At 39.9% G+C, this 72089-nt stretch overlaps 1 non-coding gene across 1 annotated transcript; it reads left to right on the top strand.

Moving 5' to 3' along the window:
- Window positions 1-49998: 49998 nt before the first annotated feature.
- LOC130038270 (small nucleolar RNA SNORA24) lies at window positions 49999-50128 on the top strand. The gene has a single exon (XR_008794645.1). It is a non-coding gene; the product is annotated as a small nucleolar RNA SNORA24 (small nucleolar RNA).
- Window positions 50129-72089: the final 21961 nt, after the last annotated feature.

Here is a 72089-nt window from a genome sequence, read left to right as displayed (position 1 = left end):
ATACATGAGATTTGTTGCTACGTGGAGAGGCCTGGAGAGTATCATGCTGATTGGAGTTAGCCAGAGTGAGAGAGACCAACACAGAATGATCTCTTACATGCAGGATATAAAGAAACATAACAGTGAAATAATGAAAACCCACAGGTCCAAAAGCAACGAAAACAAAGAACATGAGAGGTAGAATTCAGTAGGAGACATGCGACTTGAGGGGCCTGAGGGACAGGATAGGGAGAAGGCAATGTCTATGGTGGAGGGAAACATTCAACCAGAGAGAAGGAGGGGGGTGCTGCAAGATAGTGACGTGTTGTGCATGAAACTCTATCAGCAACAGTACTGTAAAATCACAGCGCAAAAATCTATTTTTTAAAAAGTGCCTCTCATAAAAGCAGGGTGGAAAACAAATGGGGATGGAGGACATTGGTGAGGGTAAATGGACACTGGTAAAGGACTTGGTATTAAAACATCCTATGCCTGAAATCTAATTATGAATAACTTTGTTATTTCACAGTAACAAACTAAAAACTTTTTAAAGAGAAGACCGTCTTAGGGGGCTAGGGAGATAAAACAGTGGGTAAGTCATTTGCATTGTATTGTGCGTCTTATTGCTTACCCTGGTTTGATCTCCCAAAATCCCATAAGGTCCTCTGACCACTAGCAAGAGTGAACCCTGAGTACAGAGCCTAGAGTAACCCCTGAGCATCACCAGGTTTGCCCAAACATTAAAAAAAGACCACATGGGGCTGAAGCGATAGTATAGTGGGTAGGGCATTTGCCTTGCATGCAGCTGACCTGGGTTTGGTTCCCAGCATCCCATGTGGTCCTCCCGAGCACCGCCAGGAGTAATTCCTGAGTATAGAGCCAGGAGTAACTCCTGAGCATCGCGGGGTGTGACCCAAAAAGAAAAAAAAACCCACATTAGTACAAGAAGGTTGCAAGCCTTAGAAGGAATAAAGCATGACCACCTCTTAAAGTTGGACTTCTAAGCCATCAGAACTGTTAAAAAATAAATGTCTATTGTTTAAGTTACCAAATCTATGTCATATGTGATGACAGTTCTGGTCAATTGTTATATTTTCTATTGAACAATCTTTGAAATCTACTGTCATAACCTTTTAAAGAATCCTTTAAAAAGTTGTCAATTTATGTTGTTCTCATTAAAAACCAATGCATCAATGAATAGGAAATTGCATATTTTATAACTGTAAAGGTCAGTTCCACTGCCTCAGAAGATACCAATCAATCAAGAGACAAGATGTGGAAAAATGACTTTATTAGCAACAAGTCAGAAGGTTAAAAGACGGCAGAATCACAATCTAGAGAACTGTTTTGTCTGTATGCTCATAAAAAGCAGCTTATATGGGAAAATAAGAAAGTATATTTTTAGAAAAGGCAGGTTTGCAGATTGGTTGGGGTATCAGGGAGGTCAATAAGTTAAACTGTGAACTCATCTTCTGAGGCATATTCTACTGTACCTGCAAATGTAAATAAAGATTTTCCAGTAGGGGTTAGCCTACCTGTCAACTTTTGTACTGTTAGGAGAAGTACAAAAGAAGTGTATCCTTTGTTTCAGTGCGAGAGAACAAACTGAGGGCCTCACACATCCACATGTGCTCTACCATGGTGCTACATTCCTGTCCTTAAGGAAAACATCTTAACATTTTCAAAAGTTTCTGCCCAGAGGAGCTTGCTGGTTTTCCTTTCGAATGCAACTCTAAATTTCTTTGATGCAAGTTTCATTTTTCTAATTTGTTTTTCATCAAATAAGCCTAGTTAGATTCATTACTGTGGAACAATTTCTCTACTCTCAAGGTAAAAAAGAGTGATACACTGACAAATGCTTACTTTTGGTTTCATTATTACTGTTTTCTTATAGAACACCAGCTTTCTGATAGTCTCACAGATTTTAATTCTGTTAAGTTAATTCATTATATACACATATGTATGTATATATTAGCTACAGTACAAATATAAGGATTAGCCTTGTCCACTTCTTTTAGATCTAAGAATTACTCTTGGCTATTCCTAAGGTTCCTTTAATAAAACCTTGGAAACTAACCTTCTCTCAAAAGTAATTAAACTTTAGTCAGAGGGTGTCACTTTTTGATTTTATTCCTAATTCTTAGGTGTTTACTATCACAAAGTGGTAAATAGGGACAAACAGAGATCTGAGAAAGAGGAAGAGCTTGTCAAAATTATTTGCCCAACAAAATATTTAGCTTATCCAACCTGTGATTCAGATAGCCAGCTCCATTAGTTTCTACCTGAAAAGAGTATTTGTGGTATTGGGAAATTTTTGTTTGTATTTTGGTCACACCTTTGGTCTCAGGGTCCACAGCTGGCTCCATGTTCAGGGGCAACTCCTGGATCTGTGCTTAGGAGTCATGTCTGGAGGTATTTGGGACCAAATGTAGTACCATGATTCAAACAAGTGCTTCAGCCACATTCTAAGCTTACCCTTTGCATTTATTTCCACCAGATGTTGTGAATTTTAATCAGTGCAGAGCTTGTAAAATCCTTAGAAATATGTAGACAATAATAATAATCATGTTAGAATTTTAAGCCTCACCCCATCACAACCTCATGTTTAGAAGAAGGAGAAAGACACTAGGATGCTGGGAGAGGTCATGAAAGTGAAAATGAAGAAATGGATTTTGATCCTTCACCCCAGTCAAGATGATGAACCTGTAAATTCTTCAGTATCAGTTAAACAACTTTCTCAACCTGTGTCGTCAGGCCTTTGACTGAAAAGTCACCACATCCCACTCCATTTAAAATAAATTACTTAATTCAAGAACTGTTATATACAAAGTTATTGATAGTTGAATTTTAGCCATATAACATACAACACTAATCCCACTACCAGTATCAACTTTCCCCCACCAGTGTCCCCGTATTGTCTCCCCATCCCCAAACCCACCCTATCCCTGTCTATCAATTTGACAGCACATTACAAAGTTTCAGTGGTTGCAGCTTAGATCTCATGTTTTCAGTTTTGCTGAATCTGTGCGTGTGATAGTTGGCTATACCACTCACCTATAACACAAGTGTAACTTAAGCTCTGATGCCTATTCATCCATTACTTCCCATTCTCTTCTTGGCTCTGTTAGTTCTTTCCTTCTCTGTTCTTATCCTTTTTAAACACAAGGATCAAGGGTGATCTAGGCATCCCCCCTTTATTACAAAATACTTTCTCACCCAGCATTCTATATACATAGATCAGTGATATCACCCTGTGTTTTTCTTTCTTCTTTTGGCTTACTTCACTCAACATAATATCTTCCAGATCCAACCAGGTTGCAGCAAATTGCATAGTTTCACCATTCTTTGCACCTGCATAGTATTCTATTGTGTATATCGCAACTTGATTCATCTGTCTTGAGAACCTAAGTTGATCCCATATCTTAGCTATTGTACTGAGCACAGCAATAATGGTGTGCCTATGTCCTTTTGAGAGACAACACTTTTTCTTTCTTTTTTTTAAATGTAGGAGTATCGCTAATTATTCAGCCACTATTTAGGTTGGTTGAATTGGGCATGAAGTCCACCTTACTTTTTTTCCTTTTTATAAATTTATTTATTAAATCACCATGAGAGCAGTTACAAAGCTTTCAGGCTTAAGTCTCGGTCATGCAATGATGAAACACCCGTCCCTTCACCAGTGTCCATTTTCCACCACCAAAACCCCCAGTATAACCCCCATCCCACACCCTCCCCCTACCTGTGGGGCAGATGATTTCCACATTACTCTCTCTCTACTTTGATTACATTCAATATTTTGACACCAGACCCACCATTATATCTTGGGATTTTACCCCAACACTCAGACCTGCTGAAAAGGCAACTGTAGACAATTTGTTTTCTATTGCTGGTTATGAATTACATATGATGTCGCATGGCCACAGTAGTGGCTGCACGATTTTGGAATTCTGAAATTTTAACAATTAAATCTGGAGGGATTTCTGCCCAAATCTTCTGGGTACTGAGATTTGTTTCTGAGTCTCTGGGATCATGGCTGTTAAGCACCTTGATCAGGAGCCAGGGGGGCCATTTGTGGGCGGCGACCCAGGGTCTCACTGGGGCAGGGAAGAAAGGGCTGGCTCCACCCCCATCCCGTGAGGCCCCCGCGGAGACAACCCCTTTTCCAAGCAAGGTAGAGAGGAATTCTTAGACCTGATATTTACTGAATTAAGCAGCCAATATACTATCATTCTGTGGTGGCAATAATGGAAAACTTCACATAGTTGGGACATATGCTGTTGATCTCCACTGAGTCTGTAGTGTCATATGCCAAGAATAAGAGAAAACCTCAACTAGTCATAAACAGATCAGAGGGCACCATGCGTGGAATAGCTTAAAACCCTGTACAGGTTCTCTTTGGTGAATCAGTATAGACTATGTTTATTCCTTATGCTTAGTCACAAGCCTCCTGCTTAATCCTTCTACGCCTCCTTCCCCAATATACTTTTGGGGGAAATTTCTGACATCTTATAAATTTCTATTTTTTTAGAACCAAAGAAACTGTGATTCTGTAACAGAAGTTCTGCGCCCCTCCCCGCACACCTCACCTTATGAATCTCTTCCATCTGGCTGTTCCTGAATTATATCTCTTTATAAAAAAATAAATAAACCCATAAACTAATAGAAGGCTTCCTTTTTACAGCTCTCTCATGAATCTCCTTTATTAAAAAAATTTGTGTACCAGTACCTAAGCCTCTTTCTTTAGAATTCTTCTGAAGTCCTCTTCAGATAAATTTACAGGAAACAAAAAAAGCTACTTGTATATGTATACACAAAATATAACCCAAGGAGAGGAAACTTATCTGTCTGCAAATCTGTCTTAACTCTGTTAATTGCAAAATCAGCATATTCCAGTTAGAAATTCTATGTGTAAAAACAGATATTATATGAAATAAATTACAGTTTTATTGGTAAATAGCAACCTGTTATTGTTGTTTTACATGAGGTTTCTTTTAAAGTGTTTTGTTTGTGTTGTGGGTCATACGCAGTAATGCTCAGGGTTACTTCCTGGTTCTGCATTCAGGAATTAATCCTGGAGGTGCTCAAGGGACCATATAGAATGCCAGGGATCGAACCCGTTTTGGCTGCATGCAATGGAAGCACCCTACCCCCTGTACTATTTTCTGACCCTAATAGAGGGCTTCTTAAACTTTACCTCTAGTGATTCCTTTTTGGCCAAGAAATGAAACACAGTGAGCACTGTTAACATCCATTAGTGGTTGGTTATGAATTAATTGTTGGTCATTGTGTTTGCTTTATAGTTTGTGCTCTCAGATCGCTCTTCTAATGTAGTCATTTTAGTGTTTAAATTATTTTTTAAAATTTGAAAGGGCCACCCCTGATGTTGTCCAGGGTCTACTCCTGATTATGCTAAAGGGGATCATGAAGCGGCAAGAATTAAACCTGGGCATCCCACACACATCCCAGCCCACACGTTGAGCTATATCTCTGACCCAATTCAGTTATTTTTTTAAATATATGTTTATAAATTTAGAGCTGGAGCAATAGCACAGTGAGTAGGACATTTGCCTTGCACGTGGCCAACCTGACTGACCCGGGTTCGATTCCTCCACCCCTCTCAGAGAGCCCACACGGCAAAGCCTGACAAGCTACCTGTGACATATTCGATATGCCAAAGACAGTAATAAGTCACAATGGAGACATTACTTGGATGCGCTCAAGCAAATCAATGAACAATGGGAGGACAGTGCAGTGCTACTATTGCTTGTTATGAATAATCCACTAAAAATGATTCGAAAAGGTTTCTTAGAGCAAAGTATGTGAAGATTGTTTTATTTCACCCAGGAGCCATTAAGTAATCTCTTCTATAAGAGATTACTAACATGTTATTAAAGGTTGAGCTGTGTATATACATATGTGTGTGTGTGTGTGTGTGTGTGTGTGTATAGCACTGCACTGTAGCACTGTCCTCCAGTTGTTCATTGATTTGCTCGAGCGGGCACCAATAATGTCTCCATTGTGAGACTTGTTACTATTTTTGGCATATCGAATATGCCACAGGGAGCTTGCCAGGCTCTGCCGTGGGGGGCAGGATATTCTCAGTAGTTTGCCAGGTTCACTGATAGGGACGGAAAAATCAAACTTGGGTCAGCTGCATGCAAGGCAAACGCCCTACCCACTGTGCTATCACTCCAGCCCATGTGTGTGTATATATAAATAAATGTATTTATCAATATATACTTATATATATATAAATATATATGTATATATATATATCTGTAAAAAGATTGGTTACCTTCTACTCTAAACCTAAACCCCATCACATGTAATACACTACTCTTGGAATGTTGTGTAAAATATGAAATGTCAGGCAACTGCAAATGCAGTTGCGTGGTCCAGGAATAGGTTCACTCATAGGTGAGGCTCGAGTGTGTGGGGAGTGGCTGTGAGCATGGAAGTAGTTGAGTTCTGGAGGTGTTTGGCTGCCAGGGCTGGCTCTACTGGGGCAAGTAGGGGCCTCACCTGCCCCCCTCCGGGTTACCTCAAATGAAATAAGCTCTGATATTTTAATTATAGTTTAGGTTATAGGATTATACTACCGTTCAAGTTTCTGATACTGATGTCCAAATTCACTGCCCACCCCTGCCCATGATGTTCCCGCCATCCTTATGTCCACTCCAGGCCAAAGTTCCTTTCCTCCCACCTCTACTCTCATTTTTGTTAAACAACAATCATGGTTTGGATGCATGCTATTAGTAACTCTAATGTAATTTAAGGATAAAGAAAGTTCCACTTCTGATTGGCAGTGCTAAAGCTCTATAGATCCATCTATAAATGAAACATATTAAGTTGATGAAAAATTTAAATGATTTACTACTGACTTATAATACTATATAAGTTTCAGGAGTATAGCTTCAAACCTCAAGAAATTTTTATACTGCACCATGCAAACTATCAGAAAATAATTTTAAATATATACATATATTTTAATCTCTCTGGAAATTATATTAAAGACATAAGGAAATGAAAAAAATTAAGAAAATCTAAATCTTAGTAAGTGAAGTTTTTATGTGGAACATGAACTACAAAGGAAATGAATTCTCCAAAAACAGAAAACTACTGTTGACTTAAGTGAAAGTGAGGCAGTAGAAATGGAGAGGGTTATTATAGAGGTGGGAAGGCACTGGAATTTTAGTAGAAGTGATGTAGAGATATGGAAGTTAAACTTCTAAATTCCTATAAAATTGTACACTAATGGTAAATCAATAAAATGTTAAAATAAATAAATACCAATTTACTTACCAATAAAATGTCAAATCAATAAGTGGTCCTTAGGGCTTATTTACTTCTGGCTCTGTTCTTAGGGATCACTCCTGGAAGTACTTATAGATACATGGTGTGTTGGGAATTGAACCCAGGTTGGCACTATAAAAGGCAAGAGCCTGCCCTGCCCCTCTGTACTATGTCTCCATTCTTTATAATTTTTTAAAAATATGAACAAGAATCTATGGGACAATAGCATACACCTTTCCCCTCTTCAATACAGCATGACTCAAGCATCATTTCTGACATCTATGGCAAATAGGATGTCCCCCCTTCTCAAGTCAGAGTCAAGTATTACACTCTCTTCCCCAAGAGCATCAAGCCTTCAACATTTCTCAATAACTCATAGTTGTAGTGGCAGAGGATAAATTCCTGGAGACTGAGGGCTCAATTCCTTCACCCAGTCCAGTCATAGAGTCATGCCACACCTAGAAAAAAAAGATCAAAATTATTGCAGTCCTAAAGGTCCTTTCCCAGTTAGCTTGTAGGTCAGAGGTTCCACTCTGACAAGCCAAGACCAGAAGGTGCCAGCTCTTTTTAGTGCCCTGGAAACAGGGGTTTCAATCTTCAGAAAAGCAGACCATGTCCCTGCTCTAATAGCAGAATAAAAGCTCAGAGATTTAGCATAGAGTGAAAAAATTCCACAGTTAACATCATATTTAATGGTGAAAAACTGACTATTCCCTATGATCAGGAAAGACAAGGAAGTTTAGTCTATTTGTATTCAACATTGTAGGGGAGTTCAAGCCAGAGAAATTAGGCAAAAAAAATTAAATAAGAGGCATTTAGTTTGGAAAGGAAAAAGTGATATCCTTTTGCAGATGATGTAATTTTTATATAGAAAATTCTAAGCAAGTCATAAAAAACAATATAACCCAGTAAACAAGTTCAACCAAGTTGAAGAGTATAAAAGTAAACAACCCCATTTACAGGTCTGTCCAAAAAGATCAAATACCTAGGAATCAACTTAAACAAAGGAAGTGAAAGTGTTATATATAAAAATTATAGGACTGGAGAGTTAGCATAAATTTAAGACAATTGTCTACCATGTAATTGTGGCTACTACACTGGTTTGAATCCCAGAATTGCATACAGACCCCCTAGTACTGACAGGCATGAGCACAGAAACAGGTGAGCACTGCCAGGTATGCCCCCCCCCCCCACTATAAAACAGAAGAAGCAAAAACTTTTAAGTCACTATAAAAGGAATAGTAGTGGACACACAAATGGAATGGATTTGGAGAATCAATGTTGCTAAAATGTTTATCCTACCCAAAGCATTACAAGGATTTAATGAAATCCCTATCTAATTCCAAGGACAATTGTTCAAGGACATAGAACAAATATTATGAAGTTTATACGGAATCACACCATTATTCCAAATTGCCAAAGAAATTATGAAAAAAAAGATAGGAAATACTGTATTTCCTGAGTTTAAATCATACTATAATATAACAGCAATCAATCAAAATAGTATAACACTGTAACAAATGTAGACTCTCAGACTAATGGAACATAATTGAGAGTCCAGAAGTAAATCAGCAGATGTTTAACAGTTAATTTACAATAACCGACTGAATACATTAAGAGGAAGAAGAAAAGCTCTTCAGCAAATGGTGCTAGAAAAACTGGTTAGCTACATGCAAAGAAAATGAAATCAGACTCCATCTTACACTGTAAACAAAGCTTAGTTTAAAATAGATTAAGGACCTCTATATTATATCTGTGTACACAAAATACATCAAGAAAAACATTGACAGAATTCTCCATGATATTGAGTTCAGAGGCATCTTCGAAGATTGGACCCTACTGGCAAGTAAAAGTAAAGCAAAAATAAACAAATGATCTGCATAAAACCAAAAAATTTCTATAGTATGAAAGAAATGATGAAGGAAATGTGGGCAGGGAGAATAAAATGGGTGATCTAGATGCAATCTCTAGACCCCATATGGTGACTTGAGAATGCCAGGAGTAATACCTGAGTGCATAGTCAGATGTAGCCCCCCCCCCAAAGAAATATGATGACTAAGATTAAAAAGGACAACCCACTGATTGGGGAAATATTTGCAAAGTGCACATCCAACAAAGGACTTATGTCTAACAATGTCATAACAATGTTATTTGTCATAAACAATGACAAAACTCAACAGAAAAATCCAAACAACCCCAACAATGTAGTGGAAAGGGAACCCTCATTTACTGTTGATAGAAACGTCATCTGTTTCAGTCTTTATGGAAAGTCACTGTCACTGTCACTGTCCTCGCGTTGTTCATTGATTTGAATCGAGCAGGCCCAGTAACATTGTGAGACTTGTTACTGTGTTTTGCATGTAGAATACATATAAGGTAGCTTGTCAGGCTTTGCCATGTGGGCAAAATACTCTCATTAGCTTGCCGGGCTCTTGAGAGGGGCGAGGAATCAAACTCGAGTCGGCCAAGTCGAGTGCGTGCAAGGCAAATGCCCTACCGCTGTGCTATCGCTTCAGCCCTTATGGAAAGTAGTTAGGAGATTTCTAAAAATAAAAATAGAATTCCCATATAAGCTAGTGACCCCACTCGTTGGCATCTATTCCCAATAATTTAATTTAAAAGGATATATGCAGATTTATGCCTATTGCAGCTCTATTTGCAGTAGACAAAATCTGGAAAGAACCCAGATGCCCAACAACAGATAAAGAAGTTACAACATATAGATACATTGAATACTACTCTAGTGTAAAAATTTAAAATTCTACCTTTACCTATAACTTTTTTTCATATGGCAACTTTATTGAAAAAGTACTAAACTTGAAATAGCTCATATTTTTAAGAAGTTTCTTTTTTTTGTATAACATGGCATTCCAAAATTAGGTGACTTAAAGCAGCAAAGATTATTTTTCAGTGAATGTGGGAACATCCTCCAGTTCACAGGCCATATAAGGCTGGTGAAATCATGTGATCTGTTCTGGGTGCATGATGGGACAGATATAGATGCTTCTCACTGTCTGCTAGTGACTTATCCACCTGTCTTTTATAGGCAAGGAATGATGTTATATATATTGAGATGGCCTTTGGCAGAAGAACATTTCCTCACTTCTATTTACAATTCATGGGATCAGTAATTTGGAAGCAGTGTTAGCTATAACTTTTTTATGGAACTAGAGGTTGTCATGTTAAGTCAATAAGTCAGATAGAAAAGGACAAATGTCAGATGATCTCACTCATAGGTGGTATATAAGGAAATAAGGCAAGGGAATGAATAGCAACCAATAAAACTAACCCGTAGACTCTGACAAGAGAACTCGAGTTACCAAATCAGGGGAGGGGAATGGGAGGAAAAAATATGGGATGAACATTAATAGCACTATAAAATATTAGTAAATATTAAAATATGTAAAATATTTTTGTTGTTGTGGAATCCCTCTTCAGGCCACGTTTTGGCCCTTTGTGGCCATGATGTGATCAGGCCCCTTGTGGTACTGGAGGGGCCATGTGGTACAGGGAGCCATGTGGTACAAAGTTCATGCTTGCTGGAGGGGTGATGCAATGTCAAAGATTGAATTCAGAGTCTTACACAGGCAAGACTTGTGCTCTATAAGGTCAGCCACATCCCAGTCACAATAAAGCTTTTTGTAAAAAAAAAATACAGGTGAAAATCCTTAAATGAGGGGTTTCTTTAGGTTTGAGGATTAAAAATAAAAGGGCCAAAGATACAGTACAGCTGGTAAGGTGCTTGCCTTCCAGTAGGCCATTCAAGATTTGATCCTTGGCACCAAATATGGTCCCCCAAAGCTGCCAGGAGTGATTCCTGAACATAGAGCCAGGGCAAGACCTGAGCACTGTCAGGTCTGGCCTAGAAATAAGCAAAATAAATAAATAAATAAATAAAAGCATTCAGGGGACCAGATTTCAATCCCCCACACTCCAGAAGTTTGCCTGAAACAGCCAGGTGTGATCCCTGAACTTAGGACTGGGAGTACAGTAAGGAGTAATCCCTGAGCACAGTCAGATATAGCCCCAAAACAAAACAAAACAAAACAAAACTGACAATTTTCTCAAGTATCCTAAGAACTGCACATGATTAATGCTATTCTAGATGTATGCGATAAGCTTTTGATTATGTACAACGGATGCCTAGAGTATGCTGGCTGGGTTACAAAAGAAAACACTAGAAATGAAAATCCCTGGTTTCCACTGTGATGGGAATAAAAGGACATTTTTCCTGGTACACATTTTATAACTTTAGAATTTTTAAATAAAAGGGAAATAATCATAACGATAAATTGTAAATTATGTCTATGTATAGATAAAAGATGGAAATAGACTTAACTAAAGTCAGATGAGAATAATATTCATCACAGTAAATACTAAAGCATGCTCACTGGCTAAGGACAAGAATGTGATGGAGATGAAAAGGGTGACAGGAAAGAAAAGAAAAGAGTAATTGCCTAGCAAGGATCCTGCAGAGACAGAAAGAGATTGGACTAAGAGCACAGATAGAACTGGTTATTCACAAAGGGAGGGAAACAAAGGCTGAACATAAATGTCACTGTATTTTGATACAAGAGAACTGGTATTTTATCTCAGTTTTCTTTTCTTAGTTTTACAATACTTTTATTGAAACAACATTGTATTACAACATTATTTAAGTTTTATGTACTCATTATAAATAAACCATATTCGATATACCAAACACAGTAACAAGTCTCACAATGTTACTGAGCCTGCTCGAGCAAATCGATGAACAATGGGAGGACAGTGACAGTGATTATAAATAAACATTTGTATATATTAACAAAAAGATAAGTACTTTTTAGTTCTAGAATAAAAATTCTGGCAGTAAAAATCTTTTCCTCCACCCAAAAGGCAATAGAAAGAAAATATAATGAGAATTGTTAGGAAGCTTGCCCCAGGGTGGAGGGGGGTGGGAGATTGTGGAAAATAGGTCAGGGAGTACAGTAAGGGTGCAATACAATATTGGTGTAGTGAAGTGGTCACTCGAGGAGAACAGAGTGCTAAAAGAAGGTGTAAAATGACTGCCATAAAGGCTGGCTGGAGAACCAGAGGGAAACTGGAGACATTGATGGAGAGAAGTGGACTCTGGTGAAGGGACTTGTGTTGGAACATTGTATACCTGAAACTCAATCATAAATAACTTGTAAATTTGTAATTCATGGCGATTCAATAAAAATAAATATTTGCCATGTTTGTATTGAGATAGTGCACAACTTTGCAACTTGCAATGTTATTTCATTAGCCCCACCAACTTTCATCACTGTTCTTGTCTCTTCTTCCTCATATAAAATTTTTTTAGCCTCTGGGCCAGGTCTTACTGGTCATCAGGTCTTACTCCTGGCTCTGTACTCAGAGATCATTTTTTTTCCCCTTTATTTTATTTTATTTTTTTTAAAGTTGTAGATTTACAATTTTTTGTGCTTTGGTTTCAATTATACAATGATCAGATACCCATCCCTCCACCAGTGCCCATTTTCCACCACCATGGATAATATCCCTCCCACCCCCATCCCCCCATCCCCCCTGTCTCTGTGGCAGGGCAATCAGAGATCATTTTTGATAGGGCTCATGGGACCATATGTGGTGCCAGGGATCAAACCTGAGTCTCTTTTAAACTCAAGGTGAGAAAAAAAATTACATAATAAGGTAGAAGACATGATTATAGGTAATTATGCAACTTTGTCCCAGGGGGTAATTTAAGGAATAACTATGCAATGTGACATCAGATCTAACATCCAAAAATGGTATTTTTTGAAGAAACCTGGAGAAAGTGACGCTGTGACTTTAAATTTCCTCATGAAGGACACATAAGGACTTCAGAATGGGAGGAAACAAGGATGAAGTTGACAATGTGAAAAAAAAAGAGGTGAGGAAAATTTGAACAGCATCTATGGAGAATAAGAGCAAAAGCTGGCCAATAAAAGTAAAAGATTGCCAGGGCATTATGGTGCCAATATTTCTATGCATTTCATTATCTGGGGTGGCCCACTGGCAAGTACAGTGAAATGGTGTAAAAGGAATTATGATGGTACTTTTTCTGGAGATCTTGTCACTTGAGGTCTGGTCAAAGCTAGAACTATTGAACTTGAGTAAAATAATATTTTGGGAAGGGTCGCACTAAGCAGTACTTGGTGATCACTCCTGTTGGGACTGAGATTGCATGAGGAGCTGGAGATTGAACCCGGTTGGTGGAGTGCACAGTGAACATCCAACTCGTAATATCTCTCTGGCCCCAATCAAATGATTTTTTTTAAAAAAGGCACATGAGTGGGCCACGTATATATATAGCCTTGTATGTGTGAGGTCCTCCCTGGATTATTTTTTGTTTTTGGTTTTGTGCCACACCCATCAGTGCTAAGATAATATTACTCCTGGTTCTTCCTTCAGGGATCACTCCTGGTAGGCTTGGGGAACCATAAGGATGCCATGGACCGGACCTGAGTTTGCTGCATGTAAATGCCCTACCCACTGTACCCCCTGGATTTTATCTGGGTCCCTGGATTTTATCCCTGGCACTGCAAAAGAAATAAAATAATAAGAATGAGCATATGATAAACAAGCTACATATTATGGTCACATGTGTGATGGTTTACCATAAGCATGAGGGAAGGAAATAATTGAACTATAGTTTTAGTGGCAAAACTAATGCAGTGTATATAGGTATTGTATATATAGATATATATAGAAAACTAATGAGTATATATAGATGTTGATTTATAATGTTCACCTTAAGCCTATATAATGTTATAAAACAATGCTACTTCAATTTAAAAAAATTTGTTTTTTGGACCACACCCAGCAGTGCTCAGGGCTTAAATGTGGCTCTGCTCAGTGTTCACTCCCAGTGGGGCTCTGGATACCATATGTGGTTCCAGGGATCAAATTCAACCAGGCTGTGTGCACAAGCCCCCCTTCCTGCTGTCCCATTACTCTGGTCAAAAAAATTCTTTTACAATGAGAGTAGAATCAGAAAAACCTAGCCTGAAGACTCTGTGAATTGTACCTGACTAGTATTAATTTTTCTAATCAACTATACATAGTCACTGGTTGATGAATAATTGAAAACAGACCATGAATAATGTGCATCATATTAAGGAGTGAACAAAAGGTGAAGAAAGGGAGGCAGTAAATAAAGACCATTCTGAAAAGCAGGTCTAGGAAGGAAAAGATAAAATTCAATTTAGATTGGGAGAAATGTAGACTTTAGTTAGGACACAGTGACAGTAAATCATATATGTAATTGATTGAAAGATGCACATTTCTCTGAAAAATGGCTCTGTGGTTTTTGGTTTGTTTTTCTTTGAGCTCTGTTTTTAACATTTCAGGACTTGTCTGCATCTTAAAATTCTCTCTCCATTACTGCGGGGGCATATTGTTGTCATTGCCTGCCACCTTCTGGTAAATATGGGAAAGCACCAGTATTCAGACAGAATAGAGTTACATAGCGCAGAAGGAAGGCTCTTGCCTTGCATGGGCGGCAACCAGTGTTTAATCTTGAACACCATATATGGTTCCCCGAGCATTTCCAGGAGTTCTCCCTGATCACAGAGCCAGGAGTAATCCTTGAGCACCTCCGGGTTTGGTGAGCATCCCCCCAAACAGAAAAAACTGCAGAATAGCTATCAGCTATTTGGAAGAAAACCCTGGAAAATAGAAGAATCCTCCCCCTCACCCAGAAGTACTGCATTACCAACGTTCTTAATGGCATAATAACATGGGGGAAATCCAGAACGTGTCAATTGGGCCAAAAAATGTCAAAGAGTCTGTGAGCTGTTTTAGAAATACCTTAAGCTATTTATTTCAGTGTTCTTTGTCAGTATGCAGCAAATAACATATGATAAAAATCCATTGGGGCAGGGGCAGGAGTGATAACAGTGTTCAGGGTTTTTTCCTTGAATGCGGCCGGCCCAAATTCTATATAGCTCTCTGGCAGACCTGGCTTCCATCCTCAACATCCCATATGGTCCACCGAGCATCGCCTGGAGTTAATTCCTAAGTGCAGAGCCAATAGTAGCCCCTGAATATTGCTAGTGTGGCCCTAAAACAAAAAAATAAATAAAATAATGTTAAGGAAGGGGGGAGTTCTCTAGCAGTATTCGGAAGCCACTCTCAGCGTTTCTTGAGCCAGTTGTGCAGGCCTATGATTTATGCTCAGCCAAGCAACGCAGTGCTCCTCAGCCCCACAGATTCAGAGGTGCTTCGTGGTCTTTTAGTCCTTTCAATATCGGGGATTAGATCCAAGGCCCCTACATGCAAGGCATGCAGTACAGCCCTTTGAATAATATCCCTTGCACTAAAAATCCTACTATTTCCAAATGAATATTAAAGGACATTTTAAATAATTATTTAAAAAATCATAAAAGCTAAAATAGTATTATGCCATTATTTCACTGCTTACGTAGGAGTCCTTCAGGGTTGACAAAATAATTTACCCTTTAACAGGACATTTAGGGAAAAACAATATTTATTAAAGTATCATTTAGTCTTTTCAATATTCCCTGTTAGAATAAAATACTTTGTACTTTCATAGGCCTATTCATATTTTCCAATTTAAATCCTCAATTCTCCTCACTCTTACTAAAGTTTACGGTTGTGGGCTTTACATATTTTATGTAAGCTATAAAATATGTTAGCAAAGAATTTTAAAATAGTTTGATTAATTGCAAAGAAGACAGGATTGTGACCATAATAAGATCAAAGTACAAAATAAGTTAATGCAATGTATTTTATTTTATTTTTTTATTAGTGAAACACAATGAGGTACAGTTGTAGACTTACAAATTTTTGTGCTTGGGTTTCAGTTATACAATGATCAAGTACCCATTCCTCCACCAGTGCCCATTTTCCACCACCACGGGTCCCAGTATCCCTCCCACCCCCCATCCCCCCATCCCACCCTGCCTCTGTGGCAGGGCATTCCCTTTTGTTCTCTCTCTCTCTCTCTCTCTCTCTCTCTCTCTCTCTCTCTTTCTCTCTCTCTCTCCTTTTGGATGTTGTGGTTTGCAAAAGAGGTATTGAGTGGCAATCATGTTTGGTCTATAGTCTACTTTCAGTATGCTTCTCCCATCCTGGGAGGAACCTCCCAACACCCTTTATTTGGTGCTCCCTTCTCGATCTGAGCTCCCATTTCCCCTACCATGTGTGGCTGGCCTCCAAACCATGGAGCAAAATTCCTGGCACTAATCTCAGCCACTCTTGGGTGTTAGTCTCCTATTTTGTTACTTTGTGTTCCCCAGATGAATGCAATCTTAATATGTCTATCCCTCTCTTTCTGAATCATTTCACTTAACATGATACTTTCCATGTAGTACCACTTGTATGTAAATTTCATGACTTCATCTTTTCTAACACCTACATAGTACTCCATTGTGTAGATGTACCAAAGTTTCTTTAACCAGTTATCTGTCCTCGGGTACTCAGGTTTCTTCCAGATTCTGGCTATTGCAAAGAGTGCTGCAATGAATAAACAAGTGCAGATGTCACTTCGACTATACTTTTTTGCCTCTCTGGGATATACTCCCAAGAGTGGTATTGCTGGGTCAAGTGGGAGCTCAATTTCTAATTATTTTGAGAATCGTCCAAACTGTTTTCTAGAAGGGCTGAACCAGTCAGCATTCCCACCAGCAGTGAAGGAGGGTCCCTTTTTCTCCACATCCGTGACAGCACCGGTTCCTTTTGTTCTTTTTGATGTGGGCCAGTCTCTGTGGTGTGAAATGATATCTCATTGTTGTTTTGATCTGCATCTCCCTGATGATTAATAATGTAGAGCATTTTATCATGTGCCTTTTAGCCATTCGGATTTCTTCTTTGAGAAAGTTTCTGTTCATTTTGTCGCACCATTTTTTGATGGGGTTGGATGTTTTCTTCTTGTGGAGTTCTACCAGTGCTTTGTATATCCTTGATATCAACCCCTTGTCAGATGTGTATGAGGCGAATATCCTTTCCCATTCTGTAGACTGTCTTTGTATTTTGGTCACTGTTTCTTTGGAAGTGCAGAAGCTTCTTAGTTTAAGATAGTTCCATTTGCCTATCTGTTTTCACTTACTTGACCAGTGGTATGACATCTTTGAAGATATCATTAGCTTCAGTATCATGGAGGGTTTTGCCAACTTTGTCTTCAATGAACTTTATGGATTCCTGTCTGATGTTGAGGTCTTTAATCCATTTTGATCTTACTTTTGTACATGGCGTTAGGCAGAGATCTGAGCCCACTTTTTTGCATGTAGCCGTTCAGTTTTGCCAGGACAATTTGTTAAAGAGGCTTTCCCTGCTCTACTTCACTTTCCTTGCCCCCTTATCAAAGATTAGATGATCATATGCTTGTGGGGAGATGTCAGTATATTCAACCCTGTTTCATTGGTCTACAGCTCTGCCTTTGTTCCAGGACCATGCTGTTTTAATTATTACTGCTTTGGAGTAGAGTTTGAAGTTAGGGAGGTTGATTCCTCCCATTTTCTTTTTCCTAAGAATAGCTTTAGCTATTTGTGGGGGCTTATTGTTCCATATAAATTTCAGGAGTGTTTGCTCCATTCTTTTGAAAAATGTCATGGGTATCGTAATAGGGATAGAATTGAATTTGTACAATGCTTTGGGAAGTATTGCCATTTTGACAATGTTATTTCTCCTGATCCATGAACAGGGGATATTTTTCCATTTCCTCTTGTGTCCTCTTTTATTCCCTGAAGTACCATTTTGTAGTTTTCTTTGTACAGGTCCTTTACTTCCTTAGTTAAGCTGATACCTACGTACTTGATTTTCTGGGGCACAATTGTGAACGGGATTGTTTTCTTCATGTCACTTTCTTCTCTTTCACTATTAATGCAATGTATTTTAAATTACAGAGTTGAAAACCAATCTATGTAAATGAGAGTAGGTATTACATTGTATGAAATGATTTTAATTTTTTATGTGGGTAAATTTTATGCAGCAATCAATCTTCACACACTGACTTTTATGGATTTATTTTCTAATAAATGCATTTGCCATTCCTCTAAGTTTTCTTGACAAGTAATATGAAGCAAATTTGCTTTCTACCTGTTTAGGGGGCAGGCTGGTGGATGAGGGAAACTGGGAACATTGGTGGAATGAGGGTTGTGGTGATGGTGGGATCAGTGTTGGAACATTGTATGTCTGAAACAACTGTATTATGAGTAACTCTATAGAACACAGTGATTTAATAAACATAATTTTGAAAAATAAAGAAAGGATCCACTGCTGAGAGAGTGACACCACAAAGATACTTTAAAGAGGGAATCTCTATCTTGTACAGTTTTGTGCTACCTTTTACACTATCTTTCAAGGAAGCCTCATTGTAGGAATATCATAAGCTAGGCCTTTCACTTATTAACAAAATGTGGAACTTGTACTTAGAGTCTGAGGTGCCTATGATTTTGCCACTGTCAGTTAGTTGAAAGGGAAACTAGTGCCATGTTCATTTTAATCCTGCTTGGAACAGTAAAGCTAAAGGTGCTCAGAATCTATAACAGCTTTATCTTTGTGTAAATTGGGAACCTTTCTACAGGATCTGCACTAAGCCACATGTACATGTTGGAGATTTGGACACTTCAATTGACAAATAGTATTTTTATTCTTAGTGACAAAACAAAATGAGGGTTATTTTATGATCAGTGATGTTTCAAATTCGATGAAACACAGTACCTTGAACAGTATCTATCAGAATATTATCAGTAGGTGCAAATGCTATTGATTGAATATTAACAAATGTATTTACCTGATACCAGACACTGCATATACAGTGGTAAATAAAATAGGCATAGTTTTCGCGTTCATTGAGCTTAATTAGTAGGTAAGACAACAGTTTGGAGATTGGTCCCTTTAACTTAAGTTTTCAAGATATTCCAAGACAAAATAGGTGTGTGGTCATGTTAGTCTGAAAAACATTGCATGCTAAAACTCCCGTTGTTGCTGTTCACAATACCACATTAAAGACTTAAAAATATTGTGATATGGGGATGGAGCAATAGTATAGTACGGAGAGCACCTTGCACATAACTGGCCCCAGGCCAGATCTCTGGCACTACATAATGTTCTCAGAGCCCACCAGGAGTGATCCCAGAGCACAAAGGTAGGAATAAGCCCTGAGTACCACCATGTGTAATCCAAAAATATAAAACAAGCAACAAAAATTAATTTACATATTTCAAACTAATTAATGATATAAATCCTGGGTCATCATTGTGGTACATAATATAAAATTAACTTCAGAAAATCAATTTGAGAAATAAAAATAATGTGGGAAAAGGACATTGATAAGCAAGTCATAGAAGAAACTAATCTGAAAACATGTTCAACCTCATTCACAACTTAAAAAATAACAAATTAAAACAATGATAGCAGACTGCTGCCTATTGACGGGGCAATCAGAAAAGGAAATAATGATAAATAGTGTGGTGATAGTATACAGCAGGTAGGGCATCTGCCTTGCATGCAGCCAACCTGAGTTCGATCCCTGTTATCCCATGTGGTTCCCCAAGCACCACCAGAAGTATTTCGGAATTGAACACAGAGCCAAATGTAACCCCTGAGCACTGTTGTGTGACCCCAAAAAACCCTTTCCCCCCAAAAGAAGAAATACTTTCATAGGTGCCCTAAAATGTATGTACAAAGGATGTCCACTGCAGCATTGTTTGAATAGTGATAATCTTCAGACAACCCAAATGTTCACAAAGCAAGCAGTTAATAAACTATGTTACGTCCATACAGAAGTTTATCATGAAGCCAGTATAAAGAGTTCTATTTGAAGATGTCTGACTAAAGATACATGCTTATCTTCCTCACTTTTGACATCCCATTGAAATGCTAATAAAGAAATAGATCCTTAAGCGTGAATAAATGAGCTTACAATTTTCTGAAAGATTGAAAATATGTCAACTGATGAAATAGAATGAAAAAAGGACCTGGCAGAAACCAAGAGGCTCCATTTCAAAGATGACGAGTATTCAAGGTCAAGATAAAAGAGTCTGAAAACTAGAGGGTGAACTGAAAGCCAGCTTGAAATAAATGCTCCCATTAGCATTTGCTCCTTTACCACATCATCTCCATTTTCAGCACAGTTAACCCAATATACCTCCTAGTGAAGAATAAAATAAGAAAAAAAGATGACACACCAGAAATAAAATAAATTGCCTGGAAAAAATTAAAGGGTCCTCGGTATACTGGTTCCTTAGTGAAAATGCTTTTTAAGCTGTCACCTGGGGTCCTTCAGTGTAAAGGCAACTTCTCAGCCCAAATCTAAAGAGAGGGCTGAGAGTCACAAGCCCTGGCCTGTTACCTACATATTTGATCTGATTCCAGTTCAGTCATGATCTAGAGAGAAGGTGATCCTCATACATAAGGTAGAGGAGGAGGAGGAGGTATCAATGACTTCTTTCATGTCCAAATATGTGCATTTATGTAAGCACTGCAAGTAAAAGGAGTGCAAATCTCAGTGAACAAACAACACAGCCTGATGTTTGAACTTTGGAAAAACCGCAAATAAATGTGCAAGAAGCACAGCTAGGTATGTGTATGAAACCTGGTTTCTACCACAATGCCAACAATAATGAAAGGTAAGGGGGTATAAAGTTTCAAAATAATAATAAAAAATTTAAAAATGAAGAGAGAAATTCATATATAAATGTTCTAAGAAATAAGAAAAATAGCTTTGTGAGAAGAAATACCAAGATAAGCAAGCAAAATTGGCCCCGAGGTAGGGAAAACAGATAATTCAGAAATCTAAGGACTCACTAAGACCAAAAGAGAAAAAGACATACATTTAAACAAGGAATCAATTTACATTATTAGAAATAGGGAAAATTGCAAGTGCTTCCAGAAAGAAAAAGTAGGTTACCCATAAGGGAGAAAAACAAAATCAGATTTCTCAATAATAACAGTTTTTAAATGTGAGGAGAAAAAATTATCCTGAACCTCAAATTCAAAACCTAGCCAAAATTATGAACGACTTCATAAATTATAGTGTTTGAATTTTAAAAAAAAATTAGGAAGCTATCCAAATTGAAACCAGTCACAGGGAAATTAAGAGATGGACTCAAAAAGTTAAAACCAACAAACTGTTCTGGACAGTGTTGAGAATAAACAATTTCCTTATCTCGCTCTTCCCACACACCCAAGAAGAAATCAGAAATCTTTCCTTATATTAACAAATATATTTGAGTATGCTCAGGGTTCCACCCTGGCATCCACCAGCCTGCCATATATCCTGTCTGGAAATATACTGCTAGGATTTCCCCCTTATAAACAGCCCCTTGTAAGCATGCAGGGGAGAGGGTTCTAATAGACATGAGCCCTCCATCTTCCAACCTGCCAGCCTGTTACTAATCAAATATTTCTCAATATATCCTCTTTTTTAGAAAGAGTAAATCCTAGGATTCTTGGGGGTTAATTCTGGGCCCCTGGTGGTACTCCGGGGATCATGTAATATTAGGACTCAACCCAGGTGTCATTGTATGCAAAGCATGTGTTCAGCACATTGAGCTGTCTCTTCATCCTTTTAATCTGCCCTTTTATCTCTCAATTGTTTGCACCACTTGAGCAACACTGGAATGGGACCATGGCAGTTACAAAATCACCTGAAAACCAAGAAAGACAGGTTATAGGAAACCAGAAATTGTAGACATAACTCATGAAGCCTATAACAAAAAAATATCTCCAGGATGACAACTTTGTAGTAGGCCTGGAAAGAAACTGTTCTGACTCAGAATGAGAAACCAGGGTATTATAGAAAGCATGTCTTCAAGAATTACATAAATTTCAAATGATTGATAAATTGAAAAGCCGAAAAGTATTAATGATTCGAAGAAGTATTAGTTTAATAATAAAAGTAAGATTTAAAAATAAAATGTAAATTGCAATCAGGAACTCCAAGACAAGCAAAAATTATGCAACAAAATAATGACAGAAGCAAGATTTCTATTTCTAGAATGAGATGGAGGAGGTATTGGAATCAACCATCCCACAGAAAAAAATACTGAAAGACTGGATAAAACAAAGAGCACAGAGCACAGAGCGGGGAGGTGGCTCAAAGAACTGGAGCATATACTTTGCATGTGGGAAGTCTGCATCTAATACCTGGGACCACACAGCCCCCTGAGCACTACAAGGCATTCCTTTTTACCCCAAATAAACCACCTTACTGAAAGCATAAAAGAACTAGGAAAACAATCACTGTCACTGTTCTCCCGTGGGTCATCGATTTGCTTGAGCGGGCACCAGTAATGTCTCCATTGTGAGACTTGTTGTTACTGTTTTTGGCATATCGAATATGTCATGGGTAGCTTGGCAGGCTTTGCCATGAGGGCAGAATACTCTCTGTAGCTTGCCGGGCTCTCTGAGAGGGGCAGAGGAATCGAACCAGGGTCGGCTGCACGCAAGGCAAACACCCTAGCGCTATGCTATCGCTCTGGCTCAGGAAAATAATAAATAAGATAAAATAAAATGGAACCCATATCTATACAGTGTGTCCCAAAGCTGCTTTTGCCTTGGGAACATTTGGAAGACCTGATTATATTCACCTAAAACATTTGTGGAATCAGACATTCATCCATATTGGAGGCCTTTGGGGTCCAGGTATGTGGCTAGGCAATAGAACACCTGCCTTACATGAGTTTGGTCAAGAGGTAGATCCCCACCACTGATTCATATTCTTTTGTGAGATCCTCATCACTGCAGCTATGATTCCTCCCTTTATCAAAATGAAATGTGTGGGTATTTTTTTATATGTACCGTGTGGGATCTGTGCACATCCCAATATCAAAGGAAGGGAAGGGGAGTAGAGGGGAGAAGATGGAAGGGACTGAAGACCTTTTTGAACTGATTCATGTATACAAAAAGCAGAACACATGAGAAAGTAACCAGAGAACAGATATTCAAAACTGCAACCACAGGATACCCCTGGGCAGGCCTAGTATTTACCCTCACAAACCACTAGCTGTAACTAGGATGGTAGGCATGGGAAACAGTACATGAATAGGCGGAACTCTGAGAGAAATTTCATGTCCCTCTGCAGGTGCTTGATTATGCAGCTTGTGTGTGTGTCCAGGCAGAAAGGAGATATTTTTATTTATTTTTTATTATTTTTTATTTATTTAATTTTTATTAGTTTAGTGAAACACCATGAGGTACAGTTGTAGACTTACAAATTTTTGTGCTTGGTTTTCAATTATACAATGATTGAGTACCCATCCCTCCACCAGTGCCCATTTACCACCACCACTGATCCCAGTATCCCTCCCACCCCCCATCCCTCCCATCCCACCCTGCCTCTGTGGCAGGGCATTCCCTTTTGTTCTCTCTCAGAAAGGAAATATTTTAAAGGTCTTTCTAGACCTTGGGTTTTGGCTGAATCCTATAAGGTCGAAACCCACTCTAAAGAAATAAGTAGTAAACACTTGTGGGCCTGACTAGTTGTCCTTGCCTTGCCCTCCTCCCAAATGCCTAAAGGTAAATACAGTTTACCTTTACAATCCTCCTGGCCCCTGTTATTCTTGGCCTATGAATTAGTCTTATACTATTTTTATATCCCATGAATGAACGCAGTAATTCTGTATATGTCCCTCTCCTTTTGACTCACTTTACTCAGCATGATACACTTCATGCTCATCCATTCATGACTTCATTTTTCCCAACAGAGGTGTAATATTCCATTGTGTAGTTGTATCATAGTTTCTTTATCCAATCATCTGTTCTTGGGCATTCAGATTGTTTCCAGATTCTGGCTATTGTAAATTTTGCTGCAATATCCTCAGATAGAGACGGGACCACCAAGTATGGGGTGCTAGTAGGGCCAGCTCTGGATGGGAGATGTGTGCTGAAAGTAGACTATATACCGAATAATGGTCATTCAATACCTCTATTGCAAACCACAACACCCATAAGGAGAGAGAGAGCAAAACGGAATGCCCTGCCACAGAGGTTAGGTGGGGTGGGGGGTGGGGTGGCAGTGGTGGTAAGGATACTGGGATCATTGGTGTTGGAGAATGGGCACAGGTGAAGGGGTGGGGTACTCGATCATTGTCTGACTGAAATGTAAGCACGAAAGTTTGCAAGTCTGTAACTGTACCCCACGGCGATTCACTAAAAATTTTTTAAAAATAAAAAAATTGCTGCAATGAGGATAGAAGTGCAGATGGCTTTTCTGCTGTGTACTTTTTTTTTGGCATCCAAGGTATATTCCAATGAGTAGTATTTCTGGGTCAAATGGGAGCTCAATTTCTAGTTTTTGGAGGAATGTCCATATTGTTTTCCAAAAAGGCTGGACGAGTTGGCATTTTCACCAACAACAAATGAGTGTTCCTTTCTCCCAGCATTGACTAGCACTAGCTTTTCTTATTCTTTTGGATTTGTGCCAGACTGTGATGTGAGATGATACCTCATTGTCTTGTTTTGATTTGTATCTCCTTAAAGATACAAAAGGATTTCCTTTCTCCACTTTATATTTCTTGCTCCTTTATCAAAAATTAAGTGGTAATAAATCTGAGGGTGAGTGTCAGGAAATTCAACTCCTTTCCATTGGCCTACAGGTTTGTCTTTATTCCAATATTATGCTGTTTTAATTACTACTGCTTTGTAGTACAGTTTGAAGTTGGGGAAGGTAATGCCTCACATTTTCTTTTTCCCAAAGATTGCAAAAGGCACTTCTTTTTTTAAAAACTTTTTAATCGAATCACTGTGAGATAGACATTATAAAGCTGTTTATAATTGTATTTCAGTCATACAGTGTTCCAACACCCATCCCTCCACCAGTTTACATTTCCCAGAATCAGTTTCCTCAGTTTCTCTCTCATCATCCCCCAGTCCCAACCCCCAGATACTTTTCTTCTCTCTCTCTCTCTCTCTCTTTATCTCTCTCTCTCCTTTTTGGGCATTGTGGTTTGCAATATTGGTACTGAAAGTTTATCAAGAATATCCCTTACCTACTTTTAACCCTCAGATCTTCTATTATTGTCATAATGGTCTCTTCCTCTTCTCTATCTTGCCTACCCTCAGCTCCCTACACACTTGTGGTTAGTTCCAACCATTGACCAGTCTTCCTAACCCCTCTTTTCTCTGGCTATGGGTATTATTATTCTAATAAATATATATTTATATACCACAAATGATTATTATGACCAAGCAGTCAAGATGGCCACTTTCAGTACGTGAGTCTACTATCTTCCAACCATTCATCGGGTTGTGAAGTAAAGCAACTTCTCAATCACTTGCCTTGTGTCTCCATTACTTGGCCTTTGTGTTGCATTGGAATCAATCTTTCACAGTATAGGACTTTAGTCTGAAGTACGGGTAAACTAGAAAGTAATCCCCCAAATGCCACTTTTCTAACTCCAGGGGACTGAAGGGAAAGTTGTCTAGGTTTCTAACAGAGCAAAGGAGAGAAACATATTCCTAAAAACCAAGTTGGTCTTTTCACAAATTCATAGCTCAAATATGCATCAACTTGTAATTAAAAAAACTTGACACTGTTTCAGACTCCTTTTACATATGAGTGTTTACTAGAATCAAACACACTTTTTGAAAGGATGCTTTTTACTTTAGGCTTCCCAAATTTGTGGCAATATCTGCTATATGTGTGGTCAATGATGGTGGCAATAGGCAAACCTGGGGTCTGGTTCTGCTGCCCTTGGTTGCGGTTCCCTCTGTGAAGCTTAGCCACTAGAACCCCACATTCAGCCCCAACTGGGCTAGTGGGTGAATAGCACTACAGCCTCTCTTTTGGATCAAGCAGGATATCATTTATAATGACCTTACTCTAAGAATGTTTATTGTTCCTGATAGTGTTCACATGATGTACTTTGTGAACTGACTCTCCCTGGAGCCCCACCCCAGAATTAATTCTGTGCTCATCTCCATCTAGTCCCTAATGAAGGACCACCTCTATCACAATGGGCCTGACTTCAAGCAGGAGAGACACCCAGACAGCAAAAATGACAATGTATATATACAGATTCACTGTCAAAGTGAATCTCCAGGCTCGCACAGAGTCAGGAATGAGTGACCTCCCTCCATCTCCCTGTGCTTCCAGTAGCCTGGCTGTCACTTCCACAAACTGACTCTGGCACCATATAAGTTCATTAATGGCATTTGGAGACTCACAGATAAATCTCAGAAGAGAGCAACACTGATTGACATGGTGCAGAGGATGCTTCCGGAACCCAAAGTCATCATCCAGTTAAAAAACATTAAACATAATGCTCAAAAGTAGAGAGAGAGTATGGGGAATATTGTCTGCTACGGAGGCTGGGGCGATAGCACAGCGGGTAGGGCGTTTGCCTTGCACGCGGCCAACATGGCCGACCCGAGTTCGATTCCTCCGCCCCTCTCGGAGAGCCCGGCAAGCTACCGAGAGTATTCGATATGCCAGACACAGTAACAACAAAGTCTCCAATGGAGACGTTACTGGGCCCGCTCGAGCAAATCGACGATCAACGGGAGGGCCTTTACTTTACTTTACTTTTTACGGAGGCTGGGGGAGGGTGGGGAAGGGGGGTATACTGGGGAGACTGGTGGTGGGGAATGTGCACTGGTGGAGGGATGGGTGTTTGATCATTGTGTGATTGTAACCCAAACATGATAGCTTGTAACTTTCTTACAGTGATTCAATAATTTTTTTAAAAATAATAAAAATAAAAAACATTAATTAACCTCAGGTATATTTAAAATATTATAATTCCAGGAGCAAATATGTCATACTCTACACCACTGATGTACCAAGAGTAGCACTCCACATTTGATGGGGTGTAAAGTAGAAGGCAACCAGTCTTGGGGAGAAAAAATTTTATGTACACACACACACACACACAAACACACAAGGCTCAAACTCTAACAGCATGTTACTAATCTCTTATACAAGGGCTTAATGGCTCCAAGGTGAAATACAACAATCTTTACACTTCCCTCCAAGGAAACATTTTTGATCATTTTAGCAGATTATTCATAACAAGCAATACAAAATTAATTATTTAGGTCCTACTTTGGGCGCAGGGTTTGAGGGTGGGGTGGAAACATTCTAAATATGTTGGTGGGAAGGTATAATGGTGGTGGGAGTGGTGTTGGGATGTGAAATGTAATAAATTAATGTGAACAACTTCATAAAAATAAAATTAAATTTAAAAAAAGAAACTATCAGAGTGGCAAACTGACATGATGAAAGGAAAATGAGGCTGTTCTGAATTTCATTCTGGGAAGAGTAAGAAAGAAGTTTGTACTGGAGTCTTATGATTTCTATGAGGTGGCCTGTAAAGATAATCTGCACTTTAATTTTTTTCAGGAGGAGTGCATACTCAGCGATACTCGGGATATTCTGGTTCTACACTTGGGAATTAATTAGTCCTGGCTGTGATTGGTGGACCATATGGGATGCCAGGGATCAAGCCTGTGTTGCCCACATGCAAGACAAATGCCCTACCCACTTTACTATCTCTCCACCCCTAACTTATTTACTTGCAGGGGGTGTGTCACATGAGGAAGTGCTCAGAATTGCTGAGTGTTTGAAAATCACTCCTGGACATGCTCAGAGGAACATGCAGTGCCATCGATTGAGCCTGGCACCTTCTGCATGAAAAGCATGAGCCCCAGACCACTGAGTTTTCACTCCAGTACACTCAACTGCATTTTATTTTTCTTATTAAATTGTTTGGGTCACACCTAGTGGTGCTCAGGGCCTACACCTGCTTTTGTTTTGTTTTTAATTTTTTAAAAATAGAATCACTGTGAAATATAGTTACAAAGCTTTTATGATTGAGTTTCAATCATACAATAGTTGAACACCCACCTCTCCACCAGTGCGCATTTTCCACCACCACTGTCCCCAGTATCACTCCTGCCACCCCCACACCATCCCACCTCTTGCCTCTGTGACACCTTCCTTCTTACTCTCTCTCTACTTTTGAGCACCATGGTTTGCAATATACGTACTGAGAGACCATCATGTTTGGTCCTTAGTCTATTTTCAGCACACATCTCCCATCCTGAGCGATCCCTCCAGCCATCATTGACTTAGTCGTCTCTTCTCCATCCCAATTGCCTGCTCCCCCAACACATGCTACTCCTGCTTTTGTGGTCAGAAGTTATTCCTGGAAGCACTCAGAGAATCATTTTATTTATTTATTTATTTATTTATTTATTTTAAAATTTTCATTAGTGAGACACCATGAGGTACAGTTGTAGACTTACAAATTTTTGTGCTTGTGTTTCAATTATACAATGATCAAATACCCATCCCTCCACCAGTGCCCATTTTCCACCACCACGGGTCCCAGTATCCCTCCCACCACCTATCCCCTCAATCTCACCCTGTCTCTGTGGCAGGGCATTCCCTTCTGTTCTCTCCTTTTGGGTGTTGTGGTTTGCAGAAGAGGCATTGAGTGGCAATCATGTTTGGTCTATAGTCTACTTTCAGCATGCTTCTCCCATCCTAGGAGGATCCTCCCAACATCCTTTATTTGATGTTCCCTTCTCTATCTGAGCTCCCTTTTCCCCTAGCATGTGTGGTTGGCCTCCAAGCAATGGATCAGGGAATCATTTTAAATGCCAGGAATCGAACTAAGGAAAGCCACATGCAAAGTAAGTGCCTTAACACCTGTACTATTTTTTCACTTTCCTCGCCTACATTATAAAGGTCAAACAAATTATGCTGGAACTTTATTTCTGGTGTGGAGGGGAAATGGCTGAGCCATACCTAATGGTACTGGAGATAGAAGGTATTACCAGGAGGTATTCAGGGAATATTTCTGGTTCTGAGTGCAGGAGTTCCAGGAACCATGAGTTGTGTTGAATATAGAACTGGGGCTGCCATGTGTAAGGCAAGTGTCTTACCCTGTTATAGCTCTCTGACTTATATGTCAGACCTTTCCTTCTCTTTGGTTTTTTAAAAATGGAATCACTGTGAAAAAGAAAGTTACAAAGATGTTTATAATTGAGTTTCAGACATGCAATGTTCCATCACCAGTCCCTTTACAAGTTTGCACTAACCCCCACCACCATCTCCAATTTCCCTTCCACCCCTCAACTTGCCTCGATGGCAAACACTTTTTTTTCCCTTTATTTTATTTTATTTTTTTTTTAAGTTGTAGATTTACAATTTTTTGTGCTTTGGTTTCAATTATACAATGATCAGATACCCATCCCTCCACCAGTGCCCATTTTCCACCACCATGGATAATATCCCTCCCACCCCCATCCCCCCCATCCCCCCTGTCTCTGTGGCAGGGCAATCCCCTGTGTTCTCTCTCTCCTTTTGGGTGTTGTGGTCTGCAAAAGAGGCATTGAGTGGCAAACATGTTCAGTCCATAATCTACTTTCGACATGCATCTCCCCTCCTGGGAGGATCCTCCAAACATCCTTTATTTGGTGCTCCCTTCTCTATCTGAACTGCCCTTTCCTCTAGGATATCCGGCTGGCCTCTAAGTTATGGAGTAATCCTCCTGGTGCTGATCTCAGCTATTCTTGGGTATTAATCTCATACTTTGTTACTTTATATCCCCCAGATGAATGCAATCTTTCTATGTCTATCCCTCTCTTTCTGACTCATTTTGCTTAGCATGATACTTTCCATATTGTACCACTTGTATGTAAATTTCATGACTTCATCTTTTCTAACAGCTACATAGTACTCCATTGTGTAGATGTACCAAAGTTTCTTTAACCAGTCATCTGTTCTTGGGCATTCAGGTTTCTTCCAGTTTCTGGCTATTGTAAAGAGTGCTGCAATGAACAAACAAGTGCAGATGTCACTTCGACTATACATTTTTGGATGGCAAACACTTTTCCCCTCAACCATTGTCCTAATGTTCTCTTCCCTAACTTATCCCCTCAGATCCTGCCCCAGTGGCAAGATTCCAATGAAAGACCAGATCTCTTGCTTTTCATTTCTTTTTGGGAGAAGTGAAGCTGATTTTGACTCCCAGATCCTCTTTTTGGAGCCTGAAGCAAATTCATCATAAATTTCTGGAAATCCTCCATAGTAAGAACATGGAAACGGATAGTGAAACGTACCTTCTGGGACAGAGATAAATTGGCAAGGGAGACTGGAGGTTTATTATTTATTTTTATTTCAGGGCCACAGCAAAACTCAGGGATCATACCTGGTGGTGCTCAAGGGACTATATAAGGTGCCATTTATTGAACCTAGGTTGGTTGCATGCTAGACAAATGCACTACTTGCTGTACTATCTTTCCAGCCCTTTTGGAAATTAAACTTTTAAAACCTGCTGTCCTCAACTTAGTCCCATACTAAGTTCCTCTCTGGTGGGGAAGTTTATTTTCCTTTCCCTTCTACTTTACAATAAACATTTCTATTTTCAACTGTGACTCTGAAGACATTTATCACACAATATTTTTATTCTTGAAAATATTGAAGAATCTGGGAGCTACTGTTCCTGCATCAACACAGAAGTAGTCCTATACTTCAGCCCTCATGGTGTGGACACTAAAATCCTGTACTTTACCTGTGTTTCTGCAGCTGGTAACATATTCAAGAATCACTCTTGTGGTGCTTGGGAATGGGATTGAACCCTGGTCAGCTGTCTACAGCACATGTGACTTACCCACAATATTTTCTCTCCAGCTCCCTGAGTCATTATTTTTGGGTGCTCAGGGGTTACACCTGACTCTGTTCTCAGGTATCACTTCTGATAGACTTGGAACCGTATGGTGTGCTGTGAATCAAACCTGGATTGACCACATGCTATACAAGCTGCCTACCCACTGTAATATCTCTTCAGCCCCAACTTTGAATCAATTTTTAATACAAAATTAAAGTCCACATTTTGTTATGCCTTTCATTATAAAGAATTGAGTTAGATTCATTAGGCTAAAATATTATTTCAGTATTCAACCAATATCTGGAATCAATATAACTTTATTTTAACAATACCCAGGGTCCAGCCTAGCACTGTAGCACTGTATTATATTTCCCAGTCATACAAAATTCTTAAATGTTTTGTGTTATGTCAACTGAAATAAAATACTACCTCTGCATGGCCACCATGAAGTCAATTGCTAAAGAATATAATAAACCCTGCTCCCTTGTCCACTACCCTCACTCAAGTGTTCAGAAAAGGAATAGCCTATTGTTGGAAGCCTGCCTGCCTCAAGGGCTGGGGGAGAGAGTAATTGGGGGCAGAGAAGGGACCATTTTGACAATAATGGTTAGAAGGGATTTCTCTGGATTGGAGATGTATGCTGAAAGTGGGCAAATAACCAGACATGATGGTCTTTCAATATCTGTATTGCAAACGATAATACCCCAAAGGAGAAAGAGATAGAGAGAGGAAAAGTGCCTGCCATAGAGGCAGGCTGGGGGTGGCAGAAGGAATATGGGGGATGTTGGTGGTGGGATATGTACACTGGTGGAGAGATGGGTGTTGGCACATTTTATCACTGAAAATCATGAAAACTTTTTAACTGTATCTCATGGTGACACTGTGATTCAAAAAAAAGTCCAGTATAAGCCACTGCCTTCTTCCACCCAGGGTTGGAGAAGCTTTCCAGGAATGATGTCATCTCCCAAGATGGTAAGAACCAAGTAAGTTAATACCCTAGAGTCTGGAATTGGGAAGGTTAGTGCAGATCTGATATCCTTGGTTCATTTTGGTTCTCAAGCATCTAGGGTTCCAACTACCCTTTAGCAGGGGTCAGGTTTGTGTAGCAGTACCTAGCACTACTACCTGTGGTTAAAGCAAAACAAACTTTGGAGTTCTTCAGAAGGAGAACTTCTTAGGGATGAATGGTAAATAGAAATTGCAATTCAATCAGCAGCTGTACCCAAGTGACAGATGGAAATAGTAGGTAAAGAGCATGAGTTAGAGAGATACGGTACCCAAGCAGTCTGTTTATCTACCTGTCTGTGTTCAGTACAAAGCAGGGTTCCCCAATACTCTTTTCTCCCTGCCTTTTTTCCCATTTTATTTCCATGGTCAGCGTATTTTTTGCTTTTCCTAGTTTACATCCCTGTTGTAGATGGACCAAATAAGAGGGACAGTGATGATGTCTAGGCTTCTGATGAATAAGCATTACCTAATACATGAGTAGCTGTCTTCTCTGCCTCCCGTTATTACCTCATCCATTTCTAGTTTTAAGCCATAAGGCTAATGTGACTAGAATTAAACCAAGTTCTCCATAAAACCTGAACAGGCAATATAAGATGAATAAAATTCCATTTGTTCCCAGAAACACATACTTGAAAAAGTGCCCAACACAGGCAGATGCTTAATGGATCAAATTAGAGCTACTTCTACATAGAAGAGTCTCTTGTCTTCATAAATACTAGTCCTAATGATCGTTTTTCTTCTGGGGCAGGGTGCAGGAGTGAGACTGATGTGGGTCCATTGCATTTTATTTGCTTGTCCTCGTCCATTCCCATCCGAACATACAGTACTCCCTCTCCTCACTAAGCCCAGGAACTTGTGGGAAGTATGGGTAGCCAATGGCAGAGGGAATTAGGACTGGGATTCTGGAGACTGTTTTCTCTCCCCAGTCCCTCCTCACAGCTGCTGTGTCACTGACTCTTATGGTTGTTGGCCTTGCCATACCCTTTTCTATTTAGGGGCAACAATCCTATAGCTAGTGGGTTACAAATATACTTTAGGTGGCCTGAAATACGAGGTATGGGAAGCGTCCTTTCTTCCCCTTTTAATATTTTCTTGTAGTAGTTTACAGATTATGATTGTAATGGCTCCTAGAGGTGATCCAGTCAATACAGCATCTCAGTCAGTGCCCAGTTCTTTGTAAAGGATAGGATAACTTGCACTTCTGCCTATTTTTCTGGAGGCGTTTGCCCAGGAGATCCTGGGACTTCCCTCGGGGAGAATTGTGTCGAGGGGGATTCAGCACAAAGAAGTATATCCTATTCCTGATTGGACAGAAAGCAAAATATTGAGTTTGGAAAATAGCACAAGAAGAAGCACAGAAAGTGAGTTTGGAGAGCACAGAACAGAACAGAGAACAGAACTTCAGGTATTCAGAAATACATCAAGCATTTCCTCCTTCTCTCCTCTTTGATTCAGTGATCTGGGGTTGCACACGTGCTTAGTTCTGGTGCTCACACACTCTAGTTGTGGTGCTTGAACACTTGTAAAGCATGATCTTTATTGTGGTTTTTGAGCATATTCTGGCTGTAGTGTATGGTGCCTACACATATTTTACATGCAGTGCTCCCTGGGGGGTGTACACTTTAGTTGTGCTATTTGCACACACCTGGCTATCTGCTGGAGATCACAATTCTGTATTAGTACTAAGAGTCCCAGACAAAACAGCACATGTGAAAAGCATCAGGGACTGAACTCAGGACGTAGTACTCACACATCAGGCACTTTTGCCACTAAGCTATCCCCCAGTCCCCTGCCATTCATTTAAGTGTTCCACTTTTTCTATTTGTTCTTTCTTTTCTTTCCTTTCTTTGTTTCTTTCTTTTCTCTCTTTATTTCATGCTTTCTTTCCTTCTTTGTTTCTTTCTCTCTCTTTCCTCCAGACTTTTTGGTCACTAACAGTAGTGCTCAGGGATTACGCTGGGCTCGGGCTTAGAAATCATTCCCAGCAATGGTGGGAGACCATATGTAGTTATGGGGATAGAACGTGGGTCAGCTGCATGCAAGGCAACTGCCTAACCCCCGTACTATTTCTCAAGACACCTAAGTATTCTCATTTTCAAGGGACAATTATCCCCAGGCACAAACTGACTTTTATGCTCTAATTTGGGGGGGCCTCCATAACAATACTTGAAGATCCCAGGGATTCACATCTGGCCAGGCTCTTTGGACCATGTTGTACCAGGGATTAAAATTGGGACCTCAGGCATACAAGACATCTACTTTAGCCTTTTGAGCTATCTCCCAAGACCCTATGTGCTAATCCTGAGTTGCATAAATATATGCACAGTAGTCAAAGAGATGTTTTCACATCTGACAATACATAAATGAACTCCCCCCTTCTTTTTTTTCCCTTTATTTTATTTTATTTTTTTTTTACAGTTGTAGATTTACAATTTTTGTGCTTTGGTTTCAATTATACAATGATCAGATACCCATCCCTCCACCAGTGCCCATTTTCCACCACCATGGATAATATCCCCCCCACCCACATCCCCCCATCTCCCCCTGCCTCTGTGGCAGGGCAATCCCCTGTGTTCTCTCTCTCCTTTTGGGTGTTGTGGTCTGCAAAAGAGGCATTGAGTGGCAAATATGTTCAGTCCATAGTCTACTTTCGACATGCATCTCCCCTCCTGGGAGGATCCTCCAAACATCCTTCATTTGGTGCTCCCTTCTCTATCTGAACTGCCCTTTCCTCTAGGATACCCGGCTGGTCTCTAAGTTATGGAGTAATCCTCCTGGTGCTGATCTCAGCTATTCTTGGGTATTAATCTCATACTTTGTTACTTTATATCCCCCAGATGAATGCAATCTTTCTATGTCTATCCCTCTCTTTCTGACTCATTTTGCTTAGCATGATACTTTCCATATTGTACCACTTGTATGTAAATTTCATGACTTCATCTTTTCTAACAGCTACATAGTACTCCATTGTGTAGATGTACCAAAGTTTCTTTAACCAGTCATCTGTTCTTGGGCACTCAGGTCTCTTCCAGTTTCTGGCTACTGTAAAGAGTGCTGCAATGAACAAACAAGTGAAGATGTCACTTCGACTATACATTTTTGCCTCTCTGGGATATATTCCCAGGAGTGGTATTGCTGGGTCAAATGGGAGCTCAATTTCTAATTTTTTGAGAATCGTCCATACTGTTTTCCAAAAGGGCTGAACCAGTCGGTATTCCCACCAACAGTGAAGGAGTGTCCCTTTCTCGCCACATCCGCGCCAGCACCAGTTGCTTTTGTTCTTTTGAATGTGGGCCAGTCTCTGAGGTGTGAGATGGTATCTCATTGTGGTTTTGATCTGCATCTCCCTGATGATTAATGATGTAGAGCATTTTCTCATGTGCTTTTTTGCCATTCGGATTTCTTCTTTGAGAAAGTTTCTGTTCATTTCATTGCCCCATTTTTGGATGGGGTTGGATGTTTTCTTCTTGTGGAGTTTAACCAGTATTTTGTATATCCTGGATATCAACCCCTTGTCAGATGTGTATTCGGAGAATATCCTTTCCCATTCTGTAGACTGTCTTTGTATTTTGGTCACTGTTTCTTTGGAGGTGCAGAAGCTTCTTAGTTTAAGATAGTCCCATTTATCTATCTCTGTTTTCACTTGCTCGGCCAGTGGCGTGGCATCTTTGAAGATACCATTAGCTTCAATGTCATGGAGGGTTTTGCCAACTTTATCTTCAATGTACCTTATGGTTTCTGGTCTGATGTTGAGGTCTTTAATCCATTTTGATCTTACTTTTGTACATGGTGTTAGGCAGAGTTCTGAGCCTATTTTTTTGCATGTAGCCGTCCAGTGATGCCAACACAATTTATCAAAGAGGCTTTCCTTACTCCACTTCACATTACTTGCACCTTTATCAAAGATTAGATGAGCATATGATTGAGGGGAGATGTCAGTGTATTCAACCCTGTTCCATTGGTCTACAGCTCTGCCTTTGTTCCAGGACCATGCTGTTTTAATTATTACTGCTTTGTAGTACAGTTTGAAGTTCGGGAGGTTGATTCCTCCCATTTTCTTTTTCCCAAGAACTGCTTTAGCTATTCGTGGGGGCTTATTGTTCCATATAAATTTCAGGGAATTCCCCCCTTCTTTTCCCTTTGTTAGTGTGTTGTTGCAATGACCAGGGGGCACACATATTGTTGGTACTCGTACACTTGTTTATGGTGCTCACACACTTTTATTGTGGCACAAGGTATCATAAATGGCAATGCCACAGGAATTATACCAGGCAAGTGGGGTAGTTTGGGGGATAGAATTTATAGTCTTAAAACTGGAAGGTAAGAGCTCCACAAATAAGCTATCCTAAAACTCAAATTAAATTTTTAAATGGAGTATTTCCCAGAACAGTTGGGGATCCTGGGGACCACTCCTATAAATACTTAGTCCAGTATAGTATGGGCCCAGTTAGTGATCATACACAGAAACATGGGACTCCTAGGGCCCAGGTGTGTTGGAGGCTACCAGAGCTACACCTAGTAGTTCTCGAAACAGGTTCTAGGCCTCATGAATACACAATATGTGCTTCAGGTATTTGAGCTATCTTCCAGGTCCCCAAAGGAAAGTTTAAAACATGATAATTTTCTGGCTCTGAGTACAGCGCTACATAGAGAACTAGCCTTGTATTTGTGAAATCTGGGTTACATACCTGAAACCACAAAAAACCCTAAACAATATTAAAATAATAGTTTTCTATGAAAATTAACATCTATGTTAAAAATTAGTAACAGCAGGACCAGAAAGATAGTATGGTTCGATCCCTGGGCGCCACATTGGTCCCCAAACATAGCCAACTGTTATCCTGGAGTCTTCTAAGCACTGCTGGGGAGACGAGTGGTCCCCAACAACACAGAACTTGAGAAGTCACCACATCCTCAAGTAGTTTCATTGAACTGCCAGCTTTGTTGGCCAAAAATCACTAGAAAGTGGGTCCTAGGGTTACTGACACTGTGTAGGAGACCACCCCACCCGCCATCACAAAAAAATTAGTAAAACATGCATCTTTCATTAAGAGATATTTTTATATTGTAAATATCAATTTTTCACAAGGATATAGAACAATTTGAACTCTGATAATTGTGAATGGAGGTATAAGTTGGAACCATTTTGGAAAACAAATTTGCTGTATCTAATAGAACCTTATGATTCAGTAATTTCACTTTTTGGTAAACATTCAACAGAAATCATTACACACAGTCTTCAGAAGAATCTTATAAATAAAAATATTTATAGGAGCTCTATTCATAAGAAATGTTGAAACAACCTAAATTTATATCAACAGGAGAATAAATTAATAAATGGCATCATGTCTATACATAGGAATATACTCAACACTAAAACAGAAAAAAACTATTCATATAGGCAATAGTGTGAATGAATCTCAAGAACATTATATTGAAGCCCTGAAGATAGCTCAAGTGGTAGAGCACATGCTTATCATATGCAAGATCTGAAGTTTAATCCCTGGACCACATGCCCTAGAACCACCAGATGCACCCTGGGAACTCCCAAATACTCTCTGCCAACAGCACCAGTCAGGCTCACACTTTTGAGCTCAGAATTATCAGAAGTGACCCCAAGTATTCCCTAGCACTACTATTGAAGTGCTCCCCTATTACAAAAACATGTTGAACAAAAGAATCTAGACATCCAGAAAAAGTATATACTTTTATATAACTAAAATTTTATGACAGAAAAAGCAAATATAAAGGGTCTATCTCACAGTTAGGTAAAGGTAAAGGCCCTCCCGTTGATCGTCGATTTGCTCGAGCGGCCCCAGTAACGTCTCCATTGGAGACTTTGTTGTTACTGTGTCTGGCATATCGAATACTCTCGGTAGCTTGCCGGGCTCTCCGAAGGAGCGGAGGAATCGAACTCGGGTCGGCCATGTTGGCCGCTTGAAGGCGAACGCCCTACCCGCTGTGCTATCGCTCCAGCCACAGTTATTTAATTAAAAAAGAAAGAGAGAAAATCAAATATAGATATCCAGAAAAAGTATATACACCAAATTTAAAATTTGTTCTAGAAAAGGAAAATCTGTAGTAACAAGAAGCAAATGAATTTTTCCTGATACCATGGTGAGGGCTAGGGTATTGAGAATTAGCACAAGGGAATTTCCAGAATGATAAAAATGTTTTCTAGATAGTGTTGAACACAGAAGTATCTTCATTTGTAAAAACTCACCAAACTGTTCACGTAAAACAATTATTTTATGCACAGTGGTTTTCAAAACTGTTAATGGTAGGATTTCATGCATAAAACATTCCAGCACCACACACCCCAACAATGTCAGATTCCCTTCACCATTGCTTCAGTGTTTTTCCCATCCAAACCCTGCCCCAGCACCCCAGGATAAGCTTACTACTGAAGACCAGATTTCAGTTTCTGTTGAATAAGCACATTTATATGCAAATACTCCTTCAAAACATCGGTGTAAATTGTTTTTAAAATGTTCAAATGTCTTGTATGCAGCCGACCTGGGCTTGATCTTGGGTACTGCATATGGTCTCTGAACACATCCAGGAGTGAACCCTGAGCACTGAGACAGGAGTTAGCCCTGAGCACAGCTAGGTGTCACTGAAAAACAAAAATAGAAATATAATAATTAAAATTAAGTATCAAATATGATTTCTTGAAATATGGCAGAACTGGCATAATTTGTGTGAAGTGGGGAGTGGTTTGACACACAACTGAGAGTGCTCAGAACTCACTTCTATCTCTGCTCAGAGATCACACCTAGCATTACTTAAATGACCATATGCAGTGCCAGGGATTGAATCTGGATTGGCTGTGTGCAAAACAAACACCTGAACTCCTGTACTATCCTGCCAATTCCAAGATGCCATAATTTTTAAAATTTAACTCTGAAATATCCCCATAAAGAATTAAAGCATGTTATCTCAACATTTCAAAGACTATATACAATAAACCCACAACTAACATAATTCATAGTGGGGAAAACCGAAAGCCTTTCAAATCAGAAACAAGACAAGAATATTCCCTGGAAGTCCTTGCCACAGCCATTAAGCAAGAAAAAGAAATCAAATGAATTCTAATTGATGGGCTGGAGCGATAGCACAGCAGTAGGGCGTTTGCCTTGCACGCAGCCAACATGGCCGACCCAAGTTTGATTCCTCCGCCCTCTCGGAGAGCCCAGCAAGCTACCGAGAGTATCTTGCCTGCACTGCAGAGCCTGACAAGCTCCCCGTGATGTATTCGATATGCCAAACACAGTAACAACAAAGTCTCCAATGGAGACGTTACTGGGCCCGCTCGAGCAAATCGATGATCAATGGGAGGGCCTTTACTTTTACTTTAAGAAATCAAACTATCACTATTTTCAGATGACATAATAATGTACCTAGAAAATCCTAAAATCTCCACTGACAAACTTCCAGAAACAATAAACTTATATAGTAAAATAGAAGGCTACATAAATTAACACACAGAGATTGTTGCTTTGGCAGAGGGGAAGACTTTTAGGCCATACCCCGCTGTGCTTAGGGTATACCCCTGGCTCTGCCGTCAGAAGTCAGGAGACCATAGGAGGTGCCGGGAATCAAACCCAGGTTGCCACATGCAAGGCAAGAGACTCGCATTCTATATTATATGTCCAGTCCCAGAAATTATTGCATCTGTAAATAATGATATTGAAGAGAAAAATTGTAAAACTACCCCATTTATAATCATGTAAAAAAAATTCAAGTATTAAGGAATCAATTTAATCTACAGAGGCCAAAGACCTATTTAGTTAAAATTACAACTCCCTTCTGAAACAAATAAGACACAAGGAAATAAAAACATATTCCAGATTCATGGATTGGAAGAATCAATATCATTAAACTGTTTATTTTGTGGGAGCAAAGCAATAGTACATCAGGTAAGGAACTTGCCTTGCACATGACTGACCCAGGTTCATGCTGTGGCATTCCATATAGTCCCCCGAGCACTCCAGGAGTGATTCCTGAGTGTGGAGCTAGGAGTAATCCCTGGATACTGCTGAGTGTACCCAGAAGAAACAAAATTAAATAAAGCAAAACATCCATTTTGTTCAAAGTAACTTACAGATGCAACACAAGCCTCATCAAAAGTTCCATGGCATTTTTAAGGACATCAAACAAATATTTCTAAAATCTAAAAAGAACCATGAAACTCCTAGAATATCCAAACAAAGCAATCCTAAGAAAAAAGAAGATGGGGTACATTGCATTCCCAGACTTTAATCTATTCTACAAAGCTTTAGTAACCAAAAGTACATGGGACAGGAACAAAGCCTTTCAGATCAAAGGAACAGAAAAGAGAGCACAGAGATAAACCCTTAGATATACAGGCAGTTCATTTACAACAAAGGGACTAAGAACATGAAGTATAGCAAGGAGAACCTCTTTAACAAATGGTGCCAGAAAACTGGATACCCACATTCCAAGAAAGAAAGAAAGAAAGAAGGAAGGAAGGAAGGAAGGAAGGAAGGAAGGAAGGAAGGAAGAAAGAAAGAAGCTAACCCCTATCTCACACTACACAAAGGTTAATTCAATATGGATTATCTATAAAATATACTGAGGAAAACTTAGGCATGGATCTCTATGATTTTAACCTCAGAGGAGTTTTCAATGAAACAAAAGCAGAAGTAAACAAGTGGAACTACATCAAACTAAAAAATTCCTGCACTATGAAATGGTTTAAAATAAAATAATACTCCACTGATTGGGAGAAAATATTTGCACATCACACGTCACACTAAATCAGATTGTTAAATACAATCTATATAAGGCACTCTCAAAGCTCATTTTAAAAATCAAAAAATGGAGAGAGTAGATTAACAGATAGTTCCTCAAAATACCTTAAGAATGGTCAACAGGCATACAAAAAATAACATTCATCATCACTAATCATCAGGAAAATAGAAATCAATAAGACTGTAAGATACCACCTTATATCAGCAAGAATGATCTATATCAAAAAGTCTGGAAACATTAGATACTGTAGGAATATGATGAAGAGAAATTCTCATTTACTGCCATTGGGAATGCTGCTTGGTTCAGCTTTTTGAAAAAAAAAGTTTGGAGAGGGTCGGAGTGATAATACAATGAGTAAGACCTTGCACAGATACTTGCGACTTGGTTTTGATCCCTGGTATCCCACATGGTCCCCAGAACTTCACCAGGAGTAATTCCTGAGAGTAGACCTCGCAGAGTGTGACCCAAAAATAACAATAACAAAACATTAAAAAATGGAGAAGGAATGAAATGGAGTGAGAGGGGAAGGGAGGAGACAGATGAGACACAATGGGCTCAGGAGTCAAGGGGATTCAGGTACATAGGCGGTGCTAATGAATGATAGAGCTAAATATCCAAACCACAGAGTCAATAACACCGAAATCATGAGACCCAGACCTTAATAACCAAACTTAAAAAGTGCCTGTCAAGATGGCAGACTGGTTTCTGGGGGAGGGTGTTGGGTAGGAGACGGATTCTGGGAATACTAGTGGAGGGAAGGTGATACTGGTGGCATTATCAGTGATGTAACATAGCATGTCAAAACCCCAACTATGAATAACTTTTAAACTCATGATGCTTTAGTAAAATAAAATCTTGTGTGGGGGGGAACTAACAAAAATGCTTGAATATTTCTCAAAAAAAAAGTTTGCATCTGACCCTGTGATACCACTACTGGTCTATCTACTCCCAAGAACACAAAAAAACTAATCTAAAAGGACCTATGGTCATCACAATACTTAAAATAGCCAAGATCTGGGAATAACTCAAAGTGTTCAACAAGAAATGAGTGGGTAGAGAATTTATGGTATTGAATGAAATACTACTCAGCTCTCAGAAAAGACGAAATCTTGCAGTTTGCTGCAGTGTAGATAAAATTGGAGCAAGTCAGACTAAGTAAGGTACCAGATGTTCTTGATCCCATGCAGAGTATAAAAACAAACAGATTAGACAATTCCTACTAAATACAAGCCTGAGATACGGTCAATATCTTTGATCTGGGAGTGCTAAAATAGGTGGATGGGGAACCTTTGAATGATGGTGCAGGGATCTTTGCACTCTGTGGTGAGCATGGGTTAGTAATACGACAAATATAAAAGAATAATATTGGTACTATAATAAACATTGTAATACAACAAACAAGAAGCAAATACCTCCACATAAACTGGTAAACTAGTACAGCTGGAACAAAGCCCATGGACATCTTATTCAACATAACTAAATAACAAGATAACCCCCATAAAACATAACATATGCGAAAGAAAACAGCTTGTAGAGTTACAAGATATATGATATCAGCAATTGTATGAAAGGGAGCAGAGAGTAGCATAGAGAAATCTGACAGACCAGAGAATCTCTCATTAACTAACATTGTTCACTGAAAGTTTAGAGACTTAGTTTGTGGGCAGCAGCTGAAACTTGGAGAGGTTTTGCATTTTCCAACAACAGCGCAGTGGTAAAAACTAAACAGGCTAGAACAGTCTGGCCCTAGAGCACTGTGAATCCCACGAACTCTCAAAACTTAATGGCTAAAATCTAAAAGAAAATCCCTCATTAAGAAGAAACTTTTGGGAATAGAATTCAAGCTACACAGCTCAGAAAAAGCAGATTTAGATGAAAGTAGGGGAAAACAGTGCCAGGATAATGAACAAAGTGGCCATATTTTAAAAAATATATATACAAAAGCAACAGAAGAGGGAGCTCAACAGCCATGAAATTAGAAATCCACTACAAATCCAGCCTCCTTCTGAATTTTTTTAAAAAAGTATAAATGAGTAGCAAAAAGAGAAGAAAGACTATATATCATAGAAAAAAGAACATAGATGACGACATCACTTGACAAAGAAGTATGACAAAAAATAACACTGAAAAACATGAAAATAGCCTATTACTTCATTTAAAAGAATTAAGAGAATGATACTGGCTATGAAAGAAAATATAAATGAAAATTATTATGTAACAGAACTAAGGAAATAGAAATAAAAGAAAAATCAGAAATGAATTCTCAACCAAAAGAAGCACAAGGGCAAATAAATTGAACATGTAACATTTTCAAACAAACATAACATGAAAATTAAAAATTTTTAACAAAAAGGAAAATATGAAGATAAAGGGATTTTAGAAAACAAATCCTAAGACATGATTAATAGATTTGGGAACTGAGGAGACTGGGGGAAGAGGGTAAGAGAAGTGACTGTGGGATAATGATGGAGATATCTTGAAACACTGGTGAAGGATTAATGTAGTAGCTTTACAACTGTAAATCGACTTCAATAGTACTGTAAACTATAATACCCCAATTAAAAATAAGCAATAAAAAGTATTTTAAGACTGGAGAGATAATATAGAGGTTAAGGTGCTTGTCTTCAATGTAGCTGAACCCAGTTCGATCTCTGGCACTGAATATGGTTTTCTGAGTACTTCCAGGAGTGATTTCTGAGTATAGAGTCAGGAGTAAACCCTGAGCATCAGCCTGGTGTAGCCCCCAAACAAACAACAATTAAAAAAATTTAAGAGTTTTAGGGGAAGCGAACACAATAGCCAGTCAATGCCTGTAGTTCAAACCACAATACCCAAAAGGAAAGAGAGAACAAAAGAGATTGCCCTGCCTCAGAGGTGGAATGAGGTGGGGTGGATGTGGTGGGGGTGGTGGGAGGGATACTGGGATCTTTGGTGGTGGAGAATGGGCACTGGTAGAGGGATGGGTACTGGATCATTGTATGACTGAAACACAAGCACAAAAGTGTGTAAGTCTGTTACTGTACCCCACAGTGATTCACTGTAGCACTGTCCTCCCATTGTTCATTGATATGCTCGAGCGGGCACAAGTAATGTCTCACAACAAATTGTGAGACTTATTGTTATTTTTTTTTTTGGCATATCGAATATGTCACAGGTAGCGTTGCCGTGAGGGCGGAATACTCACGGTAGCTTGCCGGGCTCTCTGAGAGGGGTGGAGGAAATAGAACCTGGGTCAGCCGTGTGCAAGGAAAATGCCCCTACCTACTATGCTATCGCTCTGGCCCTGATTCACTAATAAAAAACAAATAAAGCACAGTTAAGCAATTAAAAAAAGAATTTTAGGGGAAGCAATAAATTTAGAAAGTAGTAAAAAAATTAACATCCTAAAAGAAAAGCAAAGCAAGGGAAGATAACAAATAATAAAGGCTATAACAAAACTTTTTGCAACTAACTTTTAACCAAAATTTGGAACAAATTTTAAGAAGGAAATTTGTGTGACGTAAAAAATCAAAACCAAAATGAATTTATCATAGTAAAATTGCCAAACCTTAAAAAATGCGTAGTTTTAAAATTTTTTTTCAGGAATGTTTTATTTATTTATTTTTTTAATTAGTAAAACACCATGAGGTATAGTTGTAGACTTACAAAATTTCATGCTTGGGTTTTAGTTATACAGTGATCAAGTACCCATCCCTCCCCCAGTGCCCATTCTCCACCACCAATGATCCCATCTGGCTGTGCTTAGGGCTGACACTGAGCTCAAGGATCATTCTGGTAAGATTCAGGAAACCATATGCATTGTAGGATCAGCTGCGTACGATCTCTCCAGCCATTAAAGGAAAAAAATCTGAGGCCAGAGAGATAGCACAGCAGGTAAGGAACTTGCCTTGCATACGGCCCACCTGGATTCAATCCTCGGCCTCCCAAATGGTCCCCCAAGAACCACCAGGAACAATTCCTGAGTTCAGAGCCAGGAATAACACTTAAACACCTGAGGATGTGAACCCAAAACAAAGTAAAGAAAAAAGGAAAAAGTTCTCAAGAGGTTTTCCAGGGAAATGGCAGAAGAGATGCTGACAAGTTAAACTCCACCACTAAAGTACAACCAGAAGTAACATAGCACCAAAGAAAGCCTCATCCATTCACAGTTTAATGTCCTGAAAGACACATGCATCTATCTATCTGAAAATTATAATGGCAATTGTGGTACCAAACAAAATTTGGGAAGGGAGAGAAGCATGGTTTCTATTGGTGAAGAGATCCTTGGGCCTTGTGATGAACACCAGTCATTGTTATGCTTGGCAGACCTGAACCAGCAGGTTAATACTGTCGCAATATTTCACCTTTCATTTAGATGTGATAGACTACACTGGTGGTAGAAATAAAGCTCTAGGACAAAACTAAACAAAACTGAGAAATAGACCTGGCCCCTGCCATACTACATTTGACTGCAAGTACTGCAAGTAAAATATCCTGTGGACCTCTCAAACCCTAAGTTAACAAGGTAGTTCCATGATTGCGGTAACCCTCTGTCAGCCCATGACAAATTAGAGTTTCTCACTGCTAGACCCAGGGTACATGTTATGTAGTCAGTTGGACCCCTATTAAATTTGCTCCATCACTGGTTCTCCAATTACTGCCAAGGTCTGTGCAACAGAATCCATGTATGTAGTGGCTTTTGGGTACTGGCAACCTTAAACCTCTGGTTAGTGAACTGGACCACTTAAACTTGGCTCACAGGTACCCCTGGGAACTCCAAAATGATTTTGGCTCACAGGCACCCCTGGGAACTCCAATATGATTTTCAAATACCTGGTCAATATCCAGGCCCGTTAACTCAGTGACATTGCGAGGTCCAGCACCCAAGATTATGAATCCCCAGTTCACCCCAGGTATGCTTGAACTTGGTGTTACAACCAGGCACTTGGAACTACAAATTGACAGTCATTTGCCAGGTCTACTCATAATCAAAGCCTCAGCTGGGATTACAAATTCTCTAGTCACCAAATATGCTCTAAGACCCCATGCCCCTGGGGGTATGGTGCCGCCAACAGGTAAATCTGTACCTGCTGGGCAAGTGCATCAGCATCCTGATGGTGCCTTCAGGTTTCATGAGACACCAAAATTGCTGTTGTGCCTTTGGCCAGACCCAAATAACTTGGGACCAAGTTTACCAAGAAATTAAATGGCCAAAAGCTAGGTATGTGGGAGACACACCCACAGACCACCTCTGGCTCAGCTATTCAAGCTCATTTATTGACCTTATTTCAGAGACCCATTAGATAAATCTCGAAAGACATCAAAAGTCACAGTTAATATAGGACCTGCGCATGGCAGACCAGATTGGGGTAAATTGGAGGGGGGCTGGGTTGGTTTGGTAGCCCGCCCAAGCAGAACCCCTAGCAGATACTTGCTTCCACAATCCAAAATGCCCGCCATACCCCGGTCCTGACTCCACTGTCTCAGGACGGACCTCACCAAGATGTAATCTGCTGAAAATTCTGGTATGCGGGTTTTGCAAATGAAATCTTCACACTTTCTCAGAGTTTGGGTGGGCTACTTCCCTCCACTTCCCAAAACACATGGAAGCACTGGCAGTCAACCCCATGAACCAACTCCAGAGCCACCCTGTAATCTGCTAAAAAATTTTCTAATGTGGATCTTAGCACACCAACAGCCCTGGTCCAGAGACACAGCAGAAGTCCCAGAAGACACCATAGTGCCAGAGATCTCTCCGCGGCCCATACCAGGTCAATTTCACTGGGACACCCAAGATGGAGCAGGTGCAGTAGCAGGTGCAGTATCCAGATGGAATCCTGGTGACCTAGAGCTTCCACAAGCAAGGCCCAGGTGTGAGGGTTCCAGGACTATTTGCCTCTGGGCACCATTTTAGCACACCAGCAGCCCTGGCCAAGAGACACAGCAGTGAGTCCCAGAAAACACCATAGTACCACAGATCTCTCTGGGCCAATTTCACCAAGCCAATTTCACCAGAGCATCCCAGATGGAGCAGGTGCAGTCTCCCGTCTATTTCAGATGGAATCCTACCAACCAAGAGCTTCTACAAGCAAGGCCCCTGGTATGCGGGTACCAGGACTAAATCTCCAGACCACATGGTGGCAGAGGAATCAAGCTGTCCCTCTCCAGGTCCCTGACCGTCCAGCAGACTGGCTGTCATACTCAGAATTTGCCTGCGGATGCCATCTTAGTACACCAACAGCCTGGCCCAGAGACTTCCAAGTGAACCCCAAATTTTTTAGTGCCATACAGAGGTGTCTCTGGAATCCAATCATTTACAATCTAGAAATTTACATTTATAATCCCATCCATGCAAGCACTCATAATATTCAAAATGAGCAATGGTGGGGCTGGAGCAATAGCATAGCGGGTAGGGCATTTGCCTTGCATGCAGCCAACCCGGGTTCAATTCCCAGCGTCCCATGTGGTCCCCTGAGCACCGCCAGGGTAATTCCTGAGTGCAGAGCCAGGAATAACGCCTGTGCATCGCCAGGTGTGACCCAAAAAGCCAAAAAAAGGGGGCAACGGCGGGGGGTGCCGCCAACAGGTCAATATGTACCTGTGAGGCAAGTGCATCAGCAGCCTGATGGCGCCTTCAGATTTCCAGACTCCCCAAAATTGCTGCTGTGCCTTTTGCCAGACCCCAACAATTTGGAGCAAAGTTTACCAAGAAAGTAAACTGCCAAAAGTTATGTATGTGTGAGACATACCCACAAACCACCTACGGCTCAGCTATATAATTGGAGGCAAGGCCTCTCTGGTTCCTGATCAAACTGCTTAATGGCCATGATCCCAGAGACTCAGAAACATATCTCAGAACCCATCAGATTTTGGCAGAGATGCGTCTGGTCTCTGCAATGGGTTACCGGCGGCAGATCACCCCAGGGAGGAAAGGGTACTGTCCCTCCACCTGCTCCCCCTTGGTGATTCAATGGCCGCCATCCTCCAGAGACCATTGGACAGTCAAGTTTAGGCCTGCAGTGAGAAGACGCACAGGGCCTCACGGGATTGGGGTGGAGCCGGCCCTTTCCTCCCCACCCCAAAGAGACTCCAAGTCGCCACCCATGAACGGCCTCTCTGGCTCCTGATCAAGATGCTTAACGGCCATGGTATAAGAGACTCAGAAACAAATCTCATAACCCAGCGACATTTGGCAGAAATGAGTCTGGTCTCTGCAGTAGGTTATTGTCACCGGGCCACCCCAGGGGGGAAAGGGTGCTGTCCCTCCGCTTGCTCCCCCTTGGCAGCTCGGTGGCTGCCATCCTCCAGAGGCCATTGGACAGTCAGGTTTGGGCCCTCAGTGACAAGACGCAAGGGACCTCACAGGACGGGGGTGTAGCCGGCCCTTTCCTCCCCGCCCCAATGAGACCCCGAGTTGCCGCCCACGAATGGCCTCTCTGGCTCCTGGTCAAGCTGCTTAATGGCCATGATCCAAAAGACTCAGGAATAAATTTTGGACTCTAGCAGGTTTGGGCAGAAATCCCTCCAGATTTAATTGTTAAAATTTTGGAATTCCAAAATTGCGCAGCCACTACTGTGGCTGCATGACATCATATGTTAGTCATAACCAGCAATAGAAAACAAATTGTCTACTGTTGCATTTTCGGCAGATCTGAGTGTTGGGGTAAAATCTCAAATAATAATGGTGGGTCTGGTGTTTTAAATATTGAATGCAATCAAAATAGAGAGATAGAGTAATGTGGAAATCATCTGCCCCACAGGTAGGGAGAGGGTTTGGGATGGGGGGTATATTGGGGTTTTTGGTGGTGGAAATTGGGCACTGGTGAAGGGACGGGTGTTTCATTGTATGACAGAAACTTAAACTCGAACTCTTTGTAACTGCTTTCACGGTGATTCAATAAATAAAATTATTAAAAAGGGAAAAAGAATGAGCAATGGAAAATAAATTATATAGTGTCTGCACCCAGCAGGCTTAAATGGTGGTGGGGAAATTCGATCAAAACATCAAAAAATTATAGAGAGAGCATAGGGAAATTGTTTGCCATAGAGGCAGGGTGAGGACTTGGATGTTGGGGGAGGGAGGACATTGGTGTTGGAGAATGTGCACTGGTGGAGGGATGGGTGTTCCATCATTATATGGCTAAATCTCAAACAGGAAAGTTTTGTAACTCTATCTCACGGTGATAAAATTTTTAAAAAGTAATGTGGATTTCATGCTCAATTCAATCAATGGCTGAACAAATAGCAGTACACCTACATTAGTTAAAAAAAAAGACCTCATGCCCCTGTCCAGATACTTTGGAACACCAGACATAATGGGTAAATGTAGAAACTCAACTACCATGATAGATCAAGACATCAGTTTATTTTTTAAAAAATTTTTTGGCTTTTTTGGGTCATGCCTGGCAATGCACAGGGGTCACTCCTGGCTCTGCATTCAGGAATTACCCCTGGCGGTGCTCAGGAGACCATATGGGATGCTGGGAATTGAACCCGGGTTGACTGCGTGCAAGGCAAACGCCCTGCCCGCTGTGCTATTGCTCCAGCCCCAAGACATCAGTTTAAAACATACTCTAAAAATACTAGACATCTATAGCAAAACATATGAAGACTTCAAAACAATGGTTTTCATTTGTTTTGGAAGCAAATGATAGCACTGTAGCACTGTCCTCCCATTGTTCATTGATTTGCTCGAGCGGACAATGGTTATCATTATGCTCACTAAATGTTATCAATGGAAGAGATCATCAACAATGACAAAAATGTATAGGAAAGCTCCAAACAGAAAATTAAAAAACTCTAGAGAATATATAAGCTCAGGGCCTGTGAATTTGGCTCATTGGCAGCATGCCTGCCTTGCATACATGAGACCCTGACACTGACCCACATTGCTGAGTGCAATATCCAGTACTGTGGGTATAATACCTTGGACCACAAGTGTATGAACCCTGGTATACACTGCAGCCAAGTGTGCATAAGCATCACAACCAGGTATGTGAGCACCACAACCAAGTTGTGAATTCCAGTATTTACAACAACAATTACAACAAGAGGGTGGAAAGAGTGAGAAAGAATATGAAACTATGAACTAAAATTAAAAGCTGCAGATGTGGTTGAGTAGTAGAGCATTTTCTTTGCAAGTGTTAGGCCGTAGGTACAGTCTCCAGCACTGGAAAAATATATAAAAAGGTTAAGTATTTGGTTTTGTTTTAGGGTCACACCTTCTGGTGCTTAGGGGCTACCCCTAGCTCTATACTTAGGAATCATTCCTGGAAAGCTGGGGGGTGGAGGGACGTGGGGGATGCTGGGGATAGATCGGGTATATGCAAGGTAAGTGCCTTACCGACTGTACTATCTCCCTGGCCCCATAAAAACTTCAGTTTTATTCCTTATATTTTTGGAACTTGTCAGGTGTACAAGTTTCCTTCCTGGCCATAGAAGATCATATTCTTGTTCATTGGCAAAGCTATCACCACTTAATTGGTATTAGATTCTGTCATACATCAGTAACATCACTCGGACTGAAAAATTTGGAGAGTACTGGACCAAAACTGAAAAAAAGTATTTCTGTTACATTTTAAGTTTTCTTGATATATTTAAATAGGAATTAATAAGCATCTAGAAGTCATACGGAATTCACTGCTTAGAGTTTACTTCTGGTTTTGACTGGAACTGGGGATCTAATATGAGCTTCCTAGATGCAAAGCATGAGATCCAGCCTGTTGTGCCAACTCTCCAGCACAGATTCTTTGTTTTTCAATTTTAATTTTATGTATTACTATTTAAGAACTTTTTGCATAATTTTTTGTAATGCCAGGAACATGCATTACTGCTCAGCAACATTCTTGACAGAGGGGAAGACTTTGTTTTTAGTTACCATGGTTTACGATACGGTCAATATTAATTTTTAAAAATTTTTATTAGTGAGACATCATGAGGTACAGTTGTAGACTCACAAATTTTTGTGCTTGGGTTTCAGCTATACAATGATCAAGTACCCATCTCTCCACCAGTGCCCATCCTCCACTACTACGTGTCCCAGCTTCCCTCCCACCGCCCGGCCCCCCATCCCACCCTAACCTCTGTGGCAGGGCATTCCCTTTTATTCTCTCTCTCTCCTTTTGGATCCTGGGGTTTGCAAGAGAGACATTTAGTGGCAATCATGTTTGGCCTATAGTCTATTTTCAGCATGCTTCTCCCATCCTGGGAGGATCCTCCCAACACACTTTATTTGGTGCTCCCTTCCCTATCTGAGCTTCCTTTCCCCCTAGCACATGTGGCTGGCCTCCAAGTCATGGAGCAAAATTCCTGGTACTAATCTCTGCCACTCCTGGGAGTTACGCTCCCATTTTGTTACTTTATGTTCAACAGATGAATGCAATCTTTCTGTGTCTATCCCTCTCTTTCTGACTCATTTCGCTTAACAAGATACTTTCCATGTAGTACCACTTGTATGTAAATTTCATGACTTCATCTTTTCTAACAGCTACATAGTACTCCATTGTGTAAATGTACCAGAGTTTCTTTAACAAGTCATCTGTTCTTGGGTACTCAGGATTTTTCCAGATTCTGGCTATTGTAAAGAGTGCTGCAATGAACAAACAAGTGCAGATGTCACTTCGACTACACTTTTTTTACCTCTCTGGGATATATTCCCAGGAGTGGTATTGCTGGTTCAAATGGGAGCTCAATTTCTAATTTTTTGAGAATGATCCATACTGTTTTCCAGAAGGGCTGAACCAGTCGGCATTCCCACCAGCAGTGAAGGAGTGTCCCTTTCTCGCCACATCCGTGCCAGTACCGGTTACTTTTGTTCTTTTGGATGTGGGCCAGTCTCTGTGGTGTGAAATGATATCTCATTCTTGTTTTGATCTGCATCTCCCTGATGATTAGTGATGTAGAGCATTTTCTCATGTGCTTTTTAGCCATTCAATTTCTTCTTTGCGAAAGTTTCTATTCATTTCCTCGCCCCATTTTCTGATGAGTTTGGGTGTTTTCCTCTTGTGAAGTTCAACCAGTACCTTGTATTTCCTTGATATCAACCCCTTGTTCGATGTGGATTTGGTAAATATTCTTTCCCATTCTGTACACTGTCTTTGTCTTTTGGTCACTGTTTCTTTTGAGGTGCAGAAGCTTCTTAGTTTAAGATAGTCCCATTTGTTTTCACTTGCTTGGCTAGTGGCGTGACATCTTTGAAGATACCATTAGCTTCAATATCATGGAGGATTTTGCCAACTTTGTCTTCAATGAACTTTATGGATTCCTGTCTGATGCTGAGGTCATTAATCCATTTTGATCTTACATTTGTGCATGGTGTTAGGGAGATCTGAGCCCACTTTTTTGCATGTAGCCGTCCAGTTTTGCCAGCACAATTTGTTAAAGAGGATTTCCTTGCTCCAATTCACTTTTCCTGCCCCCTTATGGAAGATTAGATGATCATATGCTTGGGAGGAGATGTCAGCATATTCAACTCTGTTCCATTGGTCTTCAGCTCTGCCTTTGTTCCAGTACCATGCTGTTTTAATTATTACTGCTTTGTAGTAGAGCTTGAAGTTAGGGAGGTTGATTCCTCCGATTTTCTTTTTCCCAAGAAAGGGTTTAGCTATTCGCGGGTGCTTATTGTTCCATATAAATTTCAGGAGTGTTTGCTCCATTTCTTTGAAGAATGTCATGGGTATCGTAACAGGGATAGAATTGAATTTGTACAGTGCTTTGGGAAGTATTGCCATTTTGACAATGTTAATTCTCCCGATCCATGAACAGGGGATATTTTTCCATTTCCTCGTGTCCTCTTTTATTTCCTGAAGTAGCGTTTTGTAGTTTTCTTTGTACAGGTCCTTTACTTCCTTAGATAAGCTGATTCCCAGGTACTTGATTTTCTGGGGCACAATTGTGAACGGGATTGTTTTCTTCATGTCACTTTCTTCTCTTCCACTATTTGGGTATAGGAAAGCCATGGATTTTTGGGTATTGATTTTATAGCCTGCCACCTTACTATACAAGTCTATTGTTTCTAGGAGTTTCTTGGTAGAGGTTTTAGGGTTCTCTAGGTATAGTATCATATCATCTGCGACTAGTGAGAGCTTGATTTCTTCCTTCCCTACCTGGATGCCCTTAATATCTTTTTCTTTCCTATTCGCTATTGCAAGTACTTCCACTACTATATTGAACAGCAGTGGAGAGAGTGGGCATCCTTGTCTCGTCCCTGATCTTAGGGGGAAGGCTCTCAGTTTTTCCCCATTGAGGATGATGTTTGCTGTAGGCTCGTGGTAGATGGCTTTAAGTATTTTGAGGAAAGTCCCCTCTATCCCCATTTTGGTGAGGGTTTTCATCATAAATGGGTGCTGGATCTGGTCAAATGCTTTCTCTGCATCTATTGATATGATCATATGGTTTTTATCTTCTCTTTTATAGATATGATGGATTATGTTGATTGATTTCCGAATGTTGAACCATCCTTGAATCCCCGGGATGAATCCCACTTGGTCGTGGTGCATGATCTTTTTGATGAGTTGCTGAATTCTATTTGCTAGTATTTTGTTGAGAATCTTCACATCCGTGTTCATCAGGGATATCGGCCTGTAGTTTTCTTTTCTTGTGGTGTCTTTGTTTCCTTTTGGTATTAGAGAGATATGGGCTTCATAGAAACTGTTTGGGAGAGTTTCTGTTTTTTTCAATTTTCTGGAAAAGCTTGAGAAGAACTGGCAGTAGGTCCTCTTTAAATGTTTGGAAAAATTCGCTAGTGAATCCATCTGGACCTGGGCTTTTGATTTTGGGAAGACTTTTGATTACAGTTTCAATTTCCTTGATGTGAAGGGGTCTATTCAGGTACTCCTGGCTCTTGTTTCTACTGACCTTGGATATTAGTCTGATATTATGCTTTTTTATATTCCATAAATGCTCAAAAGGAGGGAAGGAGGGAGAGAAGGAAAGTGCCTGCAATAGAGACAGGCTGGGGGTGAGGTGGATCTCTCTCCAGAAACTCTGGACATTGTGGTGGGAAGTGTACACCATGAATGGTGATGAGTGTTCCTTTTTTATCACATTGTTTCCAGTATTTTTGATGTATTACAGGCAGCATTCGTATTTGAAAAAATAATAGTCAAGAACTTCCTCAAGCTGAGGATTTAGATACCCAGATCCAGGAAGCTCAAAAATTTCAAACAAAATAAACCCAAGTAGATGCACTCTATGAGATAATATAAAATGGCAAAACATCAAAGTTAAAGAAAATCCTAAAAGTATTAAAATAACAGCAAAGAATCATATATAAAGGAACCACCATGAGATTATCGGGTTGTTATAAAGAAACGTTCAGACAGAAAGGAGAGGCATGATGTATACTAAACGCTGAATGGGGAAAAAAAAACCCACAACCAAGAATATTCAACTCAATTAGGTTATCAATCATACTTAATATGCAATAAAAAGTTTTTCAGACAAACAGGAAAAGGATTTCACCACCACTAAATGATTCCTTGTATTAAAAAAAATCTATTTGAAAGTAATGAAACCCCTAAAAACCCTAATAGGTGGCAAAGAAAATTAATATGGAGACTCTTACTTTTCTTTCATTTTAATGGCAATATTCGTAAGAGATTTTTTAAGATAGAAGGAAAAGGAAAGAGTGAAAGAAGAATCCCACAGGGTTTTCTAAACAGAATTCCCTCTACTAATTTTCAAGCTTACCGATTCCTTGGGCTGGAGCAATAACACAGCGATAGGGCGTCTGCCTTGCATGCTGCCGACAGGGCCAACCCGAGTTTGATTCCTCCACCCTACTTGGAGAGCCCGGGAAGATTCCGAGAGTATCTTGCCCACACGGCAAAGCCTGGCAAGGTCCCCGTGACATATTCGATATGCCAACCACAGTAACAAGTCTCATATTCGATATGCCAACCACAGTAACAAGTCTCACTTGTTATTGGGCTCGCTTGAGCAAATCGATGAACAATGAGAGGATAGTGCTAGAGTGCTACCGATTCCTTATTATCTGCGTCCTGTTAAGAGAATTTTGAATTTCAGATATTGCTTTTTTTTTTGCTTTTTGGGGGTGGGGTTTACACCCGGCGATGCTCAGGGCTTACTCCTGGCTCTGCACTCAGGAATCACTCCTGGCAGAGCTCAGGGGACCATATGGGATGCTGAGAATTGAAACCAGGTCGGTCATGTGCAAGGCAAATGCCCTACCCACTGTGCTATCGCTCCAGCCCCCAGATATTGAAATTTGTATTTTGTTCTTTAAAAATATGCATTTCTCTGTGGAAAAATAATATTTTAGGATTTGGTGTACAGATCTAACTGCACTCAAGGCTTACTCCTCGCTCTTTACTAAGGAATAATTATTGGTGGGGTTCAGGGGAATATATGGCATACCAGGAATTGGACCTGGGTCAACTGTGTACAAGGAAAGTGCACATGCTCTACTAAATTTTGTTGGTATTTCAAAATATTTAGGTTTCATTGAGTTTCTTTATTGTTTTTCTATTATCCATTTTGCTTATATTTTATCTTAAATTTCTATTTCATTATTGTGCTAAAATGTGGACTTATTACATTCTTCCTTTCCAAAATTCTTTTTCCCCATTTTTGTTGCATCACCATGAAATACACAGGTACAAAGTTGTTCATTATTGGGTTTCAGTTATACAAGGATCACGTCCCTTCACCAGTGTACATTTCCCATCACCAGTGTTCCCAGTTTCCTCAAGCCAATACCTCCTCCCACACACACCAGCCTGCCTCTATTACAGATATTTTTCTTCTCTTTCTCTCTCCCCCTCTCTCTCTCCTCTCCTCTCTCTTCTCTCTCTGTCTCTCTGCTTTCAAAATTCTTGAGGGTAAAAAATATTATTGATTTGAGACTGTTCTTTTTTAGTATTACAGACAACCATTTAATACTATTAATTTCTCTCTAAAATCATTTTTTCAAAATATTTTCTATTTATTCTTCATAAAGTCTTTCCATCACTTGACCATAGATTGCAAGCATACTTTTAAGTAATTAAAAATCTTGTGGATTTTTCATTTCTACTTTTATTTCTTAAAAATTTAATCCAACCATAATAAAACTAAACTGTAAATCAGTAATGGAAAAAACTCACAAGGGTAAATAGAAAATATTTTGAGAAATTATTTTCCCATTATGGATTTACAGTTTAGTTTTATTATAGTTGGATTAAATTCTTAAGAAATAAGAGTAGAAATGAAAAACAAAGAAAAACCTGAGTCCTGGTGTTTAAGTTAGTGGCAGCTGGACCAGCTGGATTCCCTCATCTCTATCAGAGAATAATACAAACATACAACCATGTCCTAGATATGTGAGTCAGATTGTTGGCAAGAATAGGGAACCAGTGTGGCCATCTTAGAGGCCAAGGGAAGATGAGGAGTTGGTTGTCTGAATATCTCCCTTCCTACCTCTACTGGCAGCACAGTAGTCAGTCAACTGAAGTTTTTCAATCTCCTCATTGCCATCATACTCTCTCTCCCCATCATGGCTATAGAACAAAGAAGAATTAAAACAATAAAGCCAAATAACCAACCTTCAAGAAAACAAAAGATGCTAACCCTTATGTGTAAGTGGAAAAAATTCTGCAGGCAACTGCTGCAATTAAGATGAAATTGTCCAAAGAAAATGACATGTATCCAGAGAAAAAATTTTAAAATACAAAAACATAGGGGTAACATAAAAGGAAATAAAAGCCATCATAACAAAATTTAACAAGCTTAGCGAATCTCAACTAAGCAAAGAAAAGCTAGCCAAAGTTATCAAAGAAAGAGCTACAAGAGCACAAGGAGTGCTTCAACAAAGAGATAGAAGATATTAAAAATTTCAAATGGAGATATGAAAAACACACTGAATTAAATTTAATCAAGCATAGAAAGCATAACAAATAGGCTCAATATTACAAACGAAATAATATCAGAAACTTAAGATAAAAATCAACAATAACTCAAAGGGAAGGGGGGGAAAACGAGATAGAAAAGCATGAAGAAAATCTATCAGAAGTAAGGAACTCCTTTAGAAAGGTAAACATCAGAGTTATGGGAGGACCAGAAGATGAAGCATGAGAAAGAAGCAGAGAAATGGCATGAATGATAAATTTAAACTGTTGAAAGTTTCTGCTAAATAAAAGAAAAGCAAAATACAAAGGCACTTCAACAGACTTTCACTAGACTTCTCAACAAAAACTCTACATGGGTACAAAGACAGTGGAATAATGTATTCATAGTTCTAAAAGAAAATTATTCCTAGCAAAAAACTTAACTCTGGAAAAATAACATTACAATATTATAGAGAAACAAAGTCTTTTTCAGACAAGTGGAAGTTAATAGAGTTTATACATACTCACAAGGAGTTTTTTTTTTTCATTAGCAAGACACCATGAGGTACAGTTGTAGACTTACAAATTTTGTGCTTGGGTTTCAGTTATACAATGATCATATACCCATCCCTCCACCAGTGCCCATTTCTCACCACCACGGATCCCAGTATGCCTCCCACCCCCCACATCCCCCATCCCACCCTGCCTCTGTGGCAGGGCATTCCCCTCTGCTCATCTAAATGAAAATGAAAACTAAAGAAACAAAAAAAAACTTGAGAGAGAGGATAAAAAGTACAGTTGCAGAAATATAAACTATAGTGATTTGATACAATAAAAACATGAAAAGAGGCGGGGGAAACACAATTGTTGTAGTCTAATGTTGAGTCAATGCCAAAACAGAAGAGAAGACATTTTAGATGGTTATTTCTATACAACCCTCATTGTAACAACAAAGCAAAAATTCAGAGCAGAAACAAATAGAAATGAGAAGAAGTAATAGAGAGAGTCATTAGGGAAAAACACCTACATAAAAAGTAGATGGAAATAAATAGAGGACATAAAACAACAAGAAAACAAAAGGTGAAATCGTGTTAAGTAAACCCCATGTAACAAGAATACCATAAATGCAAATGTTCTGAACTCACCAATTAAAAGATACAGAGCATCTGGAATTAGATGGTAAGATCCTTGTATGCTGTATATGAATATACAAGATTCTCACAAAAGATATAAAGACAAAAGCAAGCTCAAAGTAAAACGCTGAGCAAGGTTTCCTAAGTTAATGATACAGAGTAAAGAGCCGGAATTGTAGTTGTCATATCATAAAGGACAGATAGTAAAATGGTATTAATAAACAGAGATTGATATGATATGAACATTAAGAGAATGTGCTAGTTATCAAAAGATATGCACTCAACATGAAGGCACCCAAATATACAAAAAAAAAAATTTAACAAACATTGACAGGAATAAAATAAATAACTTAAGGGATCTCAATAAACCATTTGCAATTATGAATAGGATAGATCATCCAGATAAAATATTTAACTAGGAAATAAAGCAAATAATAAACAAAGTAAGATAGACTTAATATATACAGTAACTTCCATCTGCAAAGAAATGAATACATACACTTCTTATGAAAAATTCCCAAGAATAGATCATATGTTGATATGATAAAATAAAAAATAAAAAAACTCATAAAAAATAAGTCTAAAGAAATGTGGATTGTGGGACTGAAGAAATACAGCAGGACACTCTCCTTGCTCACAGCCAACCCATGTTCTATCCCTGGTATTTCATATGGTCACGTAAGCACCGTTAAGAGTGATCCCTGAGAGCAGAGCCCTGAGCACAGTTGGATGCAGGACAAAAACAAACAAAAAAGGAATATGTATATTGAAACTACAACTAGCATCTTTTAGCATAAAAATGGCATGAGACTAGAAATCAACAATAAAGAAAATCTAAACAAGAAGAAAATATGAAAAACCTTGAACCTGTACAGCTTAAATGACAAGTTGACTGCTGCTTCCTGAACCAATACAAAAATCAAAGGAGAACTTTTAAAATTAAGTGAGAACAATCACCACAAAGAAATTATGAGGGTCCGGAGAGATATTTAATACGATGGGTAAGGCATTTGCCTTGCATGAGACTGACACTGGTTTGATCCCCAGCACACCATGATTTCCCCCAGCAGTACCAGAAGTGATCCCTGAGCTCAGGGACAGGAGTAGTCCCTAAACATAGACATATGTGGCCCAAAAACAAAAAAGAAAGAAAAAGAGACTTGCAAATCCCCTACTAATCGATGCAGCAAAAGCAGTACTAAATCTGGTGTCTTAGATCACTTCGCCATCCTGAAACAGAAGAGCAGTATTAAAAGGGAAGTTAACTGACTCATATCAATGAACAAGAAAAGTTTTAAGTAAAAATGCAAATGAACACATAAATTAGAAATAAATAAAAATAAAATAAGCAGAAGGGAGCCCTTCAAGATCCCAGGCGTCCCCCCAGACGCCTAGAGAAAAGCAGTTCTGAGCATCTGCCCTCCCCTCTTCACTCCTCAGGCTGCGCCCATCTCGTCCCAAACCCAGGTTCCCTTGGGGGCGTGGCCTCTTCGCAAGTGGGTGTGGCTTCTGCAGAAGTGGGCGAGGCCGATTTTTGGGCGGGCCAATGCTCACGCGGCCACACGTAGTTTACCCATACTAAGGAACCTAGTCCCCAAGGAATCTAGTCCCTAACCTACAAAGCAATATGAAGAAACAACACAAATACCCACCACAAGGGGAGGACAAGGAAAACAATCTAGAAGACTCTGTCGATACTGCTCACCTAAGGGACCTCTCTGACATAGAATTCAGATACAAATTCATGAAGATGTTCAATCAACTCAATGAAACAGTCAGACAGACAGCCAGTAACACCACAGAAAAAATCGACAAATTACGCGAGGAAATGAGAGCAGAAATGTCACGATTAAAAGATTCCATAGATGAAATGAGAAACTTAGTCTCTTCTCAAAACAATAGAATGACTGCAGCTGAAGAGAAAATCAGTGAGCTGGAAGATCAGCTGCACCAAGCCAACAGGCAACAACAAACAGTGGCAAGGGACCTCAAAATAGCTCTACAGAGAATCAGAGTCCTAGCAGATGATTTCAAGAGGAACAAAATTAGAATCATTGGACTACCAGAAGCTCAGGGAAACAATCCCAACGAAAAAAACACCGTCAAACAAATTATTGCTGAAAAATTCCCAGAGCTCCACAATGCAGCCATTCAGATTCAAGGAACCCAAAGGGTGCCAGCTAAAAGAGACCCAAACAAAAACACTACAAGACATATCATAGTTAGAATGATTGATGCTGCCGATAAAGATACAATACTGCGAGCAGCAAGGTAAAAGAAGGAAATCACATACAAAGGAGCACCCCTTAGATTCATAGCAGATCTATCAGAGGAAACCCTCCAAGCCCAAAGGCAGTGGCGAGATATAGTGAAAAAACACACTGAAATGAATGCTTCACTAAGAATACTCTATCCGGCTAAACTCTCACTCAAAATCGAAGGAAAGGTACAGTATTTTCTAGACAAACAGCAGATCAGGAACTTCATAGACTCAAAACCAAACCTAAAACAAGGGCTAAAGGGACTATTATAACACAAGACAAACCCTACAACCAGAAGAGACCCTTACAGAAAGATGACACAAAATCCCATAACAGTAATCTCTCTCAATGTGAACGGTCTAAATTCACCAATTAAGAGACACAGAGTGGCAAAATGAATTCAGAGACAGAACACAACATTCTGCTGCCTACAAGAAACCCATCTCAACAGTCAGAGCAAACACAGACTCTAAGTCAAAGGATGGAAAACAATCCTGCAAGCAAACAGCTCCCTCAAAAAAGCTGGGGTGGCCATACTAGTATCCGACAGCATTAATTTCGTGTTGAAAAAGATTAGAAGGGACAGGAAAGGCTATTGTCTCTTCATCAACGGATATATACAACAGGAAGAAATCACACTCTTAAATGTATACGCACCTAATGATGGAACAGCTAATTATTTAAAACAACTGCTAAGAGATTTCAAGGAAGACATTGCTAGCAGCTCAATAGTAGCTGGAGATTTCAACATCGCCCTATCACCTCTGGACAGATCAACAAAAACAAAACTCAGCAAGTAAACATTGGCTTTGAAAGATGAAAAAGAAGAGAAAAGGCTTATAGACCTATACAGGGCTTTACACCCCCAAAAGAAAGAATACACATTCTTCTCCAGTGCGCATGGAACATTTTCCAAAATAAACCATGTCCTAGGCCACAAAACATACCTAAATAGAATCAGGAAGATAGAAATAGTATCAACAATCTTTTCAGACCACGATGTACTGAGAATAGAAGTGAATCACACACAGACACGGAGAACCAAATAAAACAACTGGAAATTAAACAACTCAATGCTTAACAACGAGTGGATGAGGAAGGAAGTCAAGGACAAAATCAAAAGATACTTGGAAACAAATGAGAATGAAGACACAAGCTACCAGCCTGTCTCTATTGCAGGCACTTTCCTTCTCTCTCTCCTTCCCTCCTTTTGAGCATTTATGGCATATAAAAAAGCATAATATCAGACTAATATCCAAGGTCAGTAGAAACAAGAGTCAGGAGTACCTGAATAGACCCCTTCACATCAAGGAAATTGAAACTGTAATCAAAAGTCTTCCCAAAATCAAAAGCCCAGGTCCAGATGGATTCACTAGCGAATTTTTCCAAACATTTAAAGAGGACCTACTGCCAGTTCTTCTCAAGCTTTTCCAGAAAATTGAAAAAAACAGAAACTCTCCCAAACAGTTTCTATGAAGCCCATATCTCTCTAATACCAAAAGGAAACAAAGACACCACAAGAAAAGAAAACTACAGGCCGATATCCCTGATGAACACGGATGTGAAGATTCTCAACAAAATACTAGCAAATAGAATTCAGCAACTCATCAAAAAGATCATGCACCACGACCAAGTGGGATTCATCCCGGGGATTCAAGGATGGTTCAACATTCGGAAATCAATCAACATAATCCATCATATCTATAAAAGAGAAGATAAAAACCATATGATCATATCAATAGATGCAGAGAAAGCATTTGACCAGATCCAGCACCCATTTATGATGAAAACCCTCACCAAAAAGGGGATAGAGGGGACTTTCCTCAAAATACTTAAAGCCATCTACCACGAGCCTACAGCAAACATCATCCTCAATGGGGAAAAACTGAGAGCCTTCCCCCTAAGATCAGGGACGAGACAAGGATGCCCACTCTCTCCACTGCTGTTCAATATAGTAGTGGAAGTACTTGCAATAGCGAATAGGAAAGAAAAAGATATTAAGGGCATCCAGGTAGGGAAGGAAGAAATCAAGCTCTCACTAGTCGCAGATGATATGATACTATACCTAGAGAACCCTAAAACCTCTACCAAGAAACTCCTAGAAACAATAGACTTGTATAGTAAGGTGGCAGGCTATAAAATCAATACCCAAAAATCCATGGCTTTCCTATACCCAAATAGTGGAAGAGAAGAAAGTGACATGAAGAAAACAATCCCGTTCACAATTGTGCCCCAGAAAATCAAGTACCTGGGAATCAGCTTATCTAAGGAAGTAAAGGACCTGTACAAAGAAAACTACAAAACGCTACTTCAGGAAATAAAAGAGGACACGAGGAAATGGAAAAATATCCCCTGTTCATGGATCGGGAGAATTAACATTGTCAAAATGGCAATACTTCCCAAAGCACTGTACAAATTCAATTCTATCCCTGTTACGATACCCATGACATTCTTCAAAGAAATGGAGCAAACACTCCTGAAATTTATATGGAACAATAAGCACCCACGAATAGCTAAACCCTTTCTTGGGAAAAAGAAAATCGGAGGAATCAACCTCCCTAACTTCAAGCTCTACTACAAAGCAGTAATAATTAAAACAGCATGGTACTGGAACAAAGGTAGAGCTGAAGACCAATGGAACAGAGTTGAATATGCTGACATCTCCTCCCAAGCATATGATCATCTAATCTTCGATAAGGGGGCAAGAAAAGTGAATTGGAGCAAGGAAATTCTCTTTAATAAATTGTGCTGGCAAAACTGGACGGCTGCATGCAAAAAAGTGGGCTCAGATCTCTGCCTAACGCCATGCACAAATGTAAGATCAAAATGGATTTATGATCTCAACATCAGACCAGAAACCATAATGTTTATTGAAGACAAAGTTGGCAAAACCGTCCATGATATTGAAGCTAATGTTTTCTTCAAAGATGTAACGCAACTGGCCAAGCAAGTGAAAACAGAGATAGACAAACTAAGAAGCTTCTGCACCTCGAAAGAAACAGTGACCAAAATACAAAGACAGCCTACGGAATGGGAAAGGATATCACCAAATACACATCCGACAAAAGGTTGATATCAAGGATATACAAGGTACTGGTTGAACTCCACAAGAAGAAATCACCTAAGCCCATCAAAAAATGGGGCGAGGAAATGAACAGAAACTTTCGCAAAGAAGAAATCCGAATGGCAAAAAGGCACATGAGAAAATGCTCTACATCACTAATCATCAGAGAGATGCAGCTCAAAACAAAAATGAGATATCATTTCACACCACAGAGACTGGGCCACATCCACAAGAACAAAAGCAACCAGTGCTCGCGCAGATGTCGCGAGAAAGGGACTCTCCTTCACTGCTGGTGGAATGCCGGCTGGTCCAACCCTTTTGGAAAGTAGTACGGACGATTCTCAAAAAAATCGAATTTGATCTCCCATTTGACCCAGTAATTGCACTCCTGGGAATGTATCCCAGAGAGGCAAAAAAATATATTCGAAGTGACATCTGCACTTGTTTGTTCATTGCAGCACACTTTACAATAGTCAGAATCTGGATAAATTCTGAGTCCCTGAGAACAGATGACTGGTTAAAGAAACTTTGGTACATTTACACAATGGAGTACTATGTAGCTGTTAGAAAAGATGAAGTCATGAAATTTACATACAAGTGGTATTACATGGAAAGTATTATGTTAAGCGATATGAGTCAGAAAGAGCGGGATAGACACAGAAAGATTGCATTCATCTGGGGAACATAAAGCAATAAAATGGGAGACAAATACCCAGGAAAGACTGAGATTAGTACCAGGAATTTTGCTCCCTGACTTGGAGGCCAGCCACACGTGCTAGGGGAAAAGGAAGCTCAGATAGAGAAAAGAGCACCAAATAAAGGGTGTTGTGAGGATCCTCCCAGGATGGGAGAAGCATGCTGAAAGTAGACTCTAGACCAAACATGATTGCCACTCAATGCCTCTATTTCAAAACACAGTACCCAAAAGAAGAGAGAGAGAGAACAAGGGGAAATGCCCTGCCACAGAGGCAGGGTGGGATGGGGGGATGAGGGGTTGGAGGGATGCTGGGACGTGGTGATGGAGGATGGGCACTGGTGGAGGGTTGGGTACTTGAGCATTGTATAACTGAAACCCAAGCACAAAAATTTATACATCTATAACTGTACCTCATGGTGTTTCCTAATAAAAAATTTTTTAAAAATAAGCAGAAGGGAGGAAATAATAGAAATATCTGAGTGAGTAGGCAGAGATTTTCCTCAGTAGTAGAGTACTTTCTTACACTTGTGAAACCCCAGGTTCAATTCCTGACAAATCATGGTCCCCCAAGCAGAGTCATATATATATGACACAAAAATAAAAAATATGGAGAGTGTTCATTGATAAACCGTTTGCTATGATCACTAAGAAGAAAAGAAACCCAGAAATAAAATGTAGAGTTATAACTAATGCTACAAAAATATTTATACTGTTGATACTATACTACGGATCAACAAGCTTTACAAGCAGGATCTCTTGGTTTAAACCCAAACACTGCATGATACCATGAGCAATGCCAGAAGTGACCCTAAACCCTGAATGGGAAGTGACTCCACAGCACCACTAGGTGTGGCATAAAAATTAAAGACAAAATAAAACAAAAATGCTTAATAAATTGAAATAGAAGAAATATACCTCAACATAACAAAGGCCATGTGTTCAAATCTGCAGATAACATCTAATAGTGACTAACTGAAAGCCTCTTCATTAAGACCTGATACTACAGACCATGCAAGTATAAGGCCTTGTGCTTTATCCCCAGTACTGCATTGGGCATGCATCTCTAGGTATGGCCCTCACAATAATAACAACACAATAAAGCAAAAATAATAACTAGAAAAGAAAAACAATAATAACATCAAAAGAATGAAATACATTTTACTTTAAAAGAAAATATGATACTAGACAGTATTTACATACTCAATGATTTTTGAAGACCTAGTCAGAGCTCTTTTTTTAAATGTAGGAGTACTGCTATTTATTCAGCCACCGATTAACTGATTGATTTGTGAATGAACTCCACCTTACATTTTTTTCTTTTTTTTCCTTAAATTTTTATTAGTGAAACACCATGAGGTACATTTGTAGACTTACAAATTTTTGTGATTGGGTTTCAGTTATACAATGATCGAATACCTATCCCTCCACCAGTGCCCATTCTCCACCACCACCAGTCTCAGTGTCCCTCCCACCACCCTTCCCCCCATCCCACCCTACCTCTGTGGCAGGGCATTCCCTTTTGTTATCTTTCTCCTTTTGACTGCTGTGGCTTGCAAAAGAGACATTGAGTGGCAATCTTGTTCCGTCTATAGTCTACTCTCATCACGCATTTCCCATCCTGAGAGGAACCTCCCAAGACCCTTTATTTGGTGCTCCCTTCTCTATCTGAGCTGCCTTTTCCCCTAGTGTGTGCGGCTGTCCTCAAAGCCATGGAGTAATCCTCCTGTAGTTATCTCGGCTATTCTTGGGTGTTAGTCTCCTATTTTGTTACTTTAATGTTCCCCAGATGAATGCAATCTTTCTATGTCTATCCCTCTCTTTCCGACTCATTTCGCTTAGCGTGAAACCTTCCATGTAGTACCACTTGTATGTAAATTTCATGACTTCATCCTTTCTGACAGCTACATAGTATTCCATTGTGTAGATGTACCAAAGCTTCTTTAACCAGTCATCTGTTCTCAGGCACTCAGGTTTTTTCCAGATTCTAGCTATTGTAAACAGTGCTGCAATGAACAGACAACTGCAGATGTCGCTTCGACTTTTGCCTCTCCAGGGTATATTCCCAGGAGTGGAATTGCTGGGTGAAATGGGAGCTCGATTTCTAGTTTTTTGAGAATTGTCCATACTGTTTTCCAGAAGGGCTGAACCAGTAGGCATTCCCACCAGCAGTGAAGGAGAGTCCCTTTCTCGCCAGATCCATGACAGCTCCGGTTGTTCTTTTGAATGTGGGCCAGTCTCTGTGGTGTGAAGTGATATCTCATAGTTGTTTTGATCTGCATCTCCCTGATGATTAATGATGTAGAGCATTTTCTCATGTGCCTTTTAGCCATTCGGATTTCTTCTCTGAGAAAGTTTCTGTTTATTTCGTCGGCCCATTTATTTTATTTTATTTTATTTTATTTTTTAAAATTTGATTGAATCACCATGAAATAGTTGCAAGCTTTCATGTTTGGGTTACAATCACACAATGATCAAACACCCATCCCTCCACCAGTGCACATTCCCCACCATCAATATACCTAATATACCTCCCTTTCCCATCCTTCCCCTGCCTCCATGGCAGACATGATTTCCCATGATCTCTCTCTACTTTTGGGCATTATGGCTTTCAATACAGAAACTGAACTGAGAGGTCATCATGTTTGGTCCTTTATCTACATTCTGCACACATCTCCCATCCCGACCAATTCCTCCAGCCAGCTTTTTCTTAGTGATCCCTTCTCTACTCCAGCTGCCTTCTCCCCTTTGCTCATGAGGCAGGCTTCCAGTCATGGAGCAATCTGTCCCATGTATCTACTATCCTAAGGTGTTAGCCTCATGTTATGTTGTTTTATACTCCATAAATGAGTGCAGTCCTTCTATGCCTGTCCCTCTCTTTCTGACTCATCTCACTCAGCATGATACTCTCCATGTCCATCCATCTATAAGCAAAGTTCATGACTTTATCTCTCCTGAAAGCTGCATAGTATTCCATCGTGTAAATGTACCAATGTTTCTTTAGACAGTCATTTGTTCTAGGGCACTTGGGTTGCTTCCATATTTTGGCTATTGTGAACAGTGCTGCAGTGAACATATAGGTACAGATGTCATTTCTATTGTGCTTTTTTGCATTCTCAGGATATATTCCCAGAAGTGGTGTTTCAGGGTCATATGGAAGCTTAATTTCTAGTTTTTCAAGGACTGCACATTTTGTTTTCCAGAAAGGCTGGACTAGTGGGCATTCTCACCAACAGTGAAAGATTGTCCCTTTTTTTCCACATCCATGCCATCACTGGTTGCTTTTGTCCTTTTGAATGTGTGCCAGTCTCTGTGGTGTGAGATATCTTTTTTTTTGCATTTTTATTTATATTTATTTTTTTTATTAAAAATTTTTTAATTGTGAGACATCATGAGGTACAGTTGCAGACTTACACATTTTTGTGCTTGGGTTTCAATTATACAATGATCAAATACCCATCCCTCCACCGGCGCCCATTTCCCACCACCACGGATCCCAGTATCCCTCCCACCCCCCATCCCCCCCATCCCACCCTGCCTCTGTGGCAGGGCATTTCCTTTTGTTCTCTCTCTCTTATTGCGTCGCCCCATTTTTTGATGGGGTTGGATGTCTTCTTCTTGTGGAATTCTACCAGTTCTTTGTATATCCTTGATATCAACCCCTTGTCTGATGTGTATTGGGCAAATATCCTTTCCAATTCTGTAGACTGACTTTGTATTTTGGTCAGTGTTTATTTTGAAGTTTAAGATAGTCCCATTTGTCTGTCTCTGTTTTCACTTGCTTGGCCAGTGGTGTGACATCTTTGAAGATACCATTAGCTTCAATGTCATGGAGGGTTTTGCCTACTTTGTGCAAACCAATCGAACAGGGTTGAATATACTGACATCTCCCCCCAAAAATATGATCATCTTTTCTTTGTTTTTTTCATTGTATATTATTGAATTTATTTTATAAGCACAGCGGGTAGGGCGTCTGCCTTGCACGCAGCCAACATGGCCGACCCGAGTTTGATTTCTCCGCCCCTCTCGGAGAGCCCGGCAAGCTACCGAGAGTTTTCGATATGCCAGACACAGTAACAACAAAGTCTCCAATGGAGACGTTACTGGGCCTGCTCGAGCAAATCGATGATCAACGGGAGGGCCTATACTTTTACTTACTTAAATGCTACACATTCCGTTATTGTATTTTTTATTATTTTAATTTTTAAAATATTTATTAGTAAAACACCATGAAGTACAGTTGTAGACTTACAAATTTTTGTGCTTGGATTTCAGTTATACAACGATTGGGTTTCAGTTATACAATAACTGAGGACCCATCCCTCCACCGGTGCCCACTCCCCACCTCCAATCCTCCCAGCATTCCTCCTACCCGCCACCCCTCATCCCACCCCACCTCTATGTCAGGGCATTCCCTTTTGTCCTCTCTCTCCTATTGGTGCTGTGGTTTGCAAAACAGGCATTGAGAGTATGTCGTTGATATCAACCCTTTATCAGATAGGTACTGGGTAAATATCTTTTCCCATTCTGTAGATTGTCTTTGTATTCTGGTCACTGTATCTTTTGAGGTGCAGAAGGTTCTTAATTTAAGGTAGTCCCATTTGTTTATCTCTGTTTCCACTTGGTTGGCTAGTGGATTGTAGTCTTTGAAGATACCATTACCCTCAATATCATGGAGGGTTCTGCTGACCTTGTCTTCAATATATCTTATGGATTTTGGCCTGATGTTGAGATCTTTAATCCATTTTGATCTCACTTTTGTGCATGGTGTTAGGTCGAGGTATAAGCCCATTTTTTTGCATGTGGTTGTCCAGTTATGCCAGCACCATTTGTTGAAGAGGCGTTCCTTGTTCCACTTCACAATTCTTGCTCCCTTATTAGTTGTTCATACATTTGGGGTTGTGTGTACGGATATTCCAACCTGTTTTATTGGTTTGTGGCCATGGCTTTGTTCCAGTACCATGCTGTTTTAATTATTACTGCTTTGTAGTAGAGTTTGAGGTTGGGGAGGGTAATGCCTCCCCATGTCTTTTTCCTAAGAATTGCTTTGCTATTCGTGGGCGTTTGTTGTTCCATATGAATTTCAGGAGAGCTTGATCTAAATCTTTGAAGAATTTCATGGGTATCCTAATAGGGATCATGTTGAATCTGTATAATACTTTCGGGAGTATTGCAATTTTGGCGATGTAGATTTTTCCTATCCATGAACAGGGCATGTGTTTCCATTTCCTATTGTCCTCTTTCATTTCATGGATCAGCGTTTTGTAGTTTTCATTGTTGAGATCCCTTTACCTCTTTAGTTTAGTTTTCATTGAAGAGGTCCTTTACCTCTTTAGGCTGATTCCAAGGTATTTGATTTTCTGGGGCACAATTGTGAATGGGATTATTTTTTTCATATCACTTTCTTCTCTCTCATTATTTGCATATAGGAAGGCCATGGATTTTTGGGCGTTGATTTTATAGCCTGCGACTTTACTGTACAAGGCTATTGTTTCTAGGAGTTTTGCTGATGACATTGTTTTAATAACACCAAACATCAGCCAAGCGGCACAAATGCTGGCCGACTTTGACCGTGAATGTGGAAAGGTAGGACTACAGCTGAATCTTAGGAAGACAATGTTTATGAGAAACAGCCTCGTTCCTGATGCCCCATTCGCTCTCAACGGAACGACCATCTCCAAATGCAACAGCTATGTGTACCTAGGTCGAGAGGTCAACATGACAAATGACCTGGCACCCGAGCTGCGCAGGAGGAAGAGAGCGGCTTGGAACGCCTTCAAGAATGTCGAAGAAATAGCTAAGAGGACGAAGAACCTCCAGCTCCGGGCACATCTCTTTGATTCCACTGTTCTTCCTGCATTAACATATGCCTCAGAGACCTGGGCCCTACGCAAACAAGATGAGAACGCTATTCAGGTCTCCCAAAGAAGAATAGAAAGAGCTATGCTTGGAATATCACGTTTCACTCAAATGAGAGAAAGAATCTGGAGTTCTGACATCCGTCGACGATCAAGAATCAGGGACGCTGTCTCATTTGCCAAGGTGTCGAAAATCAGATGGGCTGGTCACGTAATGAGATTTAAAGACGACCGCTGGACTAGAGCTGTTACCGACTGGATTCCACGGGATGTCAAAAGACCGCATGGCCGCCCACCTACCAGATGGTCAGACTTCTTCGTCAAGATCATGAACGATCGGTTTGAGGCCCTTCATGTTCCCGGAGCGAACAGATGCCATTGGGCTACACTAGCACGCAACAGGTACAAATGGAGACGTTACTGGCGCCCGCTCGAGCAAATCGACGACTAACGGGAAGTTAAGTGATTAAGTGAGTGATTTTATAGCCTGCGACTTTACTGTACAAGGCTATTGTTTCTAGGAGTTTCTTGGTAGAGGTTTTAGGATTCTCAAGATAGAGTATCATATCATCTGCGAATAGTGAGAGCTTGATTTCTTCCTTTCCTCTCTGGATACCGTTAATGTCTTTTCTTGCCTAATTGCTGTTGCAAGTACTTCCAAGTCTATGTTAAACAGACGTGGTGATAGTGGGCATCCTTGTCTTGTCGCTGATCTTCTAGGAAAGGCCCTTAGCTTTTCCCCATTGAGGATAACGTTTGCCATGGGTTTATTGTAGATAGCTTTGTCTATCTTGAGGAAAGTTCCTTCAAAACCCATTTTTTTGAGAGTTTACATCATAAATGGGTGCCGGATCTTGTCAAAAGCTTTCTCTGCGTCTATTGATATGATAATATGGTTTTTATATTTACTTTTGTTGATATGATGGATTATGTTCATTGATTTCCGAATGTTAAACCATCCTTGAATCCCACTTGATCGTGGTGTATGATCTTTTTGATGAGTTGTTGGATTTTATTTGCTAATAATTTGTTGAGGATCTTCGCATCTATGTTCATCAGTGATATTGGCCTATAGTTTTCTTTGCTGGTGGTGTCTTTGTTTGCTCTAGGGAGACATGTGCCTTATAGAAGCTGTTTGGGAGGGTTCCTATTTTTGCAGTTTTCTGAAAAAGCTTGAGGATAACTGGCAAAAGGTCTTCTTTGAATGTTTGGAAGAATTCACTAGTAAACCTGTCTGGGCCTGGGCTTTTTTTGGGGGAAGACTTTTGATTACCGCTTCAATTTCCTTGATATGAATGGGTCTATTCAAGTATCCGAAGTCTTCCTGGTTCAGTCTTGGGAGATTATAGGAATGCAGGAATTTATCTATTTCTTCTAGGTTCTCTTGTTTCACGGCATACAGACTCTCAAAACAGTCTCTGATGATCTTTTTGATTTCATTCGGTTTCTGTAGTAATGTCCCCTTTCTCATTTTTCACTCGGTTATTAGGGTTCTCTCTCTCTTTTTGTGAGTATTGATAGTGGTTTATCAATCTTATTTATTTTCTCAAAGAAACGGCTCTTGGTTTCATTGACCTTTCGGATTGTTTTTTGGTTTCCATGTCGTTAATTTCTGCTCTAAGATTTATTATTTCTTTCCTTTGGCCTATTTTGGGTTCCTATTGTTGGTATTTTATAAAATCTTGAGCTGTGTGGTTAGGTTATCTATGTAGGCCCTTTATTCTATCCTTAGGAATACTTGCAACGCTATATATTTTCCTCTTAGCACAGCTTTAGCTGTGTCCCATAGATTCTGGTAGCTCATGTCTTCATTCTCGTTTATTTCCAGGTATCTTTTGATTTCGTCTTTGACTTCCTTCCTGACACACTCATTGTTCAACATTGAATTGTTTAATTTCCAGGTGTTTGATTTGTTTTTCAATGTCTTTGTGTGATTCACTTCTATCTTCAGTGCATTGTGGTCTGAAAAGGTTGTTGATGCTACTTCTATTACTTTTATCTTCCTGATTCTATTGAGGTATATTTTGTGGCCTACCACGTGGTCTATTTTGGAGAATATTACATGTACACTGGGGAAGAATGCGTATTCTTTGTTTTTTTGGGTGTAAAGCCCTGTATAGGTCTAATAACCCTCTCTGTTCTAGTTCTTCCTTCAAAGCCAATGTTTCCTTGTTGAGATTTGTTCTTATTGATCTATACAGAGGTGATAAGGCGTTGTGGAAGTCTCCAATTACGATTGTGTTGCTAGCAATGACCTCCTTAAAATCTATTAGCAGTTATTTTAAATACTTAGCTTGTCTCATACTAGTTGCGTATACTTTCTTTTTATCTGTGAAACACCATGAGGTACAGTTATAGACTTACAAATTTTTGTGCTTGGGTTTCAGTTATACAATGATCAAGTACCCATCCCTCCCCTAGCGCCCATTCTCCAGCACCACCGGTCCCAGCATCCCTCCCACCTCCATCCCCCCATCCCACCCTGCCTCTGTGGCAGGGCATTCCCTTTTGTTCTCTCTCTCCTTTCGGGTCCTGTGGTTTGCAAGAGAGGCATTGAGTGGCAATCATGTTTGGTCTATAGTCTACTTTCATCTTGCTTCTGCCACCATGGGAGAATCCTCCCAACACCCTTTATTTGGTGC

Source organism: Sorex fumeus, unplaced genomic scaffold (genome assembly GCF_029834395.1).
Source record: "Sorex fumeus unplaced genomic scaffold, SorFum_2.1 ptg000073l, whole genome shotgun sequence".
NCBI classification, from domain to species: Eukaryota; Metazoa; Chordata; class Mammalia; order Eulipotyphla; family Soricidae; genus Sorex; species Sorex fumeus.
This window is presented reverse-complemented; position numbering and strand designations above follow the sequence as displayed.